The sequence below is a fragment of a genome, unplaced genomic scaffold (genome assembly GCF_019419815.1).
Source record: "Pyrus x bretschneideri cultivar Hongxiangsu unplaced genomic scaffold, Pyrus_bretschneideri_v1 Contig55, whole genome shotgun sequence".
In the NCBI taxonomy this organism is placed as follows: domain Eukaryota; kingdom Viridiplantae; phylum Streptophyta; class Magnoliopsida; order Rosales; family Rosaceae; genus Pyrus; species Pyrus x bretschneideri.
Genome location: NW_025999793.1, coordinates 2,005,801 through 2,076,188, shown reverse-complemented (window position 1 = coordinate 2,076,188; position 70,388 = coordinate 2,005,801). Strand labels below are relative to the sequence as shown.

At 36.7% G+C, this 70,388-nt stretch overlaps 5 protein-coding genes, 2 long non-coding RNA genes and 3 other non-coding genes across 14 annotated transcripts; 8 read left to right on the top strand and 2 right to left on the bottom strand.

The window, feature by feature from the left end:
- Window positions 1-5,302: 5,302 nt before the first annotated feature.
- Window positions 5,303-6,588, top strand: LOC125470956 (U1 small nuclear ribonucleoprotein C-like). Its single transcript, XM_048570799.1, has 3 exons — window positions 5,303-5,377; window positions 5,439-5,968; window positions 6,212-6,588. The coding sequence occupies exons 1-3, from the start codon at window positions 5,303-5,305 to the stop codon at window positions 6,264-6,266; spliced, it is 660 nt and encodes a 219-aa protein (XP_048426756.1). The 3' UTR covers window positions 6,267-6,588.
- A 12,155-nt stretch (window positions 6,589-18,743) lies between these two features.
- Window positions 18,744-22,311, top strand: LOC125470922 (cysteine-rich and transmembrane domain-containing protein WIH2-like). Its single transcript, XM_048570727.1, has 3 exons — window positions 18,744-18,965; window positions 19,124-19,295; window positions 22,067-22,311. Exons 1-3 carry the CDS (start codon window positions 18,914-18,916, stop codon window positions 22,110-22,112), a joined length of 270 nt encoding a protein of 89 aa, XP_048426684.1. The 5' UTR covers window positions 18,744-18,913; the 3' UTR covers window positions 22,113-22,311.
- Window positions 22,312-28,117: 5,806 nt separating this feature from the next.
- LOC103938340 lies at window positions 28,118-34,595 on the top strand. Its single transcript, XR_007253293.1, has 5 exons — window positions 28,118-28,424; window positions 29,150-29,253; window positions 30,842-30,916; window positions 32,191-32,274; window positions 34,229-34,595. It is a non-coding gene; the product is annotated as an uncharacterized LOC103938340 (long non-coding RNA).
- A 48-nt stretch (window positions 34,596-34,643) lies between these two features.
- LOC125470988 lies at window positions 34,644-37,028 on the top strand. The gene is made up of 2 exons (XR_007253323.1): window positions 34,644-35,510; window positions 36,509-37,028. It is a non-coding gene; the product is annotated as an uncharacterized LOC125470988 (long non-coding RNA).
- A 3,125-nt stretch (window positions 37,029-40,153) lies between these two features.
- On the top strand, window positions 40,154-46,185 carry LOC125470938 (ciliary rootlet coiled-coil protein 2-like). Of its 4 annotated transcripts, none has more exons than XM_048570753.1 (18): window positions 40,154-40,319; window positions 40,591-40,666; window positions 40,929-41,022; window positions 41,174-41,277; window positions 41,352-41,390; window positions 41,490-41,573; window positions 41,696-41,757; window positions 42,039-42,141; window positions 42,563-42,703; window positions 43,067-43,135; window positions 43,227-43,283; window positions 43,412-43,621; window positions 43,865-43,948; window positions 44,030-44,140; window positions 44,665-44,735; window positions 44,880-45,101; window positions 45,248-45,341; window positions 45,518-46,185. In XM_048570753.1, exons 2-18 carry the CDS (start codon window positions 40,664-40,666, stop codon window positions 45,833-45,835), a joined length of 1,866 nt encoding a protein of 621 aa, XP_048426710.1. In that variant the 5' UTR covers window positions 40,154-40,319; window positions 40,591-40,663; the 3' UTR covers window positions 45,836-46,185. The 4 variants fall into 4 exon arrangements, with proteins under 4 accessions (XP_048426710.1, XP_048426708.1, XP_048426712.1 ...); XM_048570751.1 differs by having other exon boundaries at window positions 41,169-41,277; XM_048570755.1 differs by having other exon boundaries at window positions 40,154-40,333.
- Window positions 46,186-46,572: 387 nt separating this feature from the next.
- On the bottom strand, window positions 46,573-52,264 carry LOC125470939 (LIM domain-containing protein WLIM1-like). 2 transcript variants are annotated; one of them, XM_048570756.1, is made up of 7 exons: window positions 51,955-52,264; window positions 49,837-50,011; window positions 48,058-49,622; window positions 47,625-47,721; window positions 47,464-47,507; window positions 47,058-47,141; window positions 46,573-46,939 (listed from the first exon to the last, which is right to left on the bottom strand). In XM_048570756.1, the coding sequence occupies exons 3-7, from the start codon at window positions 48,193-48,195 to the stop codon at window positions 46,712-46,714; spliced, it is 591 nt and encodes a 196-aa protein (XP_048426713.1). In that variant the 5' UTR covers window positions 48,196-49,622; window positions 49,837-50,011; window positions 51,955-52,264; the 3' UTR covers window positions 46,573-46,711. The 2 variants fall into 2 exon arrangements, with proteins under 2 accessions (XP_048426713.1, XP_048426714.1); XM_048570757.1 differs by having other exon boundaries at window positions 48,058-50,011; window positions 51,977-52,264.
- On the top strand, window positions 49,753-49,824 carry TRNAP-UGG. Its single transcript has one exon. It is a non-coding gene; the product is annotated as a tRNA-Pro (tRNA).
- Window positions 50,427-50,498, top strand: TRNAP-UGG. Its single transcript has one exon. It is a non-coding gene; the product is annotated as a tRNA-Pro (tRNA).
- TRNAP-UGG lies at window positions 51,631-51,702 on the top strand. Its single transcript has one exon. It is a non-coding gene; the product is annotated as a tRNA-Pro (tRNA).
- A 1,561-nt stretch (window positions 52,265-53,825) lies between the features above and the next one.
- On the bottom strand, window positions 53,826-56,335 carry LOC125470937 (ADP-ribosylation factor-like protein 8a). Its single transcript, XM_048570750.1, has 6 exons — window positions 56,162-56,335; window positions 55,041-55,122; window positions 54,900-54,932; window positions 54,625-54,746; window positions 54,237-54,398; window positions 53,826-54,161 (listed from the first exon to the last, which is right to left on the bottom strand). The coding sequence occupies exons 1-6, from the start codon at window positions 56,197-56,199 to the stop codon at window positions 54,044-54,046; spliced, it is 555 nt and encodes a 184-aa protein (XP_048426707.1). The 5' UTR covers window positions 56,200-56,335; the 3' UTR covers window positions 53,826-54,043.
- Window positions 56,336-70,388: the final 14,053 nt, after the last annotated feature.

The following is a 70,388-nucleotide window of genomic DNA, read 5'->3' as shown; positions in this document are numbered from 1 at the left end:
ACAAGATTGACATCCCTTATGCTGCTTGAAGATGAACTTCAGCTGGCAAGGAGAAGGCCACAGTTATAATGGAAAATAATTTTCTTATTCAAGTTTGATCATATTGATGGATTAAAGGAAAAGGATTTTCGATTTGGTTAGTCGGGCGGGGCCATGGGCAGAGGTGATGCAAGATGATAAAGCATCTAGGCATGATGTATAAATTATTTAATTGTTTAAGGTCACTTTGGGTTTTGGCTTTTTTCTTTTTTCACCCAAATTGTGAAAAGAAGTTGATTCTAGGAGGTTTACCAAACATCAAGGATACCCGCCTATAATCACAGCAGTACCAAACTGGTACTACTAGTTGTCACCAGTAGACCGGCATAAAGGATTGTTGCGCCATTGATTTAGACTTCTAATTAAACGATTGAGCAGCGAGTGGGGATTAGGTTCAAGTTCTTTTCTATGTCTTGCCTATTTAAGAGCTTTGATATTTTTCTAATGTATAGGAATTGAATCACAAGCATTCAACAACAAAAAGAGCTCTTGTTATTGAAAATGGCTAGAAAGCTATTCCAATGGAATTGCAATACAAAAGAATAAATTTGGAAGGAATCGGTTTAGATTTCCTTGAGTTAATTGTGTTTTAAACGATTGAAGTGGTCTTGTTCTCTTTGTCCTCGCTTCCCTTATAAAGGAATGATTGATCATGTAACGAAAGATATAGTAGGCAAAGCAATGCCCTTTTTTTAATACTTAACCCAGGTTAGGCCCTTTACCAAATCACAAGTTTGTTCTTGTTCCCAACATAATAAAAGTGCATATGTTGGCAATATTAGAGAGGAGAAAATAAAATAAAACAATTGGAAGAATTAATAAAAGCCCTGAAAATGGTTGAATATGATCCAATGCAAGAGGACGATTCTTTCGCTTTCAACCTCTAACTTGGTCTACCATTTTTAATACAAGTCTACGGAATATAAACATCTCAAGACTTAATCAAAATATTCTTCAACTGCCAATTATCTAGTACGAGTTTCTCGAATAAAAAGTAAATAATTACATACTATTTTAGTATATAAATCTTGGAGATAAACTACATAAATATAAAAACTTGAGATGGAAAAACTCACATGTAAGATCTCACATCGCCTAGGGGAGTAGATCCTTTAAGCCTTATATGTATATTCTCATCTCTACCTAGCATGAGGCCTTTTGGGAGCTCATTGGCTTCGAAGTTTGGGTGAGAGCATTCCCAAGATGGGTGACCCACTGGGAAGTTCTCGTGTGAGTTCCCAGAAACAAAACAGTGAGGGCGTGGTCGGGGCCCAAAGCGGATAATATCGTGCTACAATGGAGTCGAGCCCGGGTCAGGATGTGACAATTTGGTATCAGAGCCAATCCCTGGCCGAGTGTGCCGATGAAGACGTCGGGCCCCTAAGGGGGGTGGATTGTAAGATCCCACATCGCCCATGGAAGTGAATCCTCTAAGCCTTATATGTATATTCTCATCTCTACCTAGCACGAGGCCTTTTGGGAGCTCATTGGCTTCGGAGTTCATTGGAACTCCGAAGTCAAGCGAGTTTGGGTGAGAGCATTCCCAAGATGGGTGACCCACTCGGAAGTTCTCGTGTGAGTTCCCAGAAACAAAACCGTGAGGGCGTGGTCGGGGCTCAAAGTGGACAATATTGTGCTACGGTGGAGTCAAGCCCGGAATATAGTGGGGGCCCGGGCCAGGATGTGACAATTTGGTATCAGAGCCAATCCCTGGCCAAGTGTGCCAACGAGGACATCGAGCCCCTAAGGGGGGTGGATTGTAAGATCCCACATCGCCCAGGGGAGTGGATCCTCTAAGCCTTATATGTATATTCCCATCTCTACCTAACACGAGGCCTTTTGGGAGCTCATTAGCTTCGGAGTTCATTGGAACTCCGAAGTTAAGCGAGTTCGGGCGATGGGAAGTTCTCGTGTGAGTTTCCACAAACAAAACAATGAGGGCGTGGTTGGGGCCCAAAGCGAACAATATCGTGCTACGGTAGAGTCGAACCCGAAATATGGTGGGGGCCCAGGCCGGGATGTGACATCACATGCTACAACTTGTGCATGTGGTTTTTTGTTTATTATTTTTATTTTATAATATACAATGATACATGATTTACACCAAGAGATAAAAAAAAATTGAGCTAAGTCATACAATAGGCAAACAATAACAATTTGATTCGAACTTGTAATTGACGAGAATTGAATCTAAAACTTCTCATTCACAAATGAAGAGAAATATCACTGAACTTTAAAATTAGGTTGCAACATATGTAGATGTTTGTTTGTGCATATTTGAGAAAAAGAATTTTTAATTGTTACCAGTAAAGGTCACACACTCTATGTGTGAGAAATATAGCTTTTATTTTTCTCAAATATTTTTTTTTTATGGTAGGCAAGCATTAGAAAAAAGAAAACAAAAAAGTGTTGGCAGTTGAGGAGAGAGAAAGAGAAGGGGAGAGAGAATGACTTTAGAGGGTAGTTATATGGCGACATGGTTGTGAGGTTAAAAAAAAAAAAATTATTTTTGCAAACTTACTTTAATGCCCACATTTTTTTGTTTTCTAACATTTTTTTTTCAATTATGTATTGAAGGTTATAATTGTAATTTTATTAGTTTTTTATTGACAAATGAAATTCTATTAATATATAGTTTAGATTATAAAATATAAATATTGTAGATAAACTAAACAAAAAGAAATTCAAGAAAAAGATTTTTTTATTTTTTATTTTTTTTTATTGGTCAAACAAAAAAAGGTTAGTTCAAGGCAGCACGTTGATAGTTTTGACGAAAGAGGATCATCTCCGGATTCATTTTGTGGGGATCCTAGGGATCCCTACATCTTAGCCGTTCATCGTACATCGTGCGACCAATTTTCGTCAGGTACTATTTGTGTTTCATTTTAAATAAAAAAAGTCAAATGATTTCTGACCGCACGATACACGATGAATGACTAAGATATGAGGATATCCCTAGGATCCCCACAATTTGGGTCCAAATAGGATCCAAATCCTTTTTAAACTACAAAGGCTACAAAATGAGTGTGTTTTTTTTTTTTTTTTTTTTTTTTTTTTTTTTTTGGCTAAACACCCAAAGTGATGGTGGGCATATTTATTTCCTTTAGAATAGTTTCAATTTCAAGATTTGTATAATAGATAGATTAAGTCAAATTCATCCAATGGTAATTATTCAAATTCCAAATGGCATGAAGCCGCATCAAATTTCAAATATCACAAAGCCACTTCAACATTAAAATGGTACGAAGTCGTATCAAATACCGAATAGCACGAATCTACATCAAATATCAAGTGGTCCTTACTTGCACAAGGCATCAAAATCCCAAAATATACATTTAGAACTACACCGGTTTGATTCCAGCAAGGATACGTAGGCAATCTAGTTTCACATTCTACACACAACCGCAAAACCAAAACACCAAATCGAATCCCTGGTTCATACTTAATCCCTTAAAAGGGTACGTAGGCAAACTAGGGCTTGACCTAGATGCAGTCACAAAATCAAACAGACATATCAATCCTCAAATTACATATTTTTCATGTTAGAATCAAAGGGTATTCCTTTCCCAAAAGAAGGGTTGTAATTAATAGGCACATAGCATAGAATGGGTCGAACTCAACTTAATGAAACCCTCTTCATCAAGATGAATGAGGGTGAAATTGTATCAAATTAATTATTTGTTTTTGTAACAATTTTTGCTCAATAGAGTGCATTTTTGCTTATTGCCTTAAAGTAGTGGTGATGATCACCACCATATTAATTTATGGTTTAAATTTCAAAATTTGTTTAATAGATAGATCAAATCTAATTCATCCAAACCACCACTTTAGGGCAGTGAGAACAAACTAGATCATGTCTTAATCTTTTTTATTTATTTACCTAATTATGAAATTTTATTTTAAAATTTCAAAATTTGTTCTAGTTATCAATGTTTAATTAGGTTAAAAGAAAAATTATAGCCCGATACTTAGTACTACAGTTTAATAGTAGTTATCAATGTTTAATTAGGTTAAACAAAAAATTTGTGAATATCGAGTTCAATACCAATTCATTTTCTTATCTCTCATGTAGATATATTGTTGTGTACCAATTCATTCCTTTTCCTTTTCTAATCGAACCATTGACAAAGAATTAAGTTGTACAATGAACCAAAATCGAAAATTTTCATCAAATTTAAAAGGACAAGTACGATTGTGATCACCTGCCCACATGCTATTGACTCATCAACCACATTGATAAACCCGTTTCGTCTCTAATTATGTAACATGTTTAATGAAATAATTTAGCATTTGCTAGTATGCTCACAGCTCACTGAATCCAAATAGCAGTTCAAACTTCACAGCATGTACATAACCTCATTTATCTCTATTCAGTAATATAAACTCATTTATCTCTATTTGAGATTGTCGATTTCAGACACGACATGTTATCATGACTCGAAAGATACACGAATATAAAATGCGACAAATACAGGACTAACACAACTAAAACATGATTAACACTGCTCCCACAATATGTACCAATAAAATTATATCTTTTCTTTTTATTATTATATAATTTGTTTTTTTTTCTTCAACGATATAATTTGTTTGGATATAACTCCAACAATTTCAAACAGAAATAAATTTTGCACATCTATTTTGACTTTCAACATACTTTTTCTTTTAGTTCTTCGATTGAATAAGTCAAAAGATAATCAAGGACTAGAACTAAGATGAGGGGTGCAAAATGTGAAAACAAAAAAAATTTGTAAAAATCACTCCAATGAAAAATGGAGATGTATTTAAAGCTCCCTTTCAAAATAACTTTACGACAGCTTTTCCAAAGACGTTCACTTGCATCACATCGTGCACAAGTGCTCTCTCAACAATACAATAATGTTAATCATTGTTGAAGAATGTGAAGTCTCACATCACAAATCTAAAAGAGTTCAATACAACTTATATATTGAAACAGTTTCAAAGCGTTAAAATTCTCATGTAAGCCATCAAATACAAATTTTATATTTTCCATTTTCATGTTCTCACTTTAAAGGAATCCAGCGTGTCAAAATTAAAACAGAATTTTGTTAGCCGCGCGCTATTTACTATAGACTCATTTGAATTAACAAACTTCCCTAGATTTTGGATATTGATGGAGATAAATCTCTCTTGGTTCCTTGACCAACAAAAGCTCATCTCCTATCTTTTTGCATTAAAAGCAAGAAATTACATAAGGTAAAATTTTCATTAATCAACAAAATCGGTCTAGAGAACACCAACAATGAGTGATCACAACCAACACCAGCCTCCTCCTCCTCCTCCTCAACAACAACCTCCTTCACAGCCTCCCAATAATGTTCCTCCTCACCAGCAATCTCCAAGTGGTGTTTCTGCTCCTCCTCCTCAAGGTTCAATAGGTTTCTCAAGATTTGGTGTTTGATTCTCCTCTCCCTAATATCGCTTGTATATACTCATATATTTCCTTGAATTCGCATGCATTTGTTGGAAATATAACCTTGAAATTTATATATTTCAATAACGGGTTCGTTAATTTTGATTTGGCTTTTGTAAATACTGGAATAGGTTATCCACCACCACCTGAAGGGTATCCCAGGGACATTCCTCCACCACCTTCATATCCCCCGCAAGGATACCTCCCTCCACAAGGGCAATCTCCACCTCCAGGCTATCCTCCTCAGGGTTCTCCACATCGTGGGCATCTTCCTCCAAGTTCTCCGCCACACGGGTATCCTCCTCAAGGCTATCCGCCTCCAGGTTATCCGCCCCAGGGTTATCCTCCCCAAGGATACCCTCCCCAGGGCTACCCTCCTCCCGGATATCCTACGCACGGCTATCCTCCTCCAGGATATCCCCCTCATTATCACCCCCAACCTGTCCATCATCAGCAAGCCAATACTAGTAGCAGCACGGGTTGTTTGAATGGCTGGTATGTTTACGCCTCTTCTTTCTTTGTTCTCTTTGTATGGACGCATACGAAAATGTGTTGGCTCTTAATTAACGATCAACGACATTTTACGTGACTTAATATTTACAATTTCCTCACCCATTTTATACAAACTTATGCATGATATTCTATATTTTGCATGATGGTATTTTAAGGGGATAGATGAATTAAGTGAATTCTCTAATTTTTTTTTTTTTTTCTCTTTCAATTTTATAAATGGTGCAGCTTGGCTGCTCTCTGCTGTTGCTGTATGTTGGATTGCTTATGGGGAGGAATGTGATTGAAGTCTTATTTGATCGAAGAATATTCTGTACAAAATTATTCTCCTAAATGTAGTTGCCAAATATTTCTCTATTATTTAGGTTTTGTATCTTCTTCTAGAGTGTCAATTTGCAATTCCTATAAACATATGACAGTGAAAAAGGGTGTAGTACTATTTATTTTGAATCTTTTAAATAAATTAAATTTGGCCTTGTTAGTTTATTGATCAGGAATCAGGAGCTTGGATAGAAATTTAGGAGATGGAGAAGGAATATCTATCTGTGACTCTGAGCAAATAATATGCTCGATCTAATGCTTGAGGAAAAGCCCTCACTCGCTTGACAAGGTTTGTAAAAAGCTTTACACGAAATATAAATAATAAAATTGAAGAGGGGAGCAAAGTTCATATCTTCATGGAGGATAGTTGTAAAAACCAAAAGAAAAATATTCAGAAATTTAATTGTTGAAATATTATATATTTTCAAATGAAATTATTTTTATGATATTCGAATTACACTAAAAAAAATAAGCTTTCTGGATGACCATGTAATGTAAGCCGACAATTTTAGCTAAGAAATAAATTTTTGACGGGGAAAGACCAATTTTCGCCGGCAAAGACCAATTTTCGATTATTCCCGACCCGCGTTCCATGGCCTCAACGGGAACTCTACCTCAGAGCTCGCGCCACAGACGGAGGCTACCCTTCCGATGGGCCGGCAAGCCCTAGATGCGCAAATCGCCCATCTGCGCGGTAGAGCCTTGAGATGGAACAAACCATCATCACAGCTCTCTCGACGATCAAAACACGCACCTTGCTGGCACAGATGCCTGAGCAACTGCCCTGGCCGCAGGTGGTCCCAGGGACGGGAGATTATGAACGTGGAGCGGTGCCTTTGCCTGGATTAAGAACTGGACGAAGTTCGCCGAGCCTTGACGGGAATTAGACACCGAATATGTCCGGCTACAGTACCAAGTGGAAGCCGAGCGCATCAAGAGAGATTACGCCATATGGCTGCTCGGCAATTTTCGTTTATCATATGTATTTTAATTGATTAGGTTGTTGACAATAGTATTAAAAAGAAGAGAGCGGAAGAACGTAGAAAATGAGTTGGAAAGTGAGAGAATTGATGCGTATATAGTATTACGTACACCTATCACTGCAAAGGGGTAAATATATACAAGAGATGACGACACCGCCACGAACATTATCAATTTATACATGAAAGAACGTAGCAGTTGGGCCAATCTAACCATTTATTTTGAGGACATCACATCAGAAAAAATAATAAAACATTGACAACGGGGTTTTTTCAAGTCAATTTTTGTTGGCACGTTGTTATTCATGTATGTGTTGATTTGATTAATGCAAGTGTTTTTGGCATTTTGCCCTTCAAAAAAGCAATTGACAAAGAAAAAGAACAAGAATAGTATGTATGCAATAACATTATGAGTCAAAGAAGTGAGACATGTGAATTGTATGGAGGTAAACAACAGTTATGTGACTTTTTTGCTGAAAAATTGTGTGACTTTTTCATATATTGTTCATTACGAAATAAGGAATAAGAGCAAGAAGGTGTAATATATGATCTCAACTATTCAATTGTGTTCCAAGTAATAAAGTTGTTTAGATATTGGAGAAAATTAAAAATTCATTTCGAGGAGGTTTGTCTCGTTCTTTAGGTGAAATTCGGATACCATTTCTCAAGATTGCTTTTGGCCTTACCCTAAAAAAAATAATTGACAAAGAAAAAAAGAATAAGAATAGTATGCATGCTATAACATTATGAGTCTAAGAAGTGAGACATGTCAATTGTATAGAGGTAAGCAACATTTTTGCGACCGTTTTTTGTTGAAAATTTGTGACTTTTTTCATATATTGTTCATTACGAAATAAGGAAGAAGAGAAAGACAATGTAATATATGATCTCAACTATTTGATTTTGTTTCGAGTAATAAAGTTGTTTAAGATATTGGAGAAAATTAAAAATTCATTTTGAGGAGGTCTTTCTCATTGCTAAGTGAACTTTGAATACCATCCCTCAAGATTGCTTTTGGCATTTTGTCCTAAAAAAAATCAATTGACAAAGAAAAATAAGAAGAATAGTATGTATGCAATAACATTATGAGTCAAAGAAGTGAGACATGTGAATTGTATGGAGGTAAACAACAGTTATGTGACGGTTTTTTGCTGAAAAATTATGTGACTTTTACATATATATTGTTCATTACAAAATAAGGAAGAAGAGCAAGAAAGTGTAATATATGATCTCAACTATTTGATTTTGTTCCAAGCAATAAAGTTGTTTAAGATATTGGAGAAAATTAAAAATTCATTCTAGGGAGGTATTTCTCATTCTCTAGCTAGGTGAAATTTGGATATCATTTCTCAAGATTGCTTTTGGCATTTTTCCCTAAAAAAAAAAGAAGCAATTGACAAAGAAAAAGATGAAGAATAGTATGCATGCTAGAACATCATGAGTTTAAGAAGTGAGACATGTGAATTGTACGGAGGTAAGCAACAGTTATGTGACTGTTTTTTGTTGAAAATTTGTGTGACTTTTTCATATATTATTCATTACAAAATAAGGAAGAAGAGGAAGAAATTGTAATATATGATCTCAACTATTCAATTTTGTTCCAAACAATAAAGTTGTTTAAGATACTGGAGGCAATACAAAATTCATTTTGAGGAGATCTTTTTCATTCTCTAGGTGAAATTACTTTTTCTCAAGATTACCAGCGCCACAAAGTGGCCATATAAGGCCACCCTCTTGGACCTTGAGTTATTTTTAGAATTTTCCCATTTGCATGTTAAAATTCACTTAAGCTATCAAATACAAATTTCACATCTTCCATTTGCATGGTCCTAACTTTAAACAATCCAGCGTGTCAAAACTAAAACATAATTTTGTTAGCTGCGATTTACTGCAGACTAATTTGAATTAACAAACCTTTCTAGATATTGAATATTGATGGAGATAAATTTCTTTTGGTTCCTTGGCCAACGAAAACCCATCTCCTAGCATTTTGCATTAAAAGCAAAAAAATTACATAAGGTTACATTTTCATTAATCAACAAAATCGATCTAGAGAACACCAACAATGAGTTATCACTACCAGCACCGGCCTCCTCCTCCTTCTCATCAACAACAACCACCTCCGATGATGTACCTCCTCACAAGCAATCTCCCAGTGGTGTTCCTGCTCCTCCTCCTCTTCAAGGTTCAATAGGTTTTCCCTTATTATGTGTTTGGTTCTCCTCTTCCTAATATCGCTTATATAAAAGAAAATAAATATTCCTTGTTTTTTTAGCCTAATAATATTTCTTCAATTTTCATGCATTCGTTGGAAATATAACCTTGAAATTTATATATTTTTAATTTTTTTCAATAAAGGGTTCATTAATTTTGATTTGGCTTTTGTAAATAATAGAATAGGTTATTCACTTTCACCCCCTAATCTTTCAGACCCAAACATTGCCATCTCACTTCTTAACCTTCAGCCATGGACAATGGCGAAGCCAGGATTTCGACTTAGGAGGGGCCTCCCACAAAAGTTAGGAAAAAAAACGGATAGTATTTGCAAAACTATTAACCAAAACATCATAATATATAAATTGGCAAAACTACTTTTATTGTTCTTTGGACTCATTGGAGACGACAACTCTAATATCTTAGGCTATGATTTTATTTTGAAATACCTTTCCATAACTGAAAACTAAAAAATATAAATTGATTAACTTTAAATTATAAGAAATATGAACATATATACTAAATTTTACAAACTAAAACAAATTAGGCAATTAATTAAAAGAAATTACAAGACATCAATTTAGTAAGAAAATAACCGTAATTTAGAAACAAAAATTGCAAGAGGGATTGAGAGTAAAATGCATACTTTGGGTTGTAGGTCAACTAAACTTCAATTTCGTTTTCTTTGTTGGAATAATGGAAGTAATCTTCTAGTCTACAAAACAAATATTATTTGTTGAATTAATTTACATATGGAGATGACAATCTATATAAAATTGACAAATTGCAAAGAATTAAAGATGAGAACATGTGGAGATTTGGAGTTCATGCTGCACTATAGTTGTTGCTCCGGTGAGACAATGTGGGATAAAGATTGTCTGCCCTCCCACTTTCGATGCTCTCCCGTGTCCTTCTGTTTTGTGTAGTCACGGTTAAACCACGTAAATATCTTATATAATTTTTTTTATAGAGATAATAAGACAAAAATGAATATAAAATATTGACGGCTTAACCGTGACCACACAAACAAGAGGTACAGAAGGACATCGGAAGTGGGAAGGCAGACAATCCTTGTTCGACAATGTGAGAGAACAAAAAACGAGAGTTATATGATGGGACGAGTGAAATCTTTTTGTTTCAAATAAAATATTTATTTTATTATTGGGAAACGGAATGAAGTTGATCAGATTAGGGGTGGAAAAAATTCCCGAAAATCCTGAACCGAACTAAAAAAATCCCAATCCCGATCCCAAACCAAAATTCCTGAAATTTTCGAGATGCTATCCCAAACCAATCCCTAAATTTCGGTATGGGATTCGGGATTGGCTTTTCGATATTTCGGGAATCCCATACCGAACCGAAAATATATAATATTAATTATTATTATTATATATATATATATTTATACATATATATATATATATTATTCTTTTATAATTGATGCTAGTAGTTTCTAATTCATGCTCTGCAACCTGGAATGCCCTACACCTTGCATATTTTTCATGTTCTGTTTGCTATTCATGTGGATTTTATTATTGTTGCTGCCATGGCTGATGATTTTAGAAGGCTTGATTCTTTTGTCTCTCAACAGATTGCAAAAAGGGTTTAATTAATTTGAATTTTGACTATGATAAAAACAGTCAGGCATGTCAGTGTTCAATTAAATGGTAGTGTGAATGAAATGAAATTCCTAGTTCATGAATGTGTTCTTGAATTATATATTTGAAAAACAATTCATAATTTCATATTTCAATTTGGGATTTCCGAAAATTTGGTTTGAGATTGGTCTTCAAAGTCTGGTCCCGAAAAATTTCGGTTTGGGATTCGGGATACTAGTTTCGGTATGGTATCCCATACCGAACCATCCCTAGATCAGATTGTGTAAAAGTTTATGTCAATTAAATATTTTAATATTGAAAAGGAGGCCAATTGAGTAAAAGTCTATAACATTAATTATTTTAATATTGAAAAAGGGGCGCCAATTCGATTGGAAAGTGCACTGGAAATGGTATAAGCCACTACTATGCTACAAATAGGATATAGGTTTGAATTACAAAAGTTGGACTGGGAAGAGGGTCGAACGGGTTCTTTTTATTTATTTATTTTTTATTTTTTTAACAAAGGTAGGGTAGGCCTAGGACTACTGTGGTCCTTAGGTCCCTCCGCCTCTGACCATGGACATTTGGCCATAAAATTTTGAAGAAGGGAAATTCTTCCAACGTCCGACTCATCAACGTTTATTGCATCTGGTTCCTGCATCCACGCCATTATGCCTTGACTGCCACAAATTGCCACACATTAAGGGGGCGTTTGTTTGCTCTCACTAAGTTGGACTGGACTGGACTGGACTAGCTATTAGTCCAATACTGTGTTTGTTCCATGCTGTGACTAACATTAATGAGACTAAAGGGGACTAGCATGGACAAAACCCTTCACTAAGAGGTCTTAGCGAGACCCCCCAATAACCATGGGACTAGCTAAGACTATCCTCTCTTTCTCGTCCTCGTCATGCTCAACGACCACTCTTGACAAACTCCTCGTCATCTCCGGTCACCTAGATCAATCATTAACTTTCCGACTCTCTTTTAGATCCATTTCACAACCAACTTTCATACAAAATATACCAAATTGAAGCTGTGAGTGACAAGATTACGATTTTAACTGAATCGAGGCCAAAATGTGGTCGAATGTGACTGGAAAATGGCCTGGAAGTCTCGGCCTATTTGGGCTTCTTCAAATCCATGACAGATTCGAGTATTCAAAGCTAAGATCTCGGTCCAGGGATGGTGATGAATTTTTTGGCGGTGCTAACTTCATCTGATTTAACGAGGAAATGGTAGGAAAAAATGAAGAAAAAGATAAGATCATAATAAAATATTAATAATTTATATATTAAATAATATAATATTATAATTTGTTATTATCCAGCTTCTTAGTCCAATACTGCACCAAACGCTTCACTAAGTTAGTCTAGTTTAGTCCAGTCTAAGCCAGTCCAGCTTAGTCCTTGAAGCTAATCCAGTCCGAGATAGTCCGGCGCAACAAACGCCCCCTAAATCCTTAAGGTATCCTTTTGTCTTCGGCTGTTTCATGCGCTACATGCTCTAGTCGTTAAATCCTTCATTAATGGACGTGCCTAAGAACCGAGACACATCATACTTGTGTGTAATGGGACACCGTGAAGACGGCTCAGACGCTTTAAAATTTAACATTTTGATGATAACGGGGATTTATTTGGGATTTTCTCAATTCTCCAAAATAAAACCCTAAATCCTCCCACTGTCTTGCCTATAAAACCTCAGAAAAAACTTTTCCTCACGCTTTCCATATTTCACCAAGAAGCTCTGCACATTTGCATCCAAGCCTTCGAATTTCCAGAAAATTCAACTTTCTTCTCTATTTTTATAGCAATCTCTAAATGGCTTCATCAAATAACTCCCAACAAACTTTTATGAGCTCCAGAAAACCAAGGAATCCATAGGTCGCCAAACCATCAAGTTCTTCAAATTCCCAAAGAAAGAAACATCAACCTACTAAGTCATTGGCCCACTTTATAAAGACGTCATTCCAAACTCCATTGTTACGCTGATGAAGGAAAACCTCCTTAAAACTACTATTCTAAGGTGGTAACTGGGCTAAGTGGGAAGTTGCTAAGCCCTAGGTTACTTGGCCTTCAGCCCTAACTGCCTGGGCTGCATGGGTTTGATCGAATGGAACACCACTTCGGTAATGACCGGAAAAGCCTAGCCTCTTCGACGCTATCAAGATCTCGACCATCAAGATTAACATGGACCGAGATATTTTGATGGCAGCTCTTAACTTCTGGTGCCCAGCCACTAACATAATGATCCTGCCTCTCGATCCCATTAGCCTCACCATCCCATACATCACTGCCATCCTTGGCACTTCCCCACCCCCTACCCGTTGATGCTACCATGCCCTCCTTCCAATACGATATGGAATTGAAGACCGCATTTAAAAAATGAGCCACCGAATTCCTGAAAAGCAAGGACGACAAGAAAGTGTAGTCGAAAGAACACATTGCCAAATTGGCGAAAAACTTCTTGAACTACAATACCCTTATCTCCAATTTTGTTGGCAAGGATGATAAGACCATTCGACCAAAAAAAAAACATGAGGTTTTCTTATTCTACTGGTACAACAAGTTTATCTATGTTCGAAGTCTAACAAGTGCATGATCGAAACTATGTATCACTGGAAATCGGTCAGGTATTGGCCCTCAGCCCTGCCATTCTCGCTAACCTCTTCCACTGCCTATTTGACATCACACTGGAGGGATAAAGCCTCACCAGCATGGCCCTTTCTGGGCCTTTCAACTCTGGCTACAAACCTACTTCACGTCGTTGAGGCCTAACTGCCCACCCTTCAAAGGGGACGAAGCGATGGGCTTTCAGCTTATATCACTTCCAGTTGTAGATCATTCGGCATAATACATCTACTGGTACAACACTAAAAAAGAACTTCATGTATGCTGCTGAAGACCTTATCCCAACTCCCTCAGACTTCTAACCTCTAGATGGGATGACAAGGTGGACGTCGTGATCTGGCCGAACTGAGGCCCATTCCTACTAATCCGCAACTTGCCATTTGGTTATGAGCTAAGATGGTCCAACTTTGAAGGTTATCATCCAAACTTCTTGGCTCGTCAACTGGGGTATCATCAGGGCTGCCCCGTTCCTCTTGTGTCTACTCACTCCCAACTGGGCCGAACATGGGAGAAACCACAATCGGACAAGGACTGCGAGGAGGTGCATGACAAGCACACCAACTAGTACACGCAGTTCAGACTTCGGTTATGCTCCTCTGAGGTGGGGTGTCGTCCCACTCTTTCCAAGGATGCCCTCTTCGTGCTAGTGTTAACTAAACCTTGAGGTCTTTGAGGAGTGGCCAAAGAAATCCGCCACACTGAAGCCAAAATAAGTTACACCACAAACCACCCTTCCTATGTTTTAAATTCCTTAAGTATTTTAATACTTGGTCAATTCTAACACTTACTTCACCGTAGTCGGCTGAACTTTGAAGGGTTTTGAAGTAATGGCCATGGTAGTTGCCAAGAAGAATGCTACTCTTCTGGCAAAGAAACTTTCCAAAACTTCAGCCATTGTCCCTGTGTCAGCCCCTTCTTCAGCCAATGCCCTCTAGTTTTTTTAGTCTCACAATATATATAAGACAAGTAAACACAGCAAATCCCTAAGTCACTATGCTCTTCGCAATCTACCTCGCAATATAAGCACCAGATTATTCAAGTTTGGTTTGGTTGGATATGTTTTCCAACCTATAGTGTGAACATTGGAAAACAAAAGCTGCATCTTTTAATAGAAGGCTGCCTGAATATCATCACTATGAAGGCAAAATTCCAATCCAATCTGTAAAACTACAAAGCCTTCCAACAATAAATTGAAAAAGCTAATTATTTTCTTCATATACTACTAGCAAACCGTATTTTTCTTATCAAATTAGGTTACTTATGTTTGCGATCAACTCAAACATATTTATCATTTGTGTCATGTATTCATTTTCATGTCAAGTAATGGTCCATTTAAAAGGAAAACTAACGAAAAATTCAAAAAAAACTTTAGTTTAATGAAAAATGACAAATAAAGGTGTAGTGAATAGTACCAGGAAAAGGTAAAAATATTGTTTTTCATTAAAAGTAAACAGTACCGGGAGTGTTTCGTTAAAACTCTCTTATTTAAACCTACTAACTTTATGCGAATTTTCTTGAACAAAGTGAAAGTCTTACTTCAACATCTTAGAAAACAAATGACAACTTATATTAAATTGTTCCTTCTATTTTATTGAACCCTTTTGCATACCACATCTATTAATTAAGTGGAGACAATATTGATGGGTTTACTGGTGGACCTTGCTTGCTAAAGCCAAGTGCAGGTTTCGCGTAGCAGAATAACCTCGAAATCCGATGTTGTATTCCTCCGTGAGTATTGAAAAAGAATGTAGAACTTGTCAAAACAGAAACAAAAAACAATACTGAATGAGATGTAACTTTTAGAAGAAAAATGCAACAATTAAGAACACTAAGGCATCAAGGTTCTACCTACATGCAACTATGCAATTCCACCATTTCGATTCAATTTATAACTCAAATGAGATATAACAATTAGGTTTTTCCAAGGGAATTGTTATTAGCACTCCAAAAATCTCATTTAGCACTCCAAACTTTCTATAATTAAAAAAAAAAAATAGACTTGCCAAAAGTGTAAAATGAAAATTTTGGAGTGCTAATAACAATTCCCTTTCCCAATATAAAAGCGTTTGATGATTAACTCTTCAATGTAGATGTTCAAAACACATAAAGGCCTTTCAATTCCTTATAGAAATAATCCCAAAGATAATTTGTACCTACAACAACAAAATATCAAGAAACTACTCTGTCGAAATCATACCAATTTATTCAATTGACTAAAAGCATGAATATTGAAACAAAACCATGATTGAACCTATGAATCATAACTAACATTAATCAATCCGAAAATAGAATAAATAAGAAATTTCCTTGAACATCCACCAAGTAAAATTAACATTGAAAATCCAAAATAGAATTGAAATATTAAAACTACATAGTCATAGTACAGGTTTCTCCCCTAACCTTAGCTAAGGAGATTAGTTCTCCATAAACGAAAATTACAGAATTCTAAGAATTGAAAACAAATAGAAGGCAGAAAGGACAGAGCTTCCAAATGGAACCAAGTCTTTGCCCTTACACGGAAATTGTCTTTGAACCCCAAGAGAGATACCAGGACACGGAGACCCAAATCCATTTCTTTTAATCGCACATGAATTCCCGCTGAAGGCAAATATCACAGAATCAAAAATCGTTGGCTCCCTATTTTCTCCGCGTGCTTTGATTTCTCACCCTACAATGCTACCGGCTCGCTAGGGACGCTTTTAAAATAACTAGAAACACCTTTGATGAAGATGTTTTTTAAACCAATTCTTAGTAAAAATCTAGTGAATCTTGAAAAAACACTTTAAGTACTTTTGAAACCCAAAATCAATTTTACTAAAAGCGTTTTTAGTCATTTTAAAATATTTGTAAACAAGCCATGAATTCCATCTTCTCTATTTGCTTGGCATGTAAATTGCAATGGTCATCTAATTTGGGCATTTTGCTTACTAGCCCAACTTAAATATCCTCTTACTTTTTACCGAGATTGCACCACCACTTTCCCACCTTTTAATTATTTATCTTCGTCATTCAACTCCTATGCTCCTGCACATGTAAAAATAATACCAATATTTAGAGAGAAGTTATACAAATCAATCTTTTATACCCATTAAATTAATTGTAAGCATTAAAGCGCAAAATCGATTAATTATTAAACAAAAGCACTTTATGGGCCAAATTTTTTTTATGATCCTTGTGGTGATACCATACTTTTAAATAGACATATGTGGTTAAAAAGTCCAAATTGAATTTTTCCTCATTCTTCTATCATTTGTAGGGACAAAATTATTATTTTCATTTTTATTGATTCCATCAACCAATCATAAAGCGTCATATGGACATAAATTTTTTTATTTTTGAAACTTTTAGAGCTACAATAAAAGAATAAATAAACAATAAAATTACAAAGTTAATATTATCAGACTTTCTCATTTTAAGAGAGCTAAGAGTCCAAATTCAAGATTTAAAAAATCACAAAGTACCACGCTGCATTTAGGTTAGAATATAAGTTATTATGCAAACATTGAATTTAGTTTCATTTTAAAAAGAACAGTGGTGGACGGGATGACTAGGGTTTTGTGAGAGAGAGGGGGGAAGGTGGTGGGTGGTCGTTGTGGTTGTGGTAGACAAGGGTAGGGATTGGGGAGGGAATTTTTTTTTTCCTTCTATTTTTGTTGATCATAAAAAAGTGGAATTACCAAAAGGAAAAGAAAAAAAAAGAATGGAATGACCTTTTTACCCCTGCATGTGGATGAGATTTTGACAGAAATTTCAATTTGGACTATGATTGATAACGAACTTCACCACAGGGTTAAAATTAACACTTTTTTTCACCACATGGGTCAATTTAAAAGTAGTGTCTCACCACAGGGATCAAGAAAAAAATTTAGCCCACTTTATGTGTACAATGAATGCGAATTAAAATGCACTTTTAAGCAATTATCAGACCTCAACATGTAATCTTTGGCTTTTGTACTTTTGCTCTCTTGAATTAACAAGAGAGACGCTTGGCTCCTTGAGATTGAGGAGGAGTTCCTCCTCAAGACATGTCGTCGCCAATTCACAAAATTTTATGCTTATGATTGAAATCGTTTATATTATAAATCACTCTGCAAAAATCATCTGCAAAAAGTCAATTAAACTAAAGTCATTTAGTCACTCAATTATAATAAACAATGGATAGACAATTCGTAATACGTTTATTGACACCGACCATTTATTTTATACATTGCGAAAACTAAACAATTTCATTTTTTTTCACTTAATTTTTACATAAATAATATTTAAATGATAATTTATATTATGAACCGTTTTAATAAAAAACATGAAATTTCGTGAATTGGCTATGAGGGTCTTAAGAAGGAGTTCCCGCTCAAGAACAAGTCTTTTCATTAATAGAAAAGGTAATGTCTCAGTTATGCTCCAGAGTTCTAAAATGTTGAATTTTTTTAACACTTCAACCAAAAAAAATTAGTTTTGTTAATTTCTGACGCTAGAAGAGCCCCATGAACGTCAAAGAAAGAGCCAAAAACAAGAATAAAGAAGTTACAGGAAGTATGGTATTCTGTGCAAATCAGTTTAAACAAACATATCTAAATTTAAATTTTGAATGATATTTAATACTACGGTTTAATGTTATTATTTTTTATTTATAAGTAAAGGATTTTACATTCAATTTTCGTTAAAAACGAATTAATTTAAATTTTGAATGATATTTAATACTACGGTTTAATGTTATTATTTTTTATTTGTAAGTAAATGATATTATATTTAATTTTCGTCAAAAACGAATTTTTTGAATCGTATTATTACTAATTCATTATAAAATTTTGTCAATTTGTTAAAAAATAAATAAATAAATAAAATTTGAATGCGGGCGGGCACAAAACAAACAAACCTTCCTTTCTTTCCTTGCCCCAAGTAAAACCACCCTCCTGATTTACTGCCTTTTAAATTTATTTATTCGGAAAAAATATAATATTGAAAACGAACACCCGTTCCCACATACAGCCTGTCCACACCTCTCTCTCTGTACCTCCACATTAAATAACTTCTCTCTACTTATTCCAGAAGCAAAAGGAGCAACCACCCAAAAAAAAAAAAAAAAAACCAAAAGAGAAAGAGGACTTGAGATATTTTCTGGGTTTTTTCTTTCTTCCGACATTTTAATTTGTTAGCTATTGCAATCCATCAAGAACACCGCCAACAATGAGCTACTACAACCAGCAGCAGCCCCCAGTTGGCGTTCCTCCACCTCAAGGTAAGCAGACTTTGCATGTTTGGTTTTTTTTCTTGATTATGTTTAGATCTGTACAAAATCTCCAAGTAATTTGATAATTTTTTAAATTCTGTGACACGGGGTTTGTTCTGATTTTGTATTTTTGCCACTTTTGTTTGTGTAAATTGTGATTGGAATAGGTTATCCACCGGAAGGATATCCCAAAGACGCTTATCCGCCGCCGGGGTATCCACAGCAGGGATACCCTCCACCTCAGGGGTACCCCCAAGGGTACCCTCCTCCCTACGCCCCTCGGTACGCCCAGCCTCCCCCTCAACAACAGAACAACACCAATGGCCTCATGGAGGGCTGGTATGTAATTTCCTTCCCTTTCTTGTCCTCCTTTTTACTTTCTGTATTTCGCTTTGTAAAATTAGTGAATCTGAGTTTTGAGTCTTGCGTCTTGACTCAGATCTGGCTTGGTCTTCTTGAGTCTGACACCGAGTCAACTCGGTCCTTGGTTTGTTGTCCTTTAGTCAAACATATCTTACAAGTCTTTTCTGAAAGAGGAAATTGGAGCGATGGTCCTGAAATTATGACTCAAATTGTAGCACTAGTCCCTGAATTAGGAATTCATTAGAATCTGCCCTTGACTTTGCCAAACTATGGAGCTTTGGTCCTTTATAACTCGTTAGATTTTCTGTCAGTACGCTGAAGTAGGAAGATATCGGATCCAAAATGGTGTTAATGTAGATGCCGGGATAAATTATTAAGAAGAAAAAAATAATCTAGCTTATTTATTATTTATTAATTTATTAAAATAAAACTAAACAAAGAAGAAAAAAGGCCAAATTGTAGCAAAGGTTCATGATCTATGCCCCAAGTCTAGTTTTTGTTTTTGTGCTCTACTAATAGTTTCTTCCGTTGTTGAATTATGTTATTTATTGTATTATAATCATTTTTGTTAATTCCGTCAATTTTTTCATTAACTTGAGGGATAAAACAGGAATTCCATCCAAACATTATGAAATTGAATATACTTGGCTCCTTAAGTATTGAGGAGAAAGTCCTTTTTCCTGACTCCTGCCACATAAGTGCAGGGATACTCCAATTTCCACTTTCTAGAAAGACGGGTTCACACGAATGGTCCTAGTCTTGACCAGAGGTCATGACTTTTGTTCCCAAATTACCCTTTTTTCATCGACAGGGACTTCCTCATCCATCATGGCATTCCAAGATAATAAAGGAAAACTAATGAAAATGACTAGAAAAGCTTTAGTTTTAATTAAAAACCATGTTATAAGTTTTGTTTAATGATTAGTACAAGGCTCGTATTAAAGTAGTCCAACTAAAATGACCCAACTATAATAAATTATGATTTGTCGATTTTATCCCTAACTTTTTTAGGTTGAGTTCCAGATTTTCGTCGTTAATGGAGTTCATCGTTTAAATTATGATTTGTCGATTTTATCCCTAACTTTTTTAGGTTGAGTTCCAGATTTTCGTCGTTAATGGAGTTCATCGTTGTTTTGCAGATCTTCTTTTTCTTTGAAACAAAAATATCGATCATCATGCTATTTAATTTATATTTTGTATTATTTCGTTGAAATGTGATCATAGTTATTTTTCATAGTGTATTTGAGGTATTGTTTTTCAATTTTTATTCGTCAGTGGAGTTCATCGTTTGTTTCTCCAGAAAATAAATTTGAGATTTGCATGCTATTCAATAATAACGGCGGGTCATTCTTTCTAGACTATAAAAATAAATTGTTTCTGGATTTTAAGTATCATTGTTTTTGGAATCTAAGTTACTGTTTCTGGATTTAAATGAAATAGACACACTGTTTTTTAAATGTAAGCTAGAAAAGAAATAGTAAAATTCATTGTATTAGGATTCAAATCAAAATAAGCATCATGTTTCTTAAATAAAATAAAATCAACTAATGCATGAAAGAAAAGAAAGCATAGACTGTTTCTGAAATTTAAGTTATTGTTTTTGAAATTTAAGTCACTGCTTCTGGAATTTAAGTCACTGTTTTAGGATTTTGGTTTTTTATTTTTTATTTTTTTTCAGATACAGTGTTTGTTTATTCATTCACAAAACAAACACTATATCTGATTTTTTTTTTTTTTTCTAGAAATAATGTTATGTTTTGGTTCTTTTTTTTTTTTTTTTTTTTTTCCCAGATACTTTTTCGTAGGTTTCTACCATTAAACTTCTTTGAATTTGTTTCGGCGGCTTTGTTTCGATGAATGCTTCATTTTTCAACTTTGATTTAGTTGTTTTTTAAATGGGGGAATTCAATTTGATAGGAAGACAGGGAGTTATTATGGCGGTTTCGTGCTGGGTTGAGGTTGGTGAAGAGTCAGGACAATATCGAATCATTTAGGGGTAGTACGAAAGTGTAGATTTGTAGCGGGTTGGGCTTGTAAGTTTAACCTGAGGACAATAGTTTTGAATATTTTTTATTAAACTTTGAGCCCTTTTGATTAAATAACATTTTGGGAGGGTTTTGGGTTAAATATTTGTTGGTCCAAACCTTTTTCATTAAAGCTCTCAAATAATAATGTGCGTGAGAAAGTTGAATCTCGTAACATTACATTATTTGTGTAGAAGAATGCATTCCATTAATTATTGTCATTTTTATCTATTTATTACATAAATCTCAAAATTTAAACTCATTCAACGATAATAATAGGATGATATGTTTTTCGTTGAGAATATCAAGATAGTGTCGTCTAGGTAAGTATATTTATGTCACAAGGGTCCGGGGCAATCTAGTTATTTAGGTATTGTTTGATGATTTTGAGGTTGTACTTGCGACAATAATGTTCTGCAGTTTTTGGACAAGTACTATGCTGTGTGATTTTATTAAGGGACAAGGATTGTCTTTCCTTCCACTTTCGGTGATCTCTTGTGTCCTCTTATTTTGTATAGTCATGGTTAAACCACGTCAATTTTTTATATTGTTTTTTTTTTATAGAGATAATAAGACAAAAATGAATAGTAATATAAAATGTTGATGTGGTTTAACTGTGACCACACAAACAGGAAGGCATTAGAATTGGAAGGGCAGACAATCCTTGTCCTTTTTTAATGTCTGCATTCCCTAATTTGTTATCCAATTTTATGAATGTTGCAGTTTGGCTGCTCTGTGTTGTTGCTGTCTGCTAGAGGCTTGCTTTTGAATGGAGTTTTGGATCAAAACTACGAAGTGAATCTGAAGTCCATTTATTTGGATTGTGAACAATATTTGATTCCCTGATTTGGGCTGTCAAATTTTTCTATCTGTTACATTGTGTAGTTTTTGTTTTTACCTTTTGGATTGTGAACAAAATTTAATTCTCTGATTTTCATAAATAATATGAACTTGTGCTTGAAATGTTACATTGGTTTTAGATCTTCTATCTATGTGCTTAGTATGTTTCCTTTGAATTCTCAACTCGAAATGTGATGGCTTCATGTATGCGTGGTTGATGCTAGCATAATCCTTACCAATGCCAGCGAAAATGTGTCCCATTGGGTTTGAAGGTTAAAGTAGCAAGTTTAGGGAGATTTGGAAGTTCTTTACAGGAGTAGGACATTGGACAAGAGTTCTTTACAGGAGTAGGACATTGGACAAGTACGATTTTCTGGCAGCTTTTAGGTTTTGGCTTTGTTGGGTTTGTTGATGTGATGGGTTGGATTTTGTTTCTGGGATAAAAGAGAAGTAGAAGAATATTTCCTCTGAGCTGGAGGAATGTTTCAAGTGATGCTTTGAAATATGCTTCTACATTGAGGAGGCCGTCATGGAATCTTTACATCAAAAGCAAGCAAACGTGAAGATTAAATAACAAAGGATAGGGAGCAAGGCCTTTTTTGGTAATGAGAGTGCATTTCATTTAGTAGCAGCCCAAAAAGGCCCTAATACAAAGTATTCCCAACAGCTAAAATGAAAATACATCAGCAGCCCAAAATGTAAAAGAACCCTAAATTATAAACCCTAACATCAAACCATACACACGCAGCCGCCGCTGTGGAAGAAGACGCCACCACCGTAGAAATAAGTCAAAAGACAAAGAAGAGTGGTCATGCGAAAATGAGGACATTGTGACGCACATATTCAATCGACCAACTCAATACAACATGATCCTGAGATCGTAGTTTCGTTGAGACACATCTGCAGCCCATCGATAAAGTACAACGTATAACATGGGAAAAGGCTTTATATTCGAGTTATTTAGAGAATGAATTAGAAACATGTTGAATATGATACCATATTTGCTCAACTTTCAATTATCCATTATGATCTAATGGTATGTTTGTTTGCCCTCACTAGTTTTCACTGGACTTGATTGAATTAATTGTTAGAGTAGTCTAGTATTTGTTAGCCACATTACTCGCCTAGACAAAACGCCTTGCCATACGGTCTTAACGAAACCCCCAAATCTAGCGGACTGCTAAGACCACCACTGCTCTACGCCCCTCCCCACTTTGCCCCTCTGCGAGTTTTGGGCTTTCGTTCTTGCAAGCTTCAATTCCCAATGCTTCAGTGATATCATGGATGCCAAGCTCTTGTGATTGCCATGGATGCCAAGCTTCAATTCCCATCTCTGCTATAGTGAGCTCTTGCAAGCTTTAATTCACAAAGCTTTAAGCCACAACGCCTCAAGGCCTTCAATACCCACTCCCCATTTGGTCTCCTACGCCATTTTTAACACACCCAACAAATTTTTTCCGATCAAATCCCAGAAGAAAACTGCGCCATCCCACCGCGAATTCTGGGCTTTAGTTCTTGCATGCTTCAATTCCCAACGCTTCAGTGATCCTCATGGATGCCAAGCCCTTCTGACCGGCGTGGTTGCCAAGCTTCAATTCCCATCTCCGCGAGTTTTGGACATCTTCTTCTTCTTCTTCTTCAACCTCTCCATTCATTTAAAGACATTGTTTTCACTTTTTGTTCTTCAACTTTTAAATCTCTTTTACATTGGTTGTTTAGTCTTATGTCTTAAAAATTGGGAAATTCTAATGGAAAATAATCAAAATATATGGTTTTATGAAAAGAGAGTGTTGTTTTCATAATGTTCTTACAAGGAAAGGTGGTAGTATAATGTGCACTCGATTACAACAATGTTCTAGAGAACTCGACTTGTTGCATTTCAAAAACCAGGATATCTTTGAAACTCAGCTCTTTGATGGGAAAGATTCATATGAGCATCTCTAAAAGATATTTGTAAATGTCTAACTCAGCAATTACAATAAGAAAAGACAACAATATTTTCCAACCAAGAAGCCAAATATGATATAATATAGTATAACATGGAATAGCATCTCTCTACTTGCTGTCAAATTTGACAGCAGCTTCAAATATTTTTTTAATTTAATTTTATTATTTTTTTTTAATCAAATCTGCAACTCTCCTCTCTCACTCAAGCCTAAGAAGCGCCGCTCGTCCTTCTTCTTCCCTTTTCTCAAAACCAAACCCAGAAACCAATCTCACGATTTCAACCTAAAACCCAAATGTAAGACTCCATTTCGCACCGTTGCTCATACAAGAGCTCTCGAATCCTTGCTGCAATTCCTCGGCTACGATTCGAGGAAGATCGTCATCGACAGACTGCAATCCCCTGGCTACAATTCCTCCACTTGTAAATCGAAATTGGAGAAGTCGTCGTCTTTCCATGCTGGTAATTTAAAATCTCACACTTTCTCAGCATCCAAACATATTTTATAAAAATTGAAATTAAAAGGTTAAAAGAAAATTTTGGTTGTGGCCTTTGGATTTCAGGTGAGTTTGAGTGATGGTAGAGGGCGACAAGTTGTTGATGGAGAAGAGAAGCAGGTATACAAAGATTCAGAAAAAAAAAGAGAAAGAAGATGATAAGAGATGTAACATCCCACATTGACCAATGAAGAGGGAGTAATGTGCCTTATATGTACATGCCCACCTCCATATAGAGGGCGATAGGTTGTCAATGAAGAAAAGAAGCAGGTATACAAAGATTCAGAAAAAGGGAGAAAGAAAATGACAGGAGATGTAACATCACACATTGACCAACGGAGAAGGGGTGATGTGCCTTATATGTACATGCCCACCTCTATATAATACGATGCCTTTTGGGAGCTCACTGACTTCAGGTTCCGTAGGAACTCCGCAGATAAGCGAGTTCGCGCGAGAGCAATCCCAAGATGGGTGACTCACTGGGAAGTTCTCGTGTGAGTTCCCAAAAATAAAACCATAAGGGCATGGTCGGGGTCAAAGCGGATAATATCGTGCTACAGTGGAGTCAAGCCCGGGATGTAGTGGGGGCCCGGGCCTGGATGTGACATGAGAAGTCTAGAAAGAAGGGGCATAAAATAATAGTTTAATAAAATAAAATGAAAAGAAAATAATGAAATAAAATAATAATTTAATTTGACCTATCGGGTAGAGAGCAAAATTTTGAAAGATGTCAATATATCACATAGGCTTTCAAATTCAAATTTTATGTTTAAAATTTGACTTCTCCTTTGAAGATACTCTAATTCAAGAATTTGAATCTTTGGTATTTGACATAAGATTTGATTTTCCCTTTCCTTTTTATTTATAGAGTGCTTTTTTTTTTCTTTTTTGTTTTATTGACAAGAAAGTGAAAGTTTTCATAATTCAAACTAAAAATTAAAAATTTAATCCTAACTAGTTAGGCACTGCATCAAACGTTTCACAATTTTAATACTACTTAGTCCATGCTAAGCTAATCCATCTTGGACCACATGCTCTCGCCCTATTTTATTCAATTTAGTTGAATGTCATCTAAAGTTAACCGAGCCAAATGACTTGACACTAACTTAAGATGTTTGAGTTTATCCTCATCTCTATTAATTAATGAAACTTTCTCTGTCAACCAAAAGAGGGTGAAAAGACTACTTAGTCTACTATCACACAAAAAAAATGATGGGCAATAATGTAATTTCACATGTCCAAATTTTACTGTTTTTTATTGAAGCCTCACCTACATGTGATGTTAAAATACCTCCAATATTTATAAATAATAAAAAAAAAACCAAAAACAAAAACCTCCCACTCCCCTCACGTTCTTTCTCATTCTCATTTTCTAAAAAATGTGTCCATACACACAAAGTGTGTAGACAAATGCTAGTATTTTATAAATGGACATTTATGATTAAGATTGTATTTGCTTCCATATTTGTACATTCCTTATAAATTATACTTGAATTTTTCAAAATGCTTTCCATACCTTGTGAAAAAAATGAAATACAAAGACAATAACACAGTAGTGCTCAAACAATAATTAGTAACCTAATTAATATAACATTAACTACTTTCTCGGGCATGCTCCGCAACGTTTCTTGTAATCCAAACTATTTATTTTTCGGTCATTACTAATCATATGTCATCCTTGAAAGAATTCACTCAAATTGAAAATGGTTTGTTACTTGATTTTTATTGTGAAAATTTCTTTTTTATTAACAACACTATGTTCTTCTATTTATCACGTCACAATTGGATAACTAAATGATTTTCAGGTGCAATGAGTTTTTGCAAAAGCACACTAGATCCACTGTGGATGTTATTGCGAGAAAGGCTATGCTAGGCGTGTGGTGGACGGGCTGGGAGTTCCTATTGATGGAAGAAGAACTCTAAGTGATCACGAGCGATTGTTAAATAAGTCACAAGTTCAAATCGCCCTTCTATCCTCGATGGAAAAAGAAAATAAAATATTGAAAGTTTAGGATGCCCTAGTTTTCGTCCTATCAATTTATTTCAATTGAATATCATTCAAATTAACCGAGTTAAATGACTTGACACAAACCTAAGATTTGGGTTTATTCCTGTATCTTATAATTGAAATTTTATGATTAAGATTATATATTTACAGTTCTTATTAATTCTATTCAGCTGAATGTCATTCAAATTAATCGTGTCAAATGACTTGACATTAACCTAAAATGTTTGAGTTTATCCTTATATCTTATAGTTGGAAATTTATGATTAAGATTCAATATTTGTGCATTCCTTATCAATTTGATTCAGTTGAATGTCATTCAAATTAATCTTATCAAATGACATGGTACTAATCTAAGATGTTTGAGTTTATCTTTATATCTTATATTTGGGAATCTATGATTAAGATTCAATATTTGTACATTCCTTATCAATTCAATTAAGTTGAATGTCATTCAAATTAATCGTGTGAAATGGATTGACACTAACCTAAGATGTATGAGTTTATCCTTATATCTTATAATTGGAAATTTATGATTAAGATTTCAAATTTGTACATTCCTTACAAAATACATTTGAGTGTTAGCAAAAAACAAAAAAGAAAAAAAAAGTAAAAGAAAAATCTATAGTTTCTCAAAGTACTTTTCATACCATGTGAAGAAATGCAAGTGACCCTCTACCATAGTAGTGAAGATGAGTGTTGACCTTGCACCACAGCATGGGTTCGAACCCCGTTGACTCCCTAATCTAACATCTAATCTAACAAATCTATTATTTGACAAAAAAAAAAACATTGTGAAGAAATGAAAGATAATGATAATAAAAATAATAATTATATATCGTAACGCATGTAGAATCGCATATAGTTTGTTCACTATAATGGCCAACTACATCTAGGTAACAATTTTTGTATCTGGAAGTCGAACATAAGAATCTTAACGACATGAAGACAATTATTAGACAAGAAAAAGTGAAGTTTTTATTCGAGACTAACTAGACTAGACTATTTGAAATCAAATACAACCGTCAAATTTGTCATTCCCGCCTTTCACTCGCTACCCCCCACTCTTGCCTTTTTTTTTTCTTAGTTGTTGCTAAAACGGTAATTCCAAGTTAACTAAACTAACAAAATTTCAAAATAATTATGACGACTCATATAAGTTATATCACATCACGTACTTTAAACTCTCATAATGGACAATAATATAAACATCAAAACCGGAGCGTATCTCTAACTAGTTCCGATTTTAATATTTCAACATGTTTAAATTATCTATTCTAAAGTTGGAGGGGAATTGTCCTGTTCATGGCTACAGTCAAGAAAATGCCACTCGATTTCACTCTATTTACAAAAATGCCAACTAAATTAGGCTGGATTGGGAGGGTAATTCTCAAAAGTTCAGAGGGTGATTTTGTCCGTATCAGCACGGAACCACTCGATTTCATGCTATTTACAACAATACCAGCCAGATGAGGCTGGGTTGGGAGGGTAATTTTATCCGTTTGGTTTGGCACGGATTGCTGGGTTAGAAGCGTGCGCTCTCCTCCCATCTCTCACTCTTCCTATGTCGCTCCTACTCAAACCCTAGCAGCCACAACACCATCTCTGGAATAGCATCGGCTCCTGCTTCCTAAAACCAAAACCACACAAACTGCCCTCCATTTCTGTAACTCGAGAGCTTCGGTGAGATGAAGGAGAGGAGCAGGGAGATGGGCTCGAGTCCGCCAACGGCGGAAGAGATCTTCAGGGATTACTGTGCTCTGAGAACCGACGCCGTCCACTCTTTAACTAACGGTACTTCGATCTCTCTCTCTCTATTCTCCCTTTTGCGTGTCGGATGAGTGGCTGTATTTCGAAAGCTAAGTTCCATTTTTTATTGGATTCTTTACTGTTAGAATAGATTGTCATCATTTCAGACCTTTTGCTGTGAATTATTTCCGGATTTTGTTGCACTGTTAGGTCAGGTTTTGGGGGTTCCTTTATTTATTTCGTTTTCTGTCATTTTCTCTCATTTTGGGGATGCATCTCTCTGTTCTGTGTATAGTTCTTTGTTTTAAGGTCAGTTTTCTTCTTCTTTTCTTTTTTTCTTTTTTGGGTTTTTTTTTTTTTTGTGGGCTTTCAGTGAGTTGATATTTTCATTTTCCGTTTTGCTGTGAATTTTCTTCAATTTGATCGAACATCTCGATTCGAACAGTTGATTTTCAATTTATCTTTAATTTTCTAGATGCCTGTTGGTTGCATGTATAAGAAATACTTTTATATTATGTTTCAATTTCAAAGTTGTTTGATATATGACCTTTAGTTTGTATTCTTATATGGAATTGTGCAAGGTTGCCACTCTTTGCCCCCTTTCGATTGTGATCGAGTTTATTGTTTTGTTCTTGCTTATTGTAAATGTCATTTTGTTTGTAAAGTTTAGTTTATAAACTGTACTTCTATTTACTCTTTGAATTAATTTTTTGTTTATGTTGTCGTTTCTTGATTTTAGTTTCTGTGGATTTATATGGTTCTGATTACAGAAAGTATTGTCATTGGACAAAAACTCTTACAAGCAAGCTGCAAATCTGTTCAAAGAAACCAAGATCTGTTAATATCAAATACGTCAGCCATTGGCAATGGAATAGTATGTATTGTTATTTCTCCATTCTATAGTCATATTAATAATGTTTATGATGAAATAAGGTTTGAGGTGATCTTTTAGAATCCTTTTGCTGGAACACTTGCTTTAATCTGGATTTGGTCTAACTTAAATGCATTTCTATGTACTGCTTGAAGAAGCAAAACGATTCTGGTTTGTTTTTGTTTTGTACTCTGGGTGTAAAGATAATTCTCTTCTAAGCAAGCTCGCTTATCTTTGAACTCTTAACTGATTTGTGCCTGCAACAAGATTTTTTTCGGACTTTTTGCAGTGTATTTAACAGTATTAGGTCTCTGTCCTGCATGTCACTAGGTTTATTCATTTTTCAGTTCACATTGATCACGGATTTATAGTTGATTGCATTTCATTTTGACTTCTAGGTTTTTTAAAAGTCATTGCCATTCTCATATTTAAATATTGCCCATCTGAAATATTCTGTTCAGTTTTGAGACAAATAAGTCTTGTGCAATTCAGCAGGTTGATTTGTTTGTTAATGTTATTCATGACATTTTGAAGGGTTTAGATTGGTTAGCTGTGCGAGATTAGTGACTTCATTTTAATATTGGAGGACTGATTGAACTATGAAGAAATAAAAAATGGAATGGACCCAGCATTGCATCTCTCTTGTTAACATGTAGGAGATTTTGTTTGTTATACTCATTAAGATTAAGAAGTTCACTAGTTGAGTTCTCTGTTAAAAATTTTCATAATTTGAGATGCTAAATAATGGGGACAAGTAATCTTATATGTTAATTTGTAGCTTACTATGGACCGTGATAGGTTGAAGGCAGGTTGGATCAATCAATTGTCCAACTGGTTACTTCATTTTTAAAGGTGTTACGGTTCTGATTCGATTAATAATATATACAAAACCAAATGGGGTGTCTAAAATCTTCCATAGGGTTAAATCACTGTCATTTACATACACGAGCATTTTGTGTGTTGAATTTAATGAATCTATACATGAACTCCTTCCGTATGTATGTTATAGCCTCCTGTTTAGAAGTCTGATTTCACTTGACGATGTGTACTCTTATTCCATGATTTGCAGACACAGACCTCGTTTTTCTATTTCCTTGTGAACTAAACTGACCTTTATTGTTGAAAGTACATGGTGACCCCTCAACTTGAACAAGCAATCATATATTATAAAACAAAAACGAACTGGTTGTTTGAACAATAGTAATGGATTCATTACAATTTCATATTTATTTTGTTAGGGGCACAAAAACAAAAAGACACTGGTCATCCTTTTGAATTCATATCTTCTTTTCCCAAGTTGATTAGATAATTTCTATAGTTAAGCAATAACATTACAGGGCTTACTGACAAATGTTTCAATCCTTTTGTTTAGCACTGAAATAACCATGACATTATAGAAAAAATTTTAGTGTCTTTTTTATTTGCAATTATCGTAGGTGTAGTTTATCATTTACGGCTATTGACTAAAAGTTAGTTATGATTCAATTTAAATTAGGCTATTAGCAATTATTCAAAAAAATTTCTTGTTATACTTCAAAATTCTGAACTCTACTGTAATTTTGATGCTTATTGTTGATGCTAATGGTTGTAGGCTGGACATGGAAGCTATAACTAGGTTAAGGAGCCTGGTGGATCTAATAAAACGACTATTGCTGCATATATAGAGGTAGCCTCTATGTCTGACAAAAATTATTTGTGGTATTTTACAATTTTGTATGACACATCCTGCTTCCATTAGTATACGGTCATACATTGGTTGATTGTATCAAACAGTTAGCTAAATATTTCATGAAGTTGAAAAACTTCACGAACTAGTGACTATTTTAAAGGGTTTAATTACACTTCAGTTATAGGAGGCTTCTCACTGCTTTTCTAGATGGTATCCGGGTTGGGAATAAAGAACAATTGCTAGCCGCAATAGTTAAAAAAAAAAAAAAAAAGGAATATATTAACTATTAAGAGGATGGCGCATGTAGTACCATCCATTCGTTGTCCCTTGCAGGGAGCCTCTGTCTAAATACAGAGATCTTTGATTACACACATCAGTCTTTTGGTTGCGGATATTTAGCTTTAAGTTTTATATTACACTTTGCTTTCTCTATCACTCTTTCCTTGAGGATCTTTTGTCTCCTTTTTTAATTCAAGAATTCATGCCAAAGGCAGTGAAGTGTGAATGTAATTTGATCCAAAGATTCACTGATTAATAGGCTCGGAGATTGACAATATTCGGTAATAAAATAGCCTTCAGTCACATCATGGTTCAAGACAAGTGAACGTTGATATTCATTGGCAAGCCTCTGCAACATTGTGAAAGTGACATTGTCATGAATTGCTCTCTTGGGTTTCAAATTCATTAAAGTTTAAGAATTAAAAAGAACAAAAAGTTTACAGAGTGGTTGGAACAGTGTTTAGTCCACACAACAACACACCGTTTTTGAGAGAAATGAGTTCTTGTGCAAGTCTCCTTAACTTTGAATGTCCAGTTTCATCTCCTAATCTAGCATAATTTGTAAAGTAATCCCCGCAGTATGATAGCCTAGCCTTGTCAAGAAGAGTGATTATGAAACAATGCCTCTACTACATTGCAAACCCCTCCCCCTCGTAAACTTTAAAAAGAAATTGACATTTTGCAACACTGAATAAATGACATCTACTCTGGGTTCACGATACGCACTTGCATATCCTCCCAAGGTTATCACTTTGATTATCTGGTACATGAAATCAAATAATTTAGATAGGTTATAGTTCAATTTGATCATACTGCTGAATAAGCTGAATAAGATCTCAAATAATTTTAACAATAATTATGCTATGTAATTACTCAGTACATAGGCTACATCTATTTGTCATTTTATGCTTTCGAGTTATATAATATGCTAGCATTATTTTCTTGCTATTATTTTGTGTAATCAGCTCACCTTAAGAGATTTTATTTTGTAGGACGAATATTGGGCTCCTCAAGATTTCAAGAGGCTATTGTCTGCAAAATTAAAATTATTGACAACAAGTCGTAAACTGATTAAGGTAAATATATTTTGTGGTCTAATTGTCCTATATATTTAGCTTTTATGGTCTTTTGGTGTTAGATTATGTGCATTTTGTGGAACAAACAATTAAAGACTTCTTAATGTGCATGGAGTTGTTATTTTCATGCACTTACAAACAAGTTGGATTTAAAAGGTTAGAATTGTTGTATGCAATGTGGTTTTTGATTGTTGTGCGGTAATTAATCAAATGATGTGCACATACATAAAAAGGTTAGGTTTTCCGAGGTTTGTCATCATATTGGAATGGGTACTCCAAAACAAGGATCATATGGGAATATGCTGCATGCCTAGCAGTATATAACACTTCCAAAAAAGTTGTGGATTTGTTCAAACTAAAGTATTCTTAGATGAGGGTGGTTGGGCTTGGTTGTGGTTTTTGGAGTACTAGAAAGTTCCATAACAGGGCCAAAGGGGTATGGGAGATCAAACTGCCACTTTGGATGTGGGAGCATATGTTCACTTCAACTGGAGCTACAGGTGCCACATGATAATAATAATTTTTAATAACTGTCAACTTACGCTTTACATGCAAGGAACACATTTTCATAGGTGATTGGCAACTTCATACTTGTTCTGACTGAAATTCCCTTACATGGTAATTTCCGGATTTAATTAATGAGGTTTAGAAGATCAACTAATTAAACAGTCTTACTAGTTTTTTATCCTAGATTTTCTCTGATTTAATCATTCGAGATCCGGTTGATTACATGATAAATTGCACTTTTCTATGGCCCTTGTAGTGCCTTTTCCCTTGGTTCTGGCAATCTGGTCGCTGCTTAACATTCCATTTGTACAAGTGTAGGTCGATTCTTCTCTTATGCTCTCTAAGTTCAATAAAAATAGTTTTGCGTGATGTATTTTCCATAAATCTCCCAAACTTTTTCTTTATTTGAATAAAATCGGTATTTGGACATCTTGAATTAAAAATAATTTTACCTTCTAAGTCATATATTATCTTCCTTGGTTTTCCTGCTTTTCTTGGTCCACCTTTCCCCTTTATACCTAGTTGTCTCCCTCCCCTTCGTGTTTTCATTGTTGAATTTGGGGAGAAGGCCAAAAAACAAAGGCCGGGAGAGAGCACAGTGCTCTTGCTTTGGGGTGAAGGATGCAGAGGTCCAAATCGGTATTTTTCTTTTCCATGCCTTCGATTCTCTCTTTCCTTCTATTGCCTACTCCGATTTTTCCCCCTTTATTGGATTTTCTATTAGGGTTGGGCTTTAAGATAAAAATTTCAGTCCGATCTCAGCTTCTGTAGCAGTTCCATGATATAGGTTTAGCGGGGGCTTAACATGCCGGGTTCTGATACAATCGTTTCATTCTTATGTTTTTAACTTGTTTCTTTCGTGGTCCATTTTTTCATGTTGACAACTAAGAATTGGGTTTAATTTTTACATGGTAGTACAATGATTGGCTGAGTTTTTCACCTTGTTGTTCTTAGATTTGGTAGATAAACTAAAAAAAGGGCTTTATTTTGACGGCTTATTGTTCCCCAAACTTTGAATGCAGTGAAGATATTGGTGATTGAATTGTGTAAAATTCTAATTTATTCTACATATTAAAGTTTTATCGAAATCATCATATTTGAGCCACGCATATCTTCTTATTTGATACCATACTCTTACCAAACCAACGTTTACATAAGTAAATGAAGTGTTAAGAAATGATTTATGATTCATAGTTTCAAGAGAGTTTGGCTATGGCTTGAGAATCTTTGATCACATTGGACAAAAAATGGAAAAGTAATGTCATATTCTGCTTATAAATATGATTTATATTTGGTTATCTCTGATATTAAATATGGATATTGATGAAAATATTTACAATGTAAAAGTAGTGTTGATGGAAATCAAGAAAATATTGATATCGGCAGAAGTTGGATGGAAATTTTGAATGAAGTGTAATAAAAAAAACTGCCTTTGTATCTAATGCAGATTCTTGCTAGAAGGAGAAATATCGAGGATATTATGATACTTAATGCTTGCTGGTACTTGGATATATAATTTACTTGGTCTACAATACCGTCTTGTTCATGTGCTTCAATTGGGATTTTCATTTTTAAAAAGGCTAAATAGCCAAAATGGTCCCTAAGATTTGCATAATTAATAGAAATGGTATTGAAAATCAATAGAAATGGTCCCTGAGATTGTCAACCATCCCTGATTTTGGTCCTTCTGTTAAAAACTCTTTAGACAATTTTCAAAGCTTTGTAACTCAATTGATTCTTAACCAAATTCGACCCATAATATATCAAAATGAAGATAGGAAAGTGTAGAACAAGATTATACCTATTTGAAAGCCCAATGGTTGCCGGCGATGGCCGGAAAATAGCCTGAAAGGTGACTGGTCCGCTGGAAAATTGGAAAACTCGTCGGAAACTGGGTAAACTTTAAATGTTCATAACTTCTTCAATACTAAATGAAATCAAGTGATTCAAAGACAAAAATCATACTTCTTGACGAGACGAAGAGAAAGGTACCTTTCTCGACGGCTAACTCGCTGTGGTTAGGCCGGAAAACGGATTGAAAGTGGTTAACTCGAAATGGTTAGCCACTTTCGATTTTGTTGAGTATTGAAGAAGTTATGAACGTTTAAAGTTTATCCAGTTTTCGGTGAATTTTCCAGTTTTTTCCCGGACCAGTCACCATTTAGGCTATTTTCCAGCCATCTCCGGCAACTATTGGGCTTTCAAATAGGTATAATCTTGTTCTACACTTTCCTATCTTCATTTTGATATATTATGGGTCGAATTTGGTTAAGAATCAATTGAGTTACAAAGCTTTGAAAATTGTCTAAAGAGTTTTTAACAGAAGGACTAAAATCAGGGATGGTTGACAATCTCAGGGACCATTTCTATTGATTTTCAATCTCAGAGACCATTTCTATTGATTATGCAAATCTCAGGGTTGCACCTACTCCAACGTTTTCCCAAAAGAAATTCCTCGACGTATCCTTTTGAGGCGAGACAAATGGAGTCTCCTTTTGAGGGAAGACTGATGGCATCCCCTTTTGAGGGAAGACATGGCGTCCCTAAAATTTGACAATGATGAGGCTATCCTGAAGAAAGCCCAAATTGATTTGGAGCTTGCGAAGATGAGGACTATGACCCGCAAAGAAGCTGCTGCTCAAGCAGTGAAAGATGCAGAAGCGAAAGAGGCAGACAGGGAGGCTGATGCAGCTATGAAGACGCTAAAAGGAAGAAATGCTGCAAAGATGGTAAAGTTCACATAGCATATTATCTTTTTTATAATGAATTTATTGTCTCGTCTTGAGTTGAAATGCTTAAGTTGTGAGTTTATAATCTTGGCTTGAGTTTATGCTTGCTTTTGGCAAAAAGACAAGGCTTGTTAGCCAAAATGGTCCTTGAGATTTGCATAACTCATCACTTTGGTTCTTGAGATTTGAAATCAATAGAAGTGATTCTTCAGTTTGTCCACTATCAATCATTTTGGTTATTCCTTGAAAAATTATGTTAAATAAGGACCAAATGCCAAAATACCCTCAATTTAATAAACAATGGGTTAAAATGATTTGACAAAATTTGTGGGTATTTTTGTCATTTTATCTTTATTTAATGGAGATTTTTCAAGGAATGATTAAAATGATTGATGGTGGACTAACTCATGACCACTTTTATTGATTTCAAATCTCAGACCAAAGTAAGGAGTTATGCAAATCTCATGGACAATTTTGGATAAAAAGCCAAAAGACAATAATTATTCTCCACAATTGAAAATTGCGTGTGCAACCTGGGCCGAATGCTTGCATAGTGAGTTTTTTTTATTTCCTCACATAGCATCATCAAGATGACATGATGACTACACATTACTTGGTTTTTCTTTTTCCCCTGAATTCAACATCTGCTTGGTTCTCTCTCTCAATCAATTCAGTCTCCTTCATTGCACAAAACCTCTCTCTTCGTAACTGCACTCCAACTAACAAAGATGTTGTGTATTTGTAGATCCTTGTAATATATGTGTGTGTTTTAAGCGCGTAATGTAACTTTGTTGTTGGACTCGAGTATGTATCTGGCTGTCATTCTAGTTCAGCATTTATTTTTTAGTTTAATGATTATAATGAAGCCATGCATGCCCACAACATTTCCTCACCTTCGTTATTAGTCTAAACAGGGTTTACGGTAATTGGATTGTAACTTTGTCTCATTATCTCTACCAAGCTTTCGAAAATTTTACTTTCCTGTGAATATATGCCAGATGAATCGTCCCTGATTGAAGTTCGAAAGATGAAAGAGCAATGAACCAGAAGTTTCTTGGGACCGGCGCATGTTTTATTGTATTTGTAAATTATGTTATCAAATTCACCAACACAGAGATTGAGATTTGTATTTTGATTAGTTTCATTGTAGGAAAGTAGGTATTGAGACCCGTCTTGTTCATGGCAGCAGTTCATTTCCTTATGCAAACTATAAATCTGCATTGTAACGCAGAAAATTAGGACTCACAGTGGGATAGAAAAGTTTTTTGTAGCTGTCTTGTTATTTTTTCTTTACCTTGTTTTTCTTGGCCTTAAAGATAGAGGGAGGCGGCTATCACTTTTATCTTTGAAGGTGAATTTTGCGCTGCCCCGCCCGTTTAGAGCGGGGTCTTCCCTACTAACTTGAGGGCTTAGGGCATGCTGTCATTGTTTGAGTTAGTTCATTCATATAGCAACAAGATGTATATGCTTCTGGATCGTAGTGTTTAGTCTGATTCAATTATATAGTTTTGCCCCCTCTGTTTTGAGCTTATATTTATGTTATTATGACGATTGCCGGCACATACAGTTGGAATATCGCAACGGTTCTACCGAATGCTGACCTTAGTTTTTCTCCCGACAACGAAGACAGAGACTAAAATTTTAAAAATTTTTAAAATTTTTAAAATTCTAAGTTAAAAAAAAATTCAAAATTCTAATTTTATGGATTTCTCCCAAAGGGAACTCAAAATTTCAATTGAATATATCGTATTAAAATGGTGAATAAATTCTTTTTTATCTTGGTTGACAACAGGGCACAGGCCCGGAAGAAAATAAAAGATTAAAATAGAATATCATTGAGGCCATAAGACCTAGTTATATATGCAATTGGTAAGCGATGATAATAATGAGGAGCTTGCTCATAAAACATTAAAACCAAACTACATGACAAACTCAAAAAAGCCAAATCATCAGCAACAAAATTCTTTTCACAATCGATATGACGAATTTCACTAGACTAGTTTTGGTGCATAAGGGCACGACAATTCAATACTAAACTTCTCAAAGGATGATTATCCACTTTTGCATTTGAAATCAATTCAACCGCAAGAGCAGAATATGATTCTACCGTAATCTTCTTAATTTCATTATTCTATGCAAGTTGCAACCCAATATAAATACCCCAAACTTCAGTACATAGAATCTCATCTCGACCAAGATTAGCACAAAAACTAGAAACCCATGCCCCAATGAGTTTCTAAGGACACCGTCAGCACTAATGAAGTTAGCCTCCCCCTTGCGACATCAACATTAAGCTTTACCCAACCCTCATGATGAGGTTCTCAATGAAGAAAAGCATGTGTTCAAAGGGATTTTACGGAAGGAATCATATTCGTCCGAAGTCAATCTTTCAAGTAGGTAAGGATCACAGATTTGGGATCATTAGGGGGAGAAAAATCATGTTCAAAAATATTTTTGTTTCGCCAGTGCTATAGAGCCAACAGGTAATGCAAAAAATCAGTCTTCATTCCAAATTATCCAAGACAAGTATTTTGAAAGAGAGATTATTTTGGAACCAATTAGTAGTACATGCATTCGTAAAAAATTGATCTGGAACAGGGAAACTTCTCCAAACTTTAGCAATAAGGGAGCTGTCTCTAAAGACGTGAATAATTGATTCAAAATCACCATCACATATGGCACATGAAGGATTGTCTAACTCGTTGAGCATTTGTCAATAATTTGTCTAGCAACACAAGCCAAAGAAAAGAGAGCACTTTAGGGGGGAAGATGCAACTCCCAGATAAAGCTGCATCGTCATTTGGTGTTCATAGTAGCACTTAGGTCCAGAGTAAAGTTACCATCACTAGTTAGTCTTCATATACACTTGTCTGTCGAGCCACCAATACCTAGACCTGGCATTCGTGTTGTGTTTTCCGTGTTCGTGTCGTTTTCGTGTCATACCCGATATCTTAACGGGTCGTATCTTGTAACACCCGTTAAAATAAACGGGTAAAATGACCCGACCCGAAATTGACCTGATAATATTAACGGGTAATATGACCCGACCCGTTACCCGTTAAGGAAAAAATATTTTAAACCAATAAATAATCAAATGAAAAATATAATACTAAATAAGTATATACATACCATATTGTCACATCCAAAACATAAAAACGCAATTTTCTTTTAAGTATATATTTATATATTTTTCTATGTAGAAGTGTAAAAATTATAGAAAAAAATATATATAAATGCTTGTAATGACAAATTTTACCACTTTCGTGAATAGGTTAACTTCGAAATTTGCCACTATAATCATATAAATCATAGATCAAAATTTAACAATTGATTGTTGTTTACATTTGTGCTTCATTTTTCTCATCAAATTTTGTTTTTTCAGATTTTCTTTTTTGAAAACATGATCTATTAGAGGATGCAGGAAGATGAACGGTTTGGATCATTGATATTATGTTCAAAGTTTTATGGTTAGTGAAAATATTGCTTGATGTTTATAAAGTTTCTACAAATTATATGACATTGACTTATATTTTAGTTAACCGTATCGAAACGTGAGAACAAATATCTAAGTCGTTCATCTTCTTACATCCACCAGATGATCATGTTTTCAAAAAAGAAAATTTTAAAAATGAAATTTAGTAAGAAGAATAAAGCGTAAATGACAATCGACAGTTAAATATAAATTTAAGGTTTATGAATTATAGTGTTGGATTTTGAAGCTAATCCCTTCATGAAAGTTGTAAAGTTTGTCACGATGAGTGATTGTATATTCTTTTTACATTTTGTACACTTCTACAATAATTATTATTAATTTTCCCTCAAATAAATAACATTATTCATGAGGGTTTGAAGGATTTTAAAAATCTAAACGATAATGTAAGTGTAACCATTATCTACTCATAGAGGAATAATAATGAATTACGAGTGTTTATATATTCTTTCACATTTTTCATACTTGTATGTATGTCTTCTTAGTTCTTACCTATACAAATACTATACTAGTTTATTTTAATTTTGGACAACATGTTAAGTAAAATTTATCCTAGTAATGATAACAAGGAACTCTCATAATAAAAATAAATAATGACTAAAACTTTTTTTTTTTTTAAACTTATGTAGAATAATAATACAAAACTATATATTTAATATAGAACATATTGTATATATTAATATGGTTGTTATATTTTATAATAAATCTTTTAATAATTAAACTTTAAAATTATCAAAATAATTTTTTTTTCTTAACGGGTTGAAACGGGTTACCTGCGCGTGTATTCCCATTAAGAATTTGTTATTAATGGGTCACTCGGTAATAATCCGATTAATTATCGTGTTGATCCGAAACTCGTTATTTCGTTTCGTTTTTATGTCGTATTAAAAACTGCCGGGTCTACCAATAGCATCCATAGAAATATTGGGAAGAAAATGTAGCAAACGTAAGCATAGTTGGCGACGGTCATTGAAGAGAAAAATTTAGAAGAAGCCCATAATTTGACCAATAGTCAGTACAAAATTGAATAGAAAACTCATCATTAAAAGAGTAGATAAATTTTAGAATCCAGTACACTATATTCTTTCTACACTAATATATTATTTTCAACAAACAAAATTTTATATTCGACCCCGTAATTATGTCTCAAATAAAAAAAATTAAAAGACAGACGGAAACACCCACCACCCCACCCCAGCCTTCTTTCAGGTTGAGTTCTTGCAGCAAGCTAACGAAAGCAAACTCCTCCTCCTCTCCTCTCCGACCTTGAATCTGAATTCCTACCGTTGCTGTTGTCGTTGTTCCTATAACTTATTGAGGTAACACCAAAAAGATGAAGTCCTTCCCTTTCTTTCCAACCCTTAAACCTAAAATTATTAAATTCCAATTATTCTCTTACGTTCGAGTATTCTTTTGAATTAAATTATTGATCTTGATGATTTTATTCTGTTGAATTTTGGTTTTTGGGCTTCTTGCAATATCCAAATTGTGAAACGGGGTCCTTTTTTACTTGGGAATCATGTTCTGTGAATGGGTTGGTTATGGTTATTGTTAAGTTTATTGCCTGATGCTTTTAAGGTTTGACCTCAGCTTCTGTTTCTGACAATGGATGAAGATTTAAGCGATAAGGAATCGTTGTTGGCTCGAATTCATCAGCTCGAAAATGGTGTGTGCTAATTTTATTGTGTCATCAATCTCCAATTTATGTTTTTTGTGTGTGTGTGTGTGTGTGTGTGTGTGTAGAATTGATTTGGCTATTCATTATGCTACGCTAATTCAGAAGTTGGTTTTGTGCGGTCCTGCATATTGCAAACACATAAGTTGTGCTTCTGTATGTACCGTGTTGTTCAGTTTGTGACCCTGAGTTGGATTCGAGTGTCTAATCTATAGCATGAAAAATAATATATGTGGATTATGATGATGTGCAGAACGTGATGAATTGCGCAAAGACATTGAACAACTGTGTATACAACAAGCTGGTCCAAGCTACCTTGTTGTGGCCACTAAGATGCATTTTCAAAGGTATAATTTCCGTCCCCAGTCAATATGATCAAGCTGTTTTTCCTTCTATATAGTGGAGGGCGGGGAAGGGAAAATTTGTCCCCCTGGGGTGCTACTATGAAGAAAACTATAAATGTGTTTTGCATTAAAATTTCATGTCATATTAGGACAGCTGGCTTGGAGCAGGAAATTGAAAACTTGAAAAAGAAGCTAGCTGCTTGCACCAGAGATAATGTGAATCTTCAAGAAGAGCTTTCGGAGGCTTACAGAATCAAAGTGAGATCTTTAACTTTCTTCCCTTGATGGTGTAACTGCTTATGAAAGCTAACATGTGTGCTCTGTACCTTCAGGGCCAGTTGGCTGATCTGCATGGTGCAGAGGTTGCAAAGGTCTCTCTTACACGAAAGCTCTTTTGCATCTCAATAATGAATGCAAATTAATTTCATGGTAGTGTTCTTGGGACTTATATATTGAATTTGTTTGCCTAGAATGTGGAAGCAGAAAAGCAGCTTAAATTTTTCCAAGGCTGTGTGGCTGCAGCTTTTGCTGAACGAGATCATTCAATAATGGAGGTTAGGGCAGCTGTCCTTTATTTTAAGCTTATTTTCTGCATGTATGGCACTTATTAAGTACTTTTCTGCATGAGTTATTTATGAAAATCAAAATTTTAAATATGTTATGTTGCTTATCGCAGGCTGAGAAGGCTAAGGAAAAAGAGGAGCTCATGTCAAACAAATTTTGTGATATAGAGAAGAGGTATCTATTAGCTTTTGACGAATAGAGAATTGATTATAAGTAGCAAATGTTAGAAAAGAAAACGTGAAAAATATCTCTCACAGAAATGTTGTACTTTTACTTTCTTTTATCTTGGCTTTCTGTACCCTATATGTTGGGCATCTACTTGTCCTTGCGGGAACTTGTGGTTAGGCATTTCCGTTATTTCCACAATTGTTTTGAGATATAAAGCCAAGATGAAATTCTGATGCAAGTGAACGCATGCTTCTTTCATGATGATGTGCATCTTATTTGTGATACAGGTTAGAAGAACAAACTGCAGATTGTTCTGAACAGAAGAAACTTAATGATAAACTGAAAAGTGATTTAGCAATGCAAGAAGAGAAGATTGAAGCTTTCAAGAAGGTGATCCTGGGTTCCCTTTCTATTTCTTCTTCCTCCCTCCCTTATGTTATCCATGGTACATCTATAATGTTCAAATCATCAAGCATGGTGACTTTCTGAATGCGCGCTTCTGAATCATGAAGAAACATCTGATGTATGTTCGTAAGGATGTAAAGATGTTACATGGCGAATCAGATACTAGCATTTAATTGCACTTTCAGTCCCAAACAATCAGCAAGTTATCTGTCCACTCATATTTAGCAAATAGAGAACATATTGCATGGTTTTTTTGGAGACGTGTGTGTGCTCAAGGTATAGCTAGAACTATGTTAACATTGACCATTGTTCCTCAGTTTTGTTCTTTTCCTTTTGTCCTATTTCACTTAGTTTGATTTGAGAAAGATTTCGCATAGTTCTTATGGAGATATTATGTCCATAACAGGTAATCGATAAATTTTATGAGATCAGGCAGCAAAGCCCTGAGGGATGTGAGAGTACAAGTTGGGACAGAAAATGTGCATGCCTTTTGCATGATCCTGCAGAATGGTGGAGTTTTAATGATGCTTCAACATCTAAATATATTGTAAGTTTGCATAACCCTCTACTTTTCATTCTTGTGAAGGGGTAAATGGGTAACGATATCAAACATTATAAATTCATGATAACCTAAGTTTGAGTTACTGGAGATAGTAGATCTAAAGGATTGATTTAAGAATTGAGGAAATAAAAACATTAGCAACCATATTCGACAAGTATAGATTGACCGTTGTTTCTGAGAACCTTGTGAATCAAATAGAATATTGTCGTCTTGTTTAGTTTTCCAGATTGAATTGACATCATGCTTGCATTTGAAAACTTTGCCTAATTTATTAAAAAAAATTTGCGGTTGTCACTAGATTAAGATTTTATGTCCCGTATGCAACTTGAGTAACTTATCCTCAGACAGAGTGCATTAGAGGAAGAGCTCGAGAGGACAAGGAAATCTGTAGATAATCTTCAAAACAGGCTACGGATGGTAAGCAACTTGCTTCGTACTTGTCAGCTTTGCATTGCACACTAATTTATATGGTCTCTTTTCCAAAAATTGATCTTCTTGTGGCATGTAGGGCTTGGAAATTGAAAATCATTTAAAGAGGAGAGTTGGTGAATTGGAAAAGAAAAAAGTAAGTTCTTGCTTGAAAAAATTTAATCGAAAATCATTTAGTTCAATCTCAATTTCTTTCTCTTAAAAAAAATTATAAAAAAAATCTCAATTGCATTCTTACTGTAAATTTGGTGGGCTTACATGCAGATCCTTACAAATAAAATGATAAAACATGAGATTGCAGAATTGCATCATTACCATTCTCAGCATAGAGTTCTCATCATGAATTTACTCAACGAGGGAAAGGCTAGTATCAAATCCGTAATTGATGCTATAGAGGAAAATTGTAGGCAAATTGATGCAACCAGACTCCAAAGGCATAAATCTAGTAATGCTGACCCCCAATTGGTATCCAAGGTTTGTTCACTGCACCCGAATAGAGGAAACTGCTTACTATCTCAGTGATGTTTGACCATAGACATCTTTGTGGACTTTTAGTGCTTCCTTTTTTCTGATTTACTCCAAGCCAAGCACTGCTTGAAAGAGTTTTTTCTTTCTTTCTTTGTGGTTGGTGAACTCAAAAGAAGTTCGGAGGGTGTAATTAATCTAATTTTCCTCATACATTTATATCACTCGTTATATCTTCCATACTGGTTGCAGAATAGTGGTCCTGACTCGTCAGAGTTTGTGGCAGTTAGAGGAAACGATTACTCTGAAGCCCTTGCACATGCATTGCAGGACAAGGTCTTTTGGTTTATCTTTTTCTTGAAATCTGATAGTTCCTAATTTGCAGTTGCTTTTTCTTTAACCATGAATATTTTTCAGGTGTCAACATTATTGCTTCTTTCACAGCAGGAAGAAAGACATTTACTTGACAGAAATGTGAATGCAGCTCTTGAAAGAAAAATAGAAGAGCTTCACAGAAACTTACTGCAGGTAACTTCTTTGAAGCGCCCATCTGTCAGATTACTTGTTTCTCTCCACTCATCTCAATGTAACTAAACCGATCTGCTCATTAGCTCAGTGATGTTGTATGCAACTCCCTGGTAACTCATGAAATTTTTTGTGAAAGACTGCACTATAAGTACTGTGTAATCTGGAACTAACAAAATGTGAAATTTCATGTGGATGTTTGTAATATACACGTGTGTTAACTGTAAACCTTGTTAATTTGACCACTCACTCTAATATGGGATCTTCATTTCATACTAGACAAACATTATTTATTGGTGTTATCACTGTGCCACATAATGTTCAAGCATTTCAATGGTGACCTTCATGTACCACTTGCAGTGTTGCTGACTCCAGATACTTCCATCTTATTGTGTAGTTTGATATTTCATTATTTGCATGAATATTTTTTGGTTCAAAGATGAATTTCCTTGTTCGTGCGACCTTAAAAGTTTCGTACAATTTTTGGGTTCATTGATGAACTGTCCAATTATTTCTTTTTGGTTCAGGTTACCAATGAAAAAGTAAAAGCTCTAATGGAGTTTGCACAATTGAAGCAGGATTATTATCAGCTTAAAGAGTCAGATTTCTGCTTTACTTTTAGAAATGTTGGCATTATAGATGTGTTGTTAATTTTTCCTTTACTCGAGGGTAACTTTCTTCGTTGCCTTTTAGTGATTTTTTTACTTGACATACTGAAAGCACTATCGATGATAATGTGCAGGAGAATTGGTCAAGGGAGAAATAGAGAAAATTTGCCTGCAGAAATTGGGGATAGGAAAGTAGTTACTCATGAAAGGGATGGAAGGCTAAAAAGTTTGTTGAAGAAAACGTACTTGAGTCGTTGGGTTGCTAATGTAGACTTTAGGGGACGTGAAGCTGCAAGTGGCCTAAATGTCGAGGGGAATCTATCTGGTAAGAGGTTCGATAGCATGGAGTTTGCCAGGTTTGTGAATACATTTTGGCTAAATTTGAGTTGAATGATGCATACTGTAGATGTGTGTTCTTGACATGCATCACCGTTGATTTTGCCACTGACATGATATTAGATATGAGATCAAATTCCTTTTTCTTCCGCATTTTTTGTCTCAGAATGAAAATTGAAATAGCAACACTTCAAGAAAGCATGGGAAGTATGGAGCATCTGACTACTACAGTTCACAGGCTTCGTCTATCCCTTTCAAAGGTCTGATGGAAGTTTAAGATGTTTTTGTTTTTTATATGGCGAACTTTCACACTTAATTATTAGCCAATCACTAGCATTGAAACACTGTACATCAAAAGCTAGTCTGTTAGCGGTTTTTCTTTGGTCTACTGTATGAAATTAATGTGTTCAGTGTTTATGCGTAATCTACTTTATAGGTCAAAGAGTTGGTGACTTCTGGAAGTACCACATTTGCTAGCCTATCAGAAACTGTCAACGACATTATTAACGAGGCAAAACTAGTGAAGACTGCACTTGGCAGCTCCCTACCGATTAGTTGGTCAGCAGATGAAGACGTTGAATTCAATGGTCAGAGTGTCCGCAATGAGCCTGGTCATGCTTACGGGGAGCCCAGCCATGAGAAGATAGATTCTGTTTATGCTGCTGGACTTGAGATGGTGGAGCTCCTAATACTTGCAGGGCAAATATTGAAAGACAACATGAACAAAAATGGCTCTCAACCGAAACAGCAGTGATCTACTTTAACTTTGGTTATGGTTCATCATGACTGGTTAGACGCCAAAGCATAACTGTTGCCTTTGAACAGATTGATGCTAACGAGAGAGTCGGATACACTGACGATTCGTCAACAAGTAGAAAATTAAACTCAGTCGTTGAGGGCCAAATACAGGTTCATGCAGCATCTTGTCATTGTACATTTGTAACCGGTTTCATTGTAAATCTGATTTCCTTTTGAGTGATTAGGGATTTCAGTCCTCCTGTGAACACACATGGATGTGTTCATCTGTTGCTCCTGTACAGTTTGGGTGTAGCAATAGCTGAACCAAGATTTATGGCACAATGGTATGATGCCTCTACATATTAACCAATATCTTCATCAATGTCTAACGACGGTAGCCGCCAGTTTCAATCTTTACCGGGAGTGAGTTAACCGGCCTGGGTGATTGACAGGAAAGTTGCGTCAGTGTCTTGTTACTTGTGGAGCTCTCAAATGATATGAAGGAACTCATAACTAGAGACGTAAAAGTTATGGAGTCATTGTGTTTTGCAGATGAATCATAATTGACCCTTTTGAAAATTTTGGTTTTGGGATTTAAATGAGATATTTTTCTTGTGTTAGACGGCGATTTGTTGTTAAAAGAGGAATAACTATCATATGTAAGGAGTCGAACAATGTTCTTTTGAAGCACGTGGTAAAGTAGAAAGAAACTGAAAAATAGAGACGACAAATGTTTTAAAATGCTGCAGTAAAACCCTCAAAGCAAACCATTCATACCCGAATACATTCAATCTCGCGATACATCCGAGTGCCCATGTATAATGATCAAGAAACAAAACAAGACATACCAACGACATAAATGGTGGAAATCACACAAGGAGAAAGAGATGGATCATGATTCAGCAGCAATCTCCATAGGATTGGCTTGCTCAGTCATTGTAAGCTTTTCGCGTTCATTTTCGAGTTGGCTGTAATTTCCTTTCTCCTTGAAGAGTTGGATGTGGTGGTGTTTGCAGTAGAGCTTTCCTTCATGTGCAATGTAATTGGATGGGCTTATGGTGCAACCTCCATGGCTGCATTTGAAGCAACTCTTGTGGTATGGAGTCCCGTTGACGGAAACCTTTGGAGGAACATTAATTTAATAATTTAAGATTTTGTTTATAAGGGTTTGAATGCAATCAATGGAAGAAAATTTGAGCTTTCATATAATGGTAGCAAAAAATTACGTAGGTTTTTACCTTCTCTATTGGATAAACAGTTTTCTCACAGCCCACACATTTATCTCTGGTACCGGCAAACAAGTTTGAGACCGACTTGGCATTCTGCAAGAGTCAGATTTAATTCTTATTAGCAACATACTTTAGTCCCTGACATAAATTCTTTGTGTATGACGTTTGTTCTTTACTTTTTTAGGGCATGAATTGATACGGTCTGTAATGCATCCATAACATGTTGACATGTTTTGTTGGCAACAATAATGGTATCGACGCTTATCAATGACATATCAAAAATACGTTTTTTAATATAAGAAGAAGGGATGTCTGTCCATAACTGGAGTATATCAGTAAAGGTCTTTAATACGTTTTTTAATAATTGTATTCTGAACCTTCAATTTTATCTCACTTGGCAAAAGAGATCTTTTACCTCATTTTCCGTAGGTCTTGCTGGCTTTACGACTTTTGGTGTTCCTGAAACAAAATTAACAAAGTTAAGTTTTTTTCAGGTTTTTTAAGAGTAAAAATTCCCAGCAAAAAGAGGTATAAGATAAAAGAGATTAACAGAGGTAATTGTTTTTTAGATTTTACCTTCAAAACTCTTGTCCAGGCTGCCAGTTCGCTTGAAGAGTTGATCATAGTGAGGCCTGCAGTAGAGAACCCCCTCAAATGAACAATAGTTGATGAGCTGCAAATGAAACCACACAAAAAAAAAAAAAAAAGAGAATATTACTGAATTTTCCTTATAATTCAACAGGATTTTCGCTTCGAAATTGAACAAAACCATGTAATTCCAGGTATTTTAATCGAAGCACATGTTGGCAATAAAAGTAAAAATGAAGAATAATCGTTGATTATAACTCTTGATCTAATTGTCTTTTTCGTATCAAATTGTAAGATGTCCTAGGTTTGAACTTCACAGAATGTTGATTAGAAAATAAAAGAAAACGTGAAAAAAGAGTGATACGTGCATGCATGGAATTCACACAACGAGCAACAGTTCATGTAAAAGTTAATTATGTACCTTGAGGGTACTGTTGCAGTGGTGGCATCGGAAGCAGGCCTTGTGGTAAATTCTGGAATCGGCAGCCAGCCGATCAACCAGATACACCGTCTTTTCGCAGGCTGTACACTTCTGCGTGGTGCTTGCAAAGCTTGACATGGCCTACGGCTTCCAACCCACAACCTCAACTCACCACCACCAACCCTTTGAAATCAAGACCAAGTGAGAGAAAAGTAACAGAGGGAGATAGAGCCTGCAGCACCCTGGCTTTCGTTGTCCTTAACCAGTTGTTTTTTCCTAAATCCTTCTATGTTTGCACTCCCCTAGTTATTTATTGGAAACTGGAGAGCGGGAGGGAGATGAAAAGTTGTGGGTGGGAGGGAGTTGCGGGCGACTCCGAAGCTAAATTTGTAGATAAACGGATGGCTGTGGCCATTTGGCAATCATGCTCTCCGAACTTAAAGCAATTCCATTCCATCCAATATCCTCTCTAGCATTTTCCTTTACATATGTTTTATTATGTCTGCTTTTTTACTATTTTTCGTATAATTTCGAGATTAATTTACCATTTTTAGTAGTTTGCGGAGAAAATATTGCCAGGCTACATTTCTTTTTGTAAATTCTCTTTTCAGCTTCTTGTGTTAATTATGTTTACGATTCTTCAATATTATTTCTTGATTTTTTTATATTATCAAACGATAGATTTGTTAGATTAGATGTTAGATTAGAGAATTTAAGGCGTTTGAACCATACCATAGTGCAATGACAACACTTTTATCCACCACTGTGGTAGAGAATCACTTGCTACATCATTTGATGATTCAAATTCATTAGTCATTTGACCTTTTATCCAATAATAGATGAACCATGTTCCTCAATTAAACAATGTAATCATGAAAACATAATCGAACGGTTAAACGATTTTCGATTTGGTTGATTTTTGGTAGAGATGATTTTTAAAAAATGACAGAAAATAAACGTTTCACATCATCAAATAATATTATTGAATCTTAAAAATAAAGGAGAAGGTAACTATCATTTATCTATTCTTTATCAACTTCATTTCAATCTCACTTTTCTCCGTAAAACTCAAATTCCACATCCCAACACTCCGAACTTGATTGAGTGTCTGAATTCTATCAAATCCGTCAAAGAGGTGTTAAAATGCTAATGTCAAATACGAAAACAGTGTTCACCCAAAAAGAAAAAGGAAAAAAGAAGACTAAAACAGTAGGGTGATGGGCCTAAAAGTACTCGATTGCTAGAATTTCATCATGATGTTACTTGTGACATAATTGGGGGAGTCAATTTCTAATCAACTAACATCATAGCCTCTACACAAATTCTTAAACAGATAATTTCTTTAAATATCCTCTGCTGGATTAGCCTCATTGGATGTGGCAACCCATGACGGTAGGCGGGGCAGACGGGGACCATCGAAGAAGTGCCTCGAATACAAAATTGTAGACTTTATTTATGTTGAAGAATGTGAAAAACCAACGTAACATATTCAACCAAATCAAATACAACTTATATTGAATAGTTCCACGGCAAATTGCATCACTGTCTTTGTGATAGTGACGCATCTGCAGGTCAAACCAAACATTTGAAGGTTAGATTGCAAATCCACGGGCATATCCACATGAAGAGTAGACAAAAGAGAACCAATCCTTTGTCAGGCTAATTAACTATTTGCACGTTCTAACCATCCTTATAGGGCATTTGGTCTAGTGGTATGATTCTCGCTTTGGGTGCGAGAGGTCCCGAGTTCGATTCTCGGAATGCCCCTTTTTGCGTTACCTGTGGCTATTCTTTTTTGGAGGAACATTACTCTTCTTGATTTGGTTGCGAAAGATGAAGAGTTCAGTACTTGGATGTTATTGATAAGGCTTGGTGCACCGTATAATTCTTGCTTCCGACTACTTGAGGCTCTTTCAGGAAATGCCCTGCCTCAAACATTTAGATTTTACCACACCTGCACTTCAACACAAGATGTTAAGTTTAGTTTTCTGAACAAGTTTTAGTTTCTTAGGCAAAAAAGATCGGAGCTAGCTTTAAGAAATATTAGCAAAACACGATTAAATGTGTAACCTAGAGAACCCTACTTGTAAATTGTAGCACACATAGAAGCATTCCAATTGCTAATTTATACAGAATTTCAGAACGAATGTATCGATACTTAATGTTAAGCTACTAGTATTTTAAGTAGAATTCCGCATTTTATTGTATCAGTCATATAACTATATGGGAAACACAACATAAGAGGTCAGATGCCGTATCCACAAGAACCAAGTATATGGCAATAGGAGAAACTGGATCAATGCAATAGCATAAAAAACTAATCACAGATTAAGATAATTACCATTTCCACGTGTAATTACCGATTGTGAGGGCATTTGGTCTAGTGGTATGATTCTCGCTTTGGGTGCGAGAGGTCCCGAGTTCGATTCTCGGAATGCCCCTTTTTTTGTAACTTTTTAGGTTTCATTTTAATCCTATAATCCTATTTCATCTTAGCCAGAAATCCACACATAACGCCTAACAAAAACTCGAGCAGAAAGAAATTGCAAAACACTTGAAACAGAGGATCAGAGATTATCAGCCACAGAAAGTACTAAACTTAATCAATCAGGCCAATCAGCTAAAGCCAACAAAGACATGAACACAAGTTACGTAAACACTAGCACCCGTTATGACAAGTAAACATCATTTAGCTGATCAGAAAATGTGGCCCATACGACGTTTTACTCTTTTTTTCTTTTATTCATATAGGATTGCTCTAAACATGTTGCAAGAGATGAAGAGTTCGATTTCTTGAAATGCCATTGATATCACGCACACGGACTTAAATCAACTCACGACACCTAGTAATCCGAAGACACTGTTTCAAACATCAGTTTTGATGCTGACTGAACTAAATATTAGTAAGAAACCATTAGATCTGCACCCTAGCTAGAGAACCCTACTTTACAATTGTACCACACAAAGCATCGGTGCTCCATTTGTTAATTTATGCCGATTTTCAGGACCAAGGAGAGTTAATCAATACTTTGAAGTCCCTAGTGAATTTATGCTAAGGGGCCAAAGGTTTCAAAATTCCACATTTATACCCATGAGCCATGATTAGCATTCCCAAGAATGTGCTTTCCAAAAATGGGATGGGGAGGGGAATTTCAAAGTCATTCTCATGATCGTAATCTACGAGCTTAACTAGCGCGACTACCTCATCTAGGGCACCCAACTTTCGGAGAAAAACTTGGGTAGGGATACGAAACATGTCATTCCTTGGACACCTCTCACAAAACCTTTGGACCCCTGTACTTTGCATACTCCCACCCAACCTCACACTGGTCTCATCCAATGTGATTTGGCTCCCAACCGAACCCCGTCCCATGTAAGAGCTGCCCTAGTCGAACCGAAGTTTCTCTCTTATTCAGGGCATACATTAAATTAATTAAAGTCCAACAAAATATCCATAAGGAACAAGTAAACAGAAAAAAGGAAGCAACTGGATCTGGATGAATGGTATTAATAAAAGAAAACAAATCCTAGATCAAAGTAATTATGATTTGCAGGTATTAGCCACCACATCGAGGGCATTTGGTCTAGTGGTATGATTCTCGCTTTGGGTGCGAGAGGTCCCGAGTTCGATTCTCGGAATGCCCCTTTTTTTAAATTTGATTTTTTTTCTTTTCATTTTCCTACTTTTTGATTTGCCCATCGACCTCAACGGAGAAGCTTAAAACAGACGACTCAAATTTTCTCTAAAAAATATGAAGTAGCATGTAAATATTAGGAACAGATACTTTTCCAAATTGAAATATTTAACCAACTAAAAAGCAAGGAGAAAAATTAATCAGATATATAGTTATGAAACGAAACGAAACCCAAATAACTTATTAAGCCACCCTTTCTGACCTGAAGAAAGTTTCAGTTTTACCGGCTTCGAATTTTCCGATGACTGATTTTCTCTCATCATCTCCGGACTTCATGAAATACACAGCGACGAGGTGGAACACCAGCAAAGGAGAAGGGGGGGGGGGGGGTGGGAGAGAGAGAGAGCTTGGTGAGTGAGTGGCGTTGGTGGTGGTGGGTATTGAGCTCAAAAGGAGTTTTACCGAGAAAGGAATCTCTCCACTGTGGCCTTTGGACTCTGTTTGCTTTGGCGCCACGTGGGCGTTCTTTACCCTTTAATCTTTCTCGCCTTCCAAGCGGGAGACGGTCAAGTTTATTTTAATTTATTCCTTGATGCTATTCGAGCACTTTCACTCCTAAAAATCCTAATCGACTATGCTCAATTCAATCCACCAAATTGAATAATAATATTGGGTAATAAATAGTAACTACACAAGTGCATCTTTACTTTTAAAGTAAATAGTTCAGACAATTTATATTAAAACATTACTATTTCTTATTATAAAATAATATAAAGTAAGTTTGTTTTTAATTTGGAATAATAATAAAAGATTGCTTGAAATATTTGAGATATTGAAATATGTGTAAAGTAGAAGAACATGATTATGTATTCATAGTTATATTTTTAATTATTTTTAATAGAGCCGATGTCACCATAACATCAAAATTGCGTTACATGGCCTAAAGGCTGGGCCAAACAATCGTTGGCTGGAGACCAATTTTGGAAGGTGGAGGAGATTATGCCGCCTATCCCGCCTAGTAGTGGAACTGCTCTCACGTAATGCTACCAACATGTTCACTTAGATTTTCTCTCTTAAAATTTTTGGCTCTCATTTTTATCTCGTGTAACATTGCTTAATGATCAAAAAATTTATTTTTTAAATTACTCTTTAAAGATTAATTTTTACAAAATCAATTAAGTTAGAAATCGTTTAACATTTGCATAATTATTGGATTATCATTAGATGACTAAACAATTTTAAATTTAATTACTTTTTTGCACAGATGATCTTTAAATAGTGTAGATGGTTTCAATCATCAAGCGACATTGCAAGATTAAAAGGAGAGTAAAGAATGTTCAAATGAGAAGGTTGCTAATATTCTTCAATTATATTGAGGTCAAAGTGCGTCAGGCCTCACAATAAATAAGCAGTAGTTGGTGTTGAACACGTTAGTTTTTTAAATTTAAAGCCTCACTTGTATTAAAGGAATGCTATGTACAAAAAAAACTTGTTAAATCTCAATTATAAACTAAATAACAATCCGGATACACTAATTATTGAGTTCATTCTCAGCATTCCTAAATAAATATCTCTCAGTTTCAGTTTTTACTTTTTTTTTTTTTTTTTTTTTAACGAATGATATTATCTATAAAAAGAGAAGAGGGATGAGTTTAACCTCATAATAGACAAGCAATAATGTGGTTCAAACTAGCTTTTGACAAGAATCGAATCTAAGACCTTTGACTTACAAATAAAGAGAAATATCACTAGACCGTAGTACTAAATGACAGTTTTTACTTAGCTTTTTAAAGGTATACAATACATTTTTTTCTCTCTCAGAAACATATTTAAACGCATGTAAAATCGGCATCTTTGGATTTAAAGGTATACAATACAATATTGCGAAATTAAATGCAAAATCGATATCTTTGGATTTAAAATTTTCGGAATTATTATTAATAACCATTTGACCTAACCTCATAGACGACAATGTTGAATCAAAGGTTTTTTTGGGGTAGCTGAAGTGTAGGTAATTCGTAATTAGCTAAAAGTTTAGGATATATTCTTAATTATTGAGTTGCACTACTTTTATCTCACTCAAATTTTTTAACCAAAATAATATATGCAACAACTCAATTCTGTACATTACAATTCAGAGAGTCAAATTCTATACATATATAAACTCAAATCATAGTGTCTTCCAACACATGTTTACCAAAACAACACTATGCCAAGCACATAACACAAGACGATGACGGATGGTCAGATATCAACAAACCAGACCGAGCAAACAACGATAGTCACTTCAAAAACGGATTGAAATCCACTCTCTTAAACGGATAATGTCATCGGTGCGAGTAGGAAAGAACTCAATTTTTTGACTTCGAATGCTTTACAAGCCAATCAATGACCGTATCAATGTTGGTAGAGTTCTTGCAGGATATCATGAAGCAACAAACTTCCCTGTCGGTGATGGACTTCAGATCCCTGCACGGCGGAAAATGATGCTCAATACACAATTCATATATTAAATTAACACAAAGTATGAAAAGGTTCACTTACATCTCTCCTGTCAAATCCTCTTTAGACAGAGCTTCCTTTTTGTCAATCTTGTTGCCTAATACCAGCAGTGGAATACCATTTAGCGACGGCTTACTCAACAGGTCATGAAGTTCTCTTCTTGAGACTGGCAAGTTATCATAATCAGCAGCATCCACAACATAACTGCAAAATGAAGAAAGTCACGAAAATTTAACAGGAGAAAATTGCTTACAAAAGATAAAACATCTTATGGAAGACCGGTAATCAAATTTCTGGATGTGTAAAGAAAATACTAACAATCCTAGTATCTGACCAGCAATAACCACATGTTTACTGTAGTATCTGGAAAAGAAAAAGGGAACACCTGAACGATACGCCTACAAAATGTAAAATGTAAAAAAATACATACACGATAGAGGAAACTGCACGGCAATATCTTTCCCACATGCTTCGAAACCTTGGCTGACCACCAAGATCCCACAACTTTATTGTGACATTCCCTTTTGTTACCTTCCTCATATTGAATCCAACCTGTAGACAAAAGAGATGCCTTATGAAAGATATCTAAAGAACCGATTAACCGTAAAAGATAATTGTGGCAATCCAATGACAAGTTTTGAAGAAAGAAATTTTCCTAGAAACAGAGTTAAACGCAGGTAATGAATTCTTGAAAACATGACATACCGTCGGGATCATGTCTTCACTATATCCACCAGTCTAAGGATAACATCAAGAAACAAAATTAAGCCATCAGCATCAAAACGAAACAGGGACATATGAATTACAAAATATATTTCACCAGAAACAAACAAATATTTTACTTACTGCAATAACATTTACAAGCGATGTTTTCCCAGCATTTTGAAGGCCTATTAAGGATAGCTCCATTTCTTGCTTGAAAAAGAGGCTACAAGAGGGGAGAAAGAAAGCATACTAGTAAGTCATTTAAACTGAAAGACTCTAAAATTTTTACTTTTGACATGCGTCTCTACTTTATGCATACATTGGGTCACTAATAAACAATATGACTGGTACAATAAGCAAAGAAATCAGTTAGATACACACATTAAGTTATGTTTTAGATTCAGTGGCTTCTTAGCTGATCGAATTCCAGGCACGTAAAACACCATAAACTAATCCAGGAAACATTAAGCAAAAGCACGGACCAAAGAAATTAAAATCTTTAGCAGAAGATGTTACTCAAGGAAAATGGGCGAGTATGCTAATTAAATAACAATCATATGGCAGAACATACGCTGAATAATGCTAATTCACCACCAGAACACATCCCTTTTTTTGAACAAACGATATATCTACAGGGGTGGGCTTAGCCTCACAATGGACTAGCAATAATGTGGTTCAAATTCATCTTTGGCAAGAATCGAAAATGAACTGGGGCGATACATATCGACACACATACACCTACATTACTACACGATCGAGGGCCAAATAGAACTGAAAGAATCGAAATATACTTCTACGCTAAAAGGTACTCCTCTCATAAAAAATCGACAGCTTTTCAAGTAAAACAAACAACCAGAAAGATTGGTTTTCGATTAATCCAATTGTCAATCATGTCTGGATTCAAAAGTTCTTCACAATTGAAATTTAGAGACTCAAAGCTTCAGCTCTATCTTTTTTTTTTCCCTACTTTTTTTCTCATCGGCCAAACATAAACCAAGAAAATCAAAAATCTCTCGAAAAGAATGCAGTATTAACGGAATCAAACTGAATAGCAAAAACAAAATTCGGTTTAGCGGGAAAATCAATTGTCCCCGCTCCACCACTATTAAAACTGAAAAAGATTAAAATTTTCGATAAAATTCAATCCAATATTCTAATTTCCCAGACTTTCTAAGCATCAAGGCTACAACTACAAGAACAAATTAATTAGAACCGAAATATTTAAAAAAAAGAAAAAGATATATATATATATATATCTGTACCTTCGCAGCCAATTGAGAAAAGCTTCCCACAACCCCATTGAGGAGGAGCAAACTCAAACACCCAATTGAAGAAACAATTGAAATTCGCTTTCGATTCTAGGGTTTCAATCGATTTAAATTATCCTTATTGATCTCTCTCTCTCTCCGTGTGCGTTTGGAATTGCTTCATCAACGAAATTATAACAACTTTTGGAAAAGATAAATTGAGGAATTTTCACTTTGTTATCCCACGCGCCTTGTGAGGAGTGACATACACTATTCGAACTATTGGAGGCCAGTGGGGACTTGGTCAGTTATGAACACGCGCGTCTGCGAAAGTGAGTAAGGTTTGTGGTGTGAAAATTTTGAAGCTGGGAAGCGGGTAAACGACGTCGTGGTTGGTTTGTGAAGGTTTAATGAAATTTGATGAGTCCAGGCTAGGCCCGGGCACTGTGCGGTTCTACTTTCAAATTTGAATCAGAATTAGGAAATATCAACAGTTTAGTTTGGGGTAGTTCTATTTAAATTTATTATTAAAATCGTACGGCTCGTATCACATTGTTTCTAGTTCGATTCATGCCTATTTACGGTTTCAAATACTAAATCATTTGAATACCAAATCAAAATGGTATTCAAAGTTTACTTGTTTTTTGCATGCTTGCATTCTAAAACCGGCTATAACACTAGATGAGTGTTTCTATGGTTGTCTCCTAAACGTGATGACTCAAACATCAAAGAAAGAACTTTGCAAGCTTGCCAATTGCATTGAGAGCGCTGTGAAAAACTAGGGTATTTGGTAAGACTTTGGTGTAAAAGCAAGACAATAGTGAAAACTTCAAGAACGAAGCATCACAGCTTTTTAATATAACTCGAATGATTCGGATGTAAGGAAGGCTTATTGCAATTGCCTGATTGATCTTTGTGTGAATCTCGACCTCTTGGAGAGAGTCTGTGAGCTACAAGTTTTTGGGTTGGCAATTCTAAGAAACAATTCAGTATAAAATGGATGAAGTTGTGGTGGTGTTATTTTATTTTGATGGGGTTATCCATGTGGCAAATTTATGAGCAAGGTTGCGTTGAGTGGATATGGAACATGTGTAATTTGACATGTTACCCATGCTTGTAGTGGACAATGGATAAAATTCATTGTTTTAATTATTGCATGCATAATCAAAGAACAATGTTGGTATTCCTATCAATTGTACGATGATATTTTCATAAATTCAAAGGAGACATTATAAAGCCAAACCTTTTTCTTGAAGATTCTTATCTGAATCTCGTAACATTATGAATCTCACATTATGCGAGAGAGTTGAAAAAAAAATTGAGCCCCAAATTATTTCGATTATTTGTGTCGATGTAAATTTTCATTGTCTTTAACTTTGACGAAAATGCACCTGCAAAACAATCAACACCTTTGATCAAAGACCTAAGCCTCATGCGCCCATGAGGTTGGAGGGAGGGTTAGGCTAATGGATTTCCGATGCCTTAGTTAGTTTCTCTGAGAAGAGTAAAGTGTTTAGAGCTTTTTAGGGTAGTAAAAGCTTACCAAAATTTGGTAATATATGGGGTACATATAGAAGGAGAGGGTTGACCATAGTGTTTAGGGTTTTACCATACACATGGAGGCATCCTATTGGCCAAGGTTTATGGAGAAATATTCTTAAGATATTAAATACGAAATAATATCTTGAGATAATGGAGTAATTATCCCTAATTGATTTAAATTGGGATTACTTATTTGAATGGGGTCAATCTTCAATTGGGAATATATTAAAGATAGGATGTGGGTAATTAATCCTTATCTTTAATGCTTTGACTTTTCCTTGCCAATGGCATGTGAGCTGTATTTAGCTGCTGGGACCTTCAGGGGTGTGAATTGCGCGTGAGAGTATCTGAGGAAAAGGGCAATAGGTGTAGAAATCCCAAGCTGTATAGGCTTGTAGAGTTGTTTCCCAATTTGAACTTGATCTTCTTTCTTGATTTGGAGATAGACTTCTTCTAGGAAAAGGAAACCAATTGCCCCTAATACATATTTAATTATGCCTTAAGTAGAGATTACATAAATTTAGAGAACAATCATCATTCCAACAAGGAAGAGAGAAGCTAGAGGAAATTTGTTCCCCTTCCCTTAGCTTTCTTCTTCTCTTGCCCTTGCAAAGAGTCATCTCTCGTTGTTGTTCTTTTTCTCCGGGCTGCACCAAGGTAAGAAAATTTGAATTTTTTCCTTTTCTTGATTTTTTGGGAGTCTTGGGACTTGAAAAATTGGCTCGGAAAGGCCTAGGTGGCGTGAGGGACGTGGCAAGGGTGCCACAGGGTTACTATGCATAGGTGGTGCGGTGGTGGAGCTTGGTTGGCATGGGCTAGGTGCAAGGTTCAGCTCGGGTTGAGGTGACAGATGCGCTGGGGCGTGGAGCTGGGTGAGTCGTGAAGCTCTAGACCATTTAGGTTCGAGCTTGGTGTGGGCTAAGCATAGAGGAGCAGGCTCAGACTTGCTATGGTGGACGGAAGGGAGAGAGAAACCAGCATGGGCCGGGTTTTTCATGTTGGTAGGTTGGGCCGGAAGGCCTTAGGCTCTGGCCGGTGCGTGATAGGGGCATATTTATGCACCTTAGTTTAGCTTGTCTTGTGCATTTAAAGTGTTTTTCCTTAGTAAAGTAGTCTTTTAAGCTAGTTTTATGTATTTTCAGGATTTAAGGGCAAAGTATGCAAAAGGATGCATTTTGGAGCCTTTTGGAGCAAATTAGAGATTGGAATGGATATCATATGCTTGGAGCCAAGAGGATGGACGAAATTGAAGACTTGAAGATGATGATTCCTACTTAAACAAGGTTTCCTACTTGAAGTAGGAAAGTTAAATCCTAAAAGACCTCATGTTTGAGCAACATTGAAGACTCCTATCTATTCTAAGTCACAAAACAAAGTCTCTTGCATCATCAATGTCCTTGCCGTGTATCCCCTTTGTGTTTGCCTTCCTTGCCGTGCAAGGAAGGGCCTTGTTTCCCATTCTATCATTTCAACCACATGCACTCTTCATCATTAAACCATATATATTCTCCCATGGATTAATCACCCAAGCCATATAACAATCCTTAGCCGTGCATAACATTGCATTTCCAGCATTTCCCAATCCCTAGCCGTGCATAACATTGCATTTCCAGCCTTCCCACTTCATCATTGCAGCCACCAATCATCCTCGTTGTCACTCACATGCTTTCCCAAGAAGTATTTCAGCCACATGCACCCAAACAAAGCCTTTGCCGTGCCTTCCCCTTCATTTCCAGCATTCCCCCTTTTCGTTTCCAGCTTCCCACTTCATCATTGCACCACATTCTCCCTCTTTAATCCACATGCATTCATCATCATTCACCCTAGCTGCCACTCACATGCTTTCACATTCATTTCCAACCCAAACAAAGCCTTTGCCATGCATCACACATCCATTCCAGCTTTTCTCCATCATTGCAGCCACACTTCCACATGCATTCCCTCTTTAATCATTCTTTTCCTAGCTGTTTTTCCATCATTATTTCAGCCACATGCACTCTCAATCATAAGAGCCACATGCACTCTTAAACAATCAGCCACATATTCTCCCATTCCCCCTATAAAAACCCATGCATTCATACACACTTGAGACCACAACACAACAACACATCCCTTGCCGTGCATCCTCTTCATTTCCAGCATTCTCCCCTTCCATTTCACCACTCCCCATCCCTCCAAAACACTACCCAACCATTCCCCAATCCATTCCACATACAAACACATCCCAAAACCTATCCTTAGACCTTGTGCCGCAACAAAGAGGAGGAGAAGGGCCTAAACGTTCATACAATTCAAGTTTGAGTTGTTGGAATTTTTAGGTGTTTCTTTTCCTTGATTTCAATGGTTAAATTTACTTATCTTTGTTTTGTACGTATGAGGAACTAAACCCCCCCTTGGCTAGGGGGAATTCGAAATACATGTTTATGCTTGCGATATGATTTGATTACTTCTAATTGCGTTTCATAAGTTGTGAATTCAATTTACTTATCTATGTGAATTACATTGATTTGTGTGTGTTGGTTGAGAGTGCACGCTTAATTATCATGCATAATTTGGATGCTAGGATATAAGGAAATTTCACCTAATCGTTATGGAATTATATTCACAAGTAGTAAAGGTTGATGATCTCAATCGCGTTAAGTAAATTCTTGGCATAAGTTTCATGCAATCATAGTAACAAGTGCTTCGTCAATGCTTATGGTTTTCATAGAACTTAATGATTCTTGCTTGTATCTCTATTATGCAATCATGTAGGGGACTTGTGGGGAATGTTTTGGGTTGTCGTATGCAATCATCCAATTCAATAACGTTAGGAAAATCTGAGGGTTAATTAGTGCAATTCACGGTTAATCTGGGGCGTTGAGAATTCATGGTTTATTGAAAAGCAATTAGAAATCGTTTTGTGTGCAAGTATAACATGTGTGGAGATGAACCCCTTAGCTAGCTTCCCATCCATTCAATTCCATCAAATTAGTTTTTAAAATCTGTTCGTTTTACAAAGTATTAAGTTTTGTTTCCAAATTCGTCAAAATCAAAATCCCCCTTTACTTGGAGTGTCAAATTAGTTAGAAATCAATTTAGTTTGTGTTTTTAGAGTATCTTGAGTCAAGTATAACTATTTTCGTCCAAATTCTTCTCTAGTGCTTAAACTGCTCAGAAAGTAGTTTTAAGGCAGTTTTGAATGTTTTCTTGCTGTTTTGAGTCTTTTGGTTTGTCTTAGTGTTTTAAACTTTAGTTTTGCATTCTTTGGGTCTAGTTTGGTGTCTTATATTGTGTTTTTACGTTTTTGAGTCAAATCCAAGTGATTAACAATCCCTCCTAATCCCCGGTCCAGAACGATCCCTACTTACATACTTCACTACAACTGATAAAAAGAGGGTTTAATTTGTGTGCTTATAATTATCACATTAGTGCGCTAGGTGCGAGAAAAGGGTGGTAGGGGCTCGGGCCATGAGGCCTGGCATGCTGCTAGGCTCTTGCAGTTTGGGCCTGTGCTAGAAGAAAGAGAAAGTGAGGGCTGGGCCCTCTTGTGGCCATGTGATTGAGCTAAGCCGTGGGGTGCTGGGCTTTGCGAGTTTTTTTCCCTCTTCTCGCGAGTTGCTTTCTAAATATTTTTCTTCATACTTTTTGCAGAGATTTTAAGATGTCTTCCTCCGATCGCAAAAGTGACGAATACCCTGCACCTTTGTACCGTCAAGGTGGTTTTTCCGACAAGGTAGGCTACTTTAAGGCTGCATATGTCAAGATTAATTCCGATGAGCTATTTCAGGATTTTCTTGAGATGTAAAAGCATGCGATTCTGTCAAAGGTTCGAGTCAAGCAGGTGAAAGACGATAGCAGCCATGAACCGTGCGATGAGGGTGCCATTGCTAGGAAGAGGGCTATCAATTTCCATCTATATTACTTCATGTTAGGATTTACTTTTCCCATACCTTGTTTCTTTTTCAAGAGGTGATCTGCTCCACGAAATGCGCGTCTGCTCAGTGTTCCCTGAATGTAGTTGGCATGATGATGGGGTTCTTGAACTTAAGCAGGTTCTTTGATTGTGGCTTGACCATAAATGAGTTCTAGTACTTTTTTGAAATTTGCCACAAGGAAGGTGTGGGGCAGCTGAGGTCTCGCTATAGGCTACTTTATGCTTCCTGAAAAAGGTGATCATGAGTGGGCGAGAGATAGCTTAGAGGTAAGTGGAGAGTAGGAATCTAACTCCTCTCCTGAGATGCGTGTTCCGACGGTCTTTATATGTGGAAAGTGAACTGCTTCATTCCTGGCCTGCTTGAATTTTTGTTGAGCTGCTCCATGACTTCAGTTTATTGATCATCATTCTTTGTGTAGATTTGGAATTTGGCTAAACTCCAAGAACTTCGGCATATTTGAAGAAAGTGCACATCGCCTTAGGCATTGCTGCTAAGTACTGTGAGTGGCGCTGGCTGCTTAGTCCTCTTCGTCGGGAGCGAGCTGCCTCCGAATAAAGAGATAAAATGGATAAAAGATGAGGCACTTGGTCATCCGATTGCTATTGTAGAACCTGCTGCCAATGAGGATGGAAATAAGATATCTTCCTCCTCTTCTTGTGAGCCTTCGGTCGAAAAGAGGCCAATGACTTCTTTTGTTGCTCGTGGGGGCTCGTCTGCTGCTGAGAAGCTTCTCATCGATTTGACTTCTCCTAAGGGGACGAAAAATCTCGTTGAGTCTAAGCCTGTGAAACCTGCTGCTATGAGTTATTGCTGAGAGGATTATCCAGTGAAAAGGTTCGGTGGTGCCCCCGGTGTCTGGGTGTGTGTTAGAGCGTGCATCGGGAGCTAAGTCTGATTCAACTTCTGAAAGGCTCGTTGCATTGAAGAGCGGGAAGGTAGATTCTACTACTAAGGTGGCACTTGGGCTTGTTCCTCCTTCTGCTACGATTGATTTGTCTGTTGAGAAAGGGAAATATGCTCACATGGGCAGTTGTTAAAGACCCATTGAGTCTGAGGTTGAGGAGTTTCCCAAGGTTTGTGCACTGCTGAATGCTAACCCGCTTAAGGATGTTGATGCATGTGCCAAGTTTATTGATAGCGTTGGGAAAGTTGTCGTTCGCTTAGACTCTTTTGCGAAACGTCATGCCTACTGAAATAGGTCATCCCTAATTGCCAGAATGCATAAGACTTTGATCATAGTAGCTGAGTCTATGTGCGTTGATCAGGATGTTGTCAAATGTGCTAAGGAGGTGAAAGTGGCGTTGACGGCTCAACTTTGCTCGGCTGCTGAAAAGACTGAGCAGCTCGAATCTAAACTCGCCGTTTTGAAATGGTCTAATGTTTATGCCCGCACTTCTATGCAGTTGGAGATTATTTATCAGGAGGTCGTCTATTTGAAGGCTAAGCTTAGTGCGACTTAGGCGATGTTGGAAGATACAGTGAAGGAAATCAGTCGTGTTGCACCCATGGTCAATGACCTTGAGCGTGTTAAATTGATGCTACGATCTGCTTGTTTTTCCAAGGATGAAAAGCTTGTCTTCATGCATGCTGAAGTGTCTCGTCTCAAGGATGTTGCTAGTAAGCTTGAATATAAGGAAGTGGATCAGCAAGGTGCGTTGTCTGCTAGCAAAAACCTGAAAAAGGAACTGGGTAAAGTGCATGATGCTCACATTGGGCTTGTTGAGGAGAATGTGCAGCTGAAGAATGAGAAGGTCTGTCATGAAGTGGCTTTTGCTTCTTATCAGGTAGATTTCTACTAGCTCGGCTATGTAGACCATCTTCAGGGTAGGCCATCGGATTATGAGTTTTCTAAGAAGTACTTCAAGATTTTCTCTATTTCTCCAAATGATCTGCTTGACTTCTCGTTTGAGGCTGCATTTGGTGAAGCAGCTGAGGGTTAGACAGTCCAGGCAGGGGCGGCTAAGGATGAGCTAATGGAAGCTTTAGCTGTTGAGAGCGGTATGGCTATTGAAAGCGTGGTAGTCGAGGGACTTGTGGTTGCGCAAACTACTGATGAATAGTTTTTTTGCGTAGACTTAGGACTTTTCTTGTTTTCCTTTTTTGTTCTGCTTTATTTGAACTTTGTTGGCTTTCGAGCCAGTTTATCAATTTGCTAGAGATTTAATAAACAGCTTTCCTTGCTTTGCTTCATCTTTCTATTTTGCCATGTCTTTTGCAAAACTTTACTATAGGATGGGCGGTTGGGTGAGTTGCCTTAATGAAGCAGTTGATCCCACGTCGTTACTTAGGTTTTAATCTCGATTTTGATGCTCAAGGAGCTTTACCTGCATGAGGAAAAAAAAGCAATAACTTTAACATATAGAGTCGGCGACTGAACTTGTAGCCTCCAAAGGAAGCTGGCGAGTCTGCGTAACTGTTATAGCCCTGAATCTCGGCTTTAGCAGTTGCACGAGCCACCCTTCTAGGGCATGTTGAGAAATTTTTAACTTATAGAGCCAGCGGGTGGACACGTGCTTCTCGTAGGAAGTAGAAAAGTCTGCATAGCTACTATAGTCGTACATTTCGACTTTAGCAGCTGCACGAGCCTTAGCCCTCCCAGGGCATAATTGCGAAACTTTTAACTTATAAAGATGGCTTTCGGACATGTGCTTCTCGTACAAAGTAGAGGAATCGGCATAGCTGCTATAATAGTACATTACAACTTTAGCGGTTGCACGAGCCTTGGCCCTTTAAGGGCATAATTGCAAAAATTTTAACTTATAGAGCCAGCGGCTTGACACGTGCTTCTTATATAAAGCAGAGGAGTTTGCGTAGCTACTATAGTTGTACATTTCGACTTTAGCGGCTGCATAAGCCTTGGCCCTCCCAGGGCATGTTGTGAAATTTTTAACTTATAAAGCCGACGACCGAACGTGTGTTTCTCATAGAAAGTAGAGGAGTTCGCATAGCTGCTATAGTTGTACATTTCAGCTTTAACTTTTACAAATCCTTAACCGTAAGCCATCGACCCGAAGTGCTACTTTTAAATAAGCAGACGGGTGTGTGTAGTTATAACAGGCGTAAGTCTCGACTTACAAATTGCCTTGGGCTGCCAGCCATTGGGTTGTCGGCTGGGCATCTTACTTACAGAAGCAAACGGCCTGTGTGACCACTTAGGCATTGTCCCTGGCTCTTAGAGGCATTTTAGGCTTAAGGTGTAGGCAAAATCGTGCCTCATAGGCTATATCCTTTCGAACTGCTGGTCTTTTGATCTTCTAAGCTGCACGCAACTCGATATGAATCTCTAGGGTAACAATTTGTAACTCAATTTCGTAGGTCGCTTAACTAGTATTGCAACACTTTAGAGTCCAGTTGCGTTCATGAAGACTTGCACATCGAGGACGGAGCATCTAGTCTAGTCACGCGAATTCTTTCATAGGCATGGATCCTGCACTTAGTGTCTTTTCCGGTTAGAGACCTGGGCTCTCGCGGAATTGAATCCTTCAATCGACTAAGTCTTTTTAGGAAAAATCTATTATGGCCAATTTTGGGAGCAGTCTAGGATAGATAGTCAATGCATTCAGGGGGAACTGAGCAGTCCTAAAACCCATCCACATTTGGATATTCCGGATCAGTTTACCCTCTCATGATGAGATAACACACGCCATGTCTGTAATGGTAGGGCTGTCTTCTGCTGTCACAGAGGTGGTCAATTTGCTTATGCATTCAGCCCATGCTTGCTAGTAATTCCTTCAGTGTTCATTGAAAATAGAGAAATGTAATGACTTTGCTTGTAGGCAGTAATAACATAACAATTGATAGTTCTCGGCATGCGAAGTCTTGTTCATCAAGCTGCTTGAGTCTTCGAACTTTATTTGTCTTGAATAGGGTCTAAGGAATGGTAGAAGGCCACATATAGTACTTTCTCAGGTTGTAGGCATTCCACTGTTTTTCGATTTCTTTGTCGCTCATAGTGGTGAGGGTGTAACTATCATTTCCACCTACTCGGTTGATTTTGTACGGACCTTCCTAGATGTGAGCCATCTTTTTGGAGCATTCCCGGTGGGCGATTATGAAGGCTTTTCTGTGGACTAAGTTTCTTGGTTGGAACTGCTGGATCTTCACCCTCATATTGTAGTTGGAGATGAGTTGCTGCTGATAGGGCGCAATGCGGGTGATAACCTTATCGCGCTTTTCCTCTGCCAAGTCTAAGTTTGTTGTCACATCTTTCTCATTCTGTTCGAAATTCGACAATACAATGCTGATGCTCGGTACCATGACATTGGGATAAATGATCGCCTCAGAGCCAAACGCCATGGAAAATAGAGTTTCATTGGTTGCTCATCTCTTAGTGGAGGTAGAATCGTCTTTTTGCACTTTAGCTAATACTGCGGAGGCAAAAGACTTCATCTTTGACTATTTGAGAACTTGTACATGCATTGCCGAGACATGGCCTGGTTGCCTTTGATCTCTCCAACTGCTTTTCTTAGGATGCGAAATTAGATCCTCTGATACTCAATCAAGGTCACAACTTCAATCTTCACTAGCCTGGGTCAGCTTAATATCAGGTTATGGGGAGATGTGTCGCTGACAATCAAGAAGGTCTGTGATGAGACAATTAGAGGGCTCGTCACGTTGAGCGTGATTGTGCCAATGACAGTTAAGGTAAGTCCATTAAATCCGGTCAAGACCTTTGTTTTACGTTTGATCGTGCTTTCCAGGCCTATCTTTTGGATGACTGACAATTGTAGGATATTGACTGAGAAGCCGTTGTCCACCATAATTATGTCAACGATGGCGTGGGCTAGTTGAGCAGAAATCACCAAGGCGTCGTCGTGGGGAAAGTCTACTTTCATAGCGTTATGCTCAGTGAAGCTGACGATTGATCCAGGTATAACATCTATGGCTTGAACCTGAAAGATCTATCTCGCATACTGGATCTTCTTCTTCTTGGAACTGTTGGCGGCCTCCAAATGCTCGGATTCGACAAAGATGTCATTGATTCAGATTGTCTTGGTTAGGGGTTCAGCTTCGGCATCTGCTTCTCGCCTTGGCCAGGCAGTTGGCTTATCGACATATTGGTGTCGCACTTGCCTTCTTTCACGAACTTTTCAAGGTACTTCATCCATGTGGTGAAGTCGTTTTACGTGCCCCGAACTTATGTGGATTGCATAGTACTTCGTCTGGTCCATCTTGGAGATGTCACCCCTCATGAGTTGCAGCATCTTAAACCATAGCTTGTCCTTAAGGTCGCGAAAGATCTGGTTGATCGGGACTGAGAACTTGGTGTACATTTTGGGCACTGTGCCTCATTTCGTCGAGGATCGGTCGCTACCTCTGCTTTCTGGCTTGTTTTTGTCATTGAGCGATTTATCACCCGCCTTCTTCTGAACTGATTTTGCATCTTTGCACGGCTGCTCAAGCGGCTTTTGGAAACGTTTGGCTTCATCCTAGAGGGAGTGCTTTTTTGCCAAAGCATAAAAATCTGCCAGGGTCAAGTTTTCGCCCATGATTGGCTCTCTAAAAAGTGGGTGATCTGCTGAGAACCTCTTCCGGAAAGTTAAGCTATCATCGCATCCGACGATCTTCGCCTTTTCCCCTTGAACCTCTTGATGTATGTGCAGAGTGACTTTTTTGGGTCATTTTTCATGTTGAAGAGGTGGTCAAACTTCTTCTTGATCGAGCGGTAGGAGGAATATTCCTTAGTGAAAACCAAGGAAATTTTGATGAAATTTCAGATTGAATGTGGCGGCAAGGTATGGAACCAGTCTTGGGTCTTACCTTGGAGCGTCGTGGCAAACATTTTGCATATGAGAGCGTCATTGTTGCCGTAGAGGGTTATGGCGCTTTGGTAGTGCATCAAGTGTTTGTCCGGATCTTCACCTCATTTGAATAAGGTGAAATATAGCGGGCTAAACTTCCACGCTAACTTCGTCTGCTTGATCTCGTCTGTAAACGATGACCTGCTCATGTTGGTCACGTCTTTATGAAAGACATCGTCGGTAGTCTCAATGCGCTAGAATCCACACAGCTGCTCTACTACAAACCTTTGTACTTCCTCTTAGATTTGCACCTGGTAGGGCATCAGAGACTCCGATTGCCCCCGATGTTGACCTACTGGTCCATGTTGCTCTTCGGCATATTCTACTCATTTAGGTCGCGCTCGCGGTGCACGTGGTTCATTCTGTGTTGCTCGTCGTCGCGCTTGGCAGGGGCTGCCAGTTGAACTGGAGTTGAACTGCTATTGTTCTTTCCTCGGTTCTTCATATGGCTGCCTACTCCTGTGCCTCGTAGAAGGATCTCCTTGTGGGCTCAGCCTCATGTAGACGCTTCACCTGGAATGTCCTAAGTACTAATCAAAGTGTGGACCCAACCTCGAATGCACACTGACTCATTAGCCAAGTTGGGAATGAACGCTTTTATGCGTACTGAGGCGGGAAAAGACGTTTTCTTGAGGGCCCAAACAAGAGTGCACACTAACCGAACGCATAGTTCGTGGCGGGCTGAGTGGCTCTTTGCCGAGACGTCGCTGGAATGAGTCACTTTCTTCTGCCCATGTCCTGCTTCGGGACATCTCGTCTGGGGTGCGCTGCATCTTAATGCATTCAAGGAGCTGGTTCACCAAGATAGTTTGTTGCGCGATGGCGCTTGTCAAATTGGTGACTTGGTAGGGTAGGTGGTGCTCACCATTTGGATTGGAAGAGTCTAGATAATAAGCGTACCCATGTATGGTGGAAGTGTAATAGACTGCAGGTACAAAGCTTGAGCCCAGAGTGGGCATTTCTGTAGAAAAGTGAGGTGAAACCTAGGTCGATCGCCAGATCGGTGGTCAGAATCTAGATCGCCAGAGGTGGCCTCAGATTGGATTGGGCCATGGGCTGAGTCGTCAGAGCAGGTCGCGAGGCAGGCCATACGTGTGGGCGCACTAGGTTCGCATATGTGGCAGCTGGCCTTGGGTTGCTAGCTAGGCTCCAGCTGCTGCAGCTTGGGTTGTAGTGGTCTGGGCATCTTGGGCTCAACCTGCTTCTCCATGGACCTAAGCCTCCTACCTATGGGCCAGTGGATGGACCTGGGGTTTTTGCCCAGGATTTTGGTGGTCTGTGCATTGCAAGGGCAACGATTTAAGAGATTGGGCCATGGCCTGATGGCCATACCGTGGCTGCTGGGTCATGGCAAAGGTGGTGGTGCGGTCCGCAATGATAGGGCTCCTCCCTTCATCGCGTTGAGTTTTAAAGACCACCATCGTGGGGCTATGTCTTCATCTCCGCTCTTCGGTCCAAATCCTTATACGTACAAGGTTCTATTTGTTGTGGTTTTTGAATTTCCTATCATTGTATCCTTTCTCCAGGGTTTGATCAATAAACTTTTCTAGGAAAAATTAATATACGACGTGTGAGAAATTCAACGTAACAGAAAATTCAAGAAACCAAATACAAGAGGCTTATTTGAGTATTAGAATCAACTATCAATGAAAGCACCAATTTGTCAATGCAAATTTCTGTCGTCTCTAGCTTTGACGAAAGTGGACCTGCGAAACAATTAACATCTTTGTTCAATGACCTAAGCCTCACGCGCCCACGAGGTGGGGAGGAATTAGGCCAATGGATCTCTGATGCCTAAGTTAGTTTCTCTGAGAAGAGTAAAGTATTTAGGGCTTTTTATGGTAGCAAAAACTTACCAAAATTTGGTAGAATATGGGGTATATATAGGAGAAGAAGGGTGGCCATAGTGTTAGGGTTTTACCCTACACATGGTGGCATCCTATTGGCTAAGGTTTATGGAGAAATATTTTCAAGATATTAAATAGGAAATAATATCTTGAGATAATGAAGTAATTATCCTTAATTGATTTAAATTGGGATTACTTACTTGAATGGAGTCAATCTTCAATTAGAAATGTATTAATGTATTAAAGTATTAAAGATAGAATTTGGGTAATTAATCCTTATCTTTAATGCTTTCACTTTTCCTTGCCAAGGGCAAGTAAGCTGTGGGAAGTCATATTTAGCTGATGGGACCTTCAGGGGTGTGAACTGCACGTGTGAGTATCAGCTATTGAGACCTTCAGGGATGTGAACTGCACGTGAAAGTATCTGAGGAGCCTGCCCATTTAATGAGGGCAATTTGGTCTTTCTTGAGCAAAAACCCATGTATCATCTCTAGAATTGTTGGGATTATTTTAGACTCCACAATTTGGTTATGTACAAGTTATATAAGGTGATCACTAATTATAAACTCAAAATCTTGACCCAAATACAACTTTGAGTCCAAAATTGGTGGCGTGTAAAAGGCTAATAAGTGACATGTACAAGTTATATAAGGTGATCACCAATTATAAACTCAAAAACTTGACCCAAATACAAACTTTGAGTCCAAAATTGGTGGCGTGTAAAAGGCTAATAAGTGACATTAATATTTTTTTTTTCCCTTGCCATTGGCGCAACCAAAATGTTTGGTCTTTATTTTTCTGGATTCTGAGATGGTGTTGGAGGGACTCACACAGCTGTGAAACCTTCTCTTTTCTCTCATGTTTTAGAATCATCTGGACCTATAAATTGGCATTGGTATTTGCGGCCATTGAAAACATCCTAACAAGATTGTCTAGTGTACGCGTGAATAAATGTGAACAAGTCTAGTCCATCAAGAAGAATGTAATATATTAGTTGAATTTGTAAATTAATTCCACAAAAAAATATATGCCTTAAATTAGATGTGACAGATGTGAACTATGTCAATTGATCAATATAGTATGCCCATCCCTCGCAAACAAGTACGAACCAGAACCTCATAAAAATTATAACGTA

Coding starts and splice junctions, on each gene's coding strand:
- LOC125470956 (XM_048570799.1), top strand. CDS start 5,303: ATGAGTGATCACAACCAACACCAGCCTCCTCCTCCTCCTCCTCAACAA. Junction 5,378..5,438: donor CTTCACAGCCTCCCAATAAT/GTTCCTCCTCAC, acceptor AAGGTTCAATAG/GTTTCTCAAGATTTGGTGTT. Junction 5,969..6,211: donor ACGGGTTGTTTGAATGGCTG/GTATGTTTACGC, acceptor TAAATGGTGCAG/CTTGGCTGCTCTCTGCTGTT.
- LOC125470938 (XM_048570751.1), top strand. CDS start 40,606: ATGGATGAAGATTTAAGCGATAAGGAATCGTTGTTGGCTCGAATTCAT. Junction 40,667..40,928: donor AATTCATCAGCTCGAAAATG/GTGTGTGCTAAT, acceptor GATGATGTGCAG/AACGTGATGAATTGCGCAAA. Junction 41,391..41,489: donor ATGGTGCAGAGGTTGCAAAG/GTCTCTCTTACA, acceptor TTGTTTGCCTAG/AATGTGGAAGCAGAAAAGCA.
- LOC125470937 (XM_048570750.1), bottom strand. CDS start 56,199: ATGGGGTTGTGGGAAGCTTTTCTCAATTGGCTGCGAAG. Junction 54,933..55,040: donor CGCTTGTAAATGTTATTGCA/GTAAGTAAAATA, acceptor TGTTATCCTTAG/ACTGGTGGATATAGTGAAGA. Junction 54,747..54,899: donor GTGAAGACATGATCCCGACG/GTATGTCATGTT, acceptor TTTTGTCTACAG/GTTGGATTCAATATGAGGAA.
- LOC125470922 (XM_048570727.1), top strand. CDS start 18,914: ATGAGCTACTACAACCAGCAGCAGCCCCCAGTTGGCGTTCCTCCACCT. Junction 18,966..19,123: donor TGGCGTTCCTCCACCTCAAG/GTAAGCAGACTT, acceptor TGATTGGAATAG/GTTATCCACCGGAAGGATAT. Junction 19,296..22,066: donor AATGGCCTCATGGAGGGCTG/GTATGTAATTTC, acceptor TGAATGTTGCAG/TTTGGCTGCTCTGTGTTGTT.
- LOC125470939 (XM_048570756.1), bottom strand. CDS start 48,195: ATGTCAAGCTTTGCAAGCACCACGCAGAAGTGTACAGCCTGCGAAAAG. Junction 47,508..47,624: donor CCTGGACAAGAGTTTTGAAG/GTAAAATCTAAA, acceptor ATTTTGTTTCAG/GAACACCAAAAGTCGTAAAG. Junction 46,940..47,057: donor CTGTTTATCCAATAGAGAAG/GTAAAAACCTAC, acceptor GTTCCTCCAAAG/GTTTCCGTCAACGGGACTCC.